Source organism: Taudactylus pleione, unplaced genomic scaffold, assembly GCF_031769625.1.
Source record: "Taudactylus pleione unplaced genomic scaffold, aTauple2 ptg000155l, whole genome shotgun sequence".
Taxonomy (NCBI): Eukaryota; Metazoa; Chordata; class Amphibia; order Anura; family Myobatrachidae; genus Taudactylus; species Taudactylus pleione.
In genome coordinates, this window is record NW_028284557.1 from 12,513,487 (window position 1) to 12,574,434 (window position 60,948).

Below are 60,948 nucleotides of genomic sequence, written 5' to 3' on the forward strand. Positions count from 1 at the left end.
ATTCCCCACATCAGGCTTTTGCAGAAGCAGCTGGAGAAAGTGAAGGAGGAGCTAAGACAGAGCGATTCCTCTCGGCATGTGGGACTTATGGATGAAGCCCTTCATTCGCTTTGCCAGGATTCCAGGGTGGTCAATCTGTTGAAATCAGACCACTACATTTTGGCCTCCGTGCTCGATCCTAGGTTTAAAGCCTATGTGGTGTCTCTCTTTCCGGCTGACACAAGCCTGCAGAGGTGCAAAGACCTGCTGGTGAAAACATTGTCAGCTGAAGCGGAACGTGAAACGTCAACAGCTCCTTCTTCATTTTCTCCCGCAACTGGGGCTGCCAGAAAAAAACTTAGGTATGCTAAGCAACCCGCTGGCGGTGATGCAGGGCAGGCAGGACCAAGTTTGGACATCTGGTCCGGACTGAAGGATCTGGCAAAAATTTCTGACATGTCTACTGTCACTGCATATGATACTGTCACCATTGACAGAATGGTGGAGGATTACATCGGTGACAGCATCCAAGTAGGCATGTCAGACAGTCCGTTCCTATACTGGCAGGAAAAAGAGGCAATTTGGAGGCCCCTGTACAAACTGGCTCTATTTTACCTGAGTTACCCCCCCTCCAGTGTGTACTCCGAAAGAGTGTTTAGTGCAGCCGGGAACCTTGTCAGCGAAAGGCGTAGGAGGTTGCTTCCACAAATGTGGAGAAAATGATGTTCATAAAAATTAATTATCAACTCTTCCAGGGAGACCAGCCTCCAGAACGTACAGAGGGACCTGTGGTGGTGGATTCCAGCGGGGACGAATTAATACTCTGTGAGGATGAGGATGTACACAACACTGAAGAGGGTGAGGAATCGGTGGATGAGGACGACATCTTGCCTCCGTAGAGCCAGTTTGTGCAGGGACAGATTAATTGCCAGCTTGTTTTGTGGGGGCCCAAACGAACCAATCATTTCAGCCACAGTCGTGTGGCAGACCCTGGCGCTGAAATGTTTGGTTTGCTAAAGTGTGCATGTCCTGTTTATACAACATAAGGGTGGGTGGGAGGGCCCAAGGACAATTCCATCTTGCACCTCTTTTTTTTCTTTGAATTATGTACTGTTTGGGGCCTAGTTTTTCAAACTGCCATCCTGTCTGCCACTGCAGTGTCACTCCTAGATGGACCACGTGTTTGTGCCGCCCACTCGTATCTCTTAGCATAGTCATCCAGCTACCTCGGTGCAACCTTTTGGATATAAAAACACTATTGTGAGGTGTGAGGTGTTCAGAATAGACTGGAAATGAGTGGAAATTAAGGTTATTGAAGTTAATAATAGCATAGGAGCAGAAAAAACCACAAATTCTGTGATTTTAGCTGTTTTTATGCTTTTTAAAAAAAAAATACAGATCCAAAACACAAAACCCAGAACCCAAAACACGGAAGGGTGGTTTTGGCAAAACCAATCCAGATCCAAAACACGAAAGAAAGATCCAGATCCAAAACCAAAACACAAAACACGAAAAGTGGCCAGTGCACACCCCTAATATATATATAGTTATACACACATACATACATACACATATATACATACATACACACACACACCTACACCCCCCCCTCCCCCACAAAAAAACCCATATCCAGGGTTTGCATCAGGGTGTGTATATAGAATAGTGTATATTTTCTTTGCATAAAAATGTCAGAAAAAGGAAATACCACCAAAACGAAGGTTGTAGGGGGGAACCAGTGTTGTTTGTGAAAATAACCAGGTGTCAGGAGTTTTGACCAGTGTGGTGGAAGAGCCGGCCTGGGTCAAATCATTTGCATTATCCATAGCTTCAGCTATGAAAGAAGAATTGTTTTATTTTTTTTTTTATAATCAGATTGGGAAATAATATATAATGTTGACAAATGTACAGAGAGAACAGGACTGAGGCCTCAGGGAGAGGATCCCTCTTGGGCCAGATCCATGGAAAGGACAGCTCTGGGGTTAGAAAGAACATTGTTTTCTCTTGAAAAGATGTTGGGATCTGCAAGGCCTAGGTCACACAAGAGACAGGGAATTGAAGTGCAGACGAGTCTGAAATATCCTCTGAAGAGGATGGTATATTGGAAGACTCAAGGCCCCCATACACGGCACGATATAGGTGCTATATCGTGCCGTGTATGGGCACAATATCGTACCGGATATCGTGCTGCGTGCTCCCGTGGGATCGTACATCGCATCCCCAGATCTTCCTGCAGAACCAAGAGATCTGGGATGCGATGTACGATCCCATTGAAATGGAGGAGGGGGGAGCCGGCATATCGTGCAATCTGCAGGGACCGCATGATTGCCGGCGGGGGCCCGCACGATCTGTCTGCCCTACATGGTGCACCTTCAGATATTGAGGAATCTGTTTCTTTTACGGAGGACAGTGTGGGGGTACAAGGTATAGATTACTTCGTTAAGGCAGTCTGTCAGGTTCTGGATTTAACGGATAACGGATGAGGTAAATCAGAACAATATATCTAAGGATTTGTTTAGAACAAATTTCAGAGGCTAAGGGAGGAAGGAGACCCATTTGGTCTTAGAAAAGATTTGGCAATATAAAGCTGAGGTCTTTTAAACCTCCCTTTAAACCAGTGGTCCCAAACTTTTTCAAATCCATGGCAAACCTGGGGCAAAAGATTCTTATTTAGAAACTCAGCAAAAATTAAATGAAGTGAATTGCGCTTTTTTTTTTGTCACCCTCAGGATCAGTTATGTGGTGGTTGACGGCTGCAATTCTTTTTGTCCACATATTTTTTTTATAGGCAAAACCAGGTCTAACTGCTGCCAATCACACTGACTAAATATAATTTTATTTGGTTCTGGACCACCAACCCGTGGCACCCAGTTTGGGAACCACTCCTTTAAACAGTGTAGTCCAGGGTTTCCCAACCTCGGTCCTCAAGGCACACCAACATTCCAGGTTTTAGTGATATCCATGTTTGGGCACAGATGGTTAAATAAAAATAACTAATTAAGACATCTGTGCTCAAGTATGGCTATCCTTGAAACCTGGACTGTAGTGTGCCTTGAGGACCATGGTTAGGAACATCTGGTCTAGTCAGTCCTTTCGAGGTAGAGGACACTTTTCCTCATTCAGAAGAGGGGATTAAGTTAGTAAGGACCATAGTATACAGAGTAGCAAGGTCTAGGACAAATCTGTTTGACTGGGAGGGCATGCCCCCAGAGAAATCTCGGGTAGGTGCCCGTCTCATGTCATTTGCAAAGCAATGAATGATTTCCTCCAGACAGTTGGGCAACAAGAACCATACAAAGCGGTTAGGTTATCAGCATGTTAGGATTAGTCTCAAGGTGTTTTTTTGAGGCAAAATGGCAAAGAGACAGTCAAAAATTTGATCACTCTAATCAGGCTATAAAGGGTCTATTAGCATCAAGAGTAATTATCCAGGTACTGATAGGATAAGAAGTGTTTTATTCAAATTTATTTCTGGTTCAGAAGCCAGATGGAAATTACAGCCCTATCTTAATCCTAAAATAATTGAATTCAAGGTTAAAAGATAACCACATTCAGGATGGAGTCCAAAAGATCAGTGATAAATGGGATGGAGGTGGCACACACAGATATCACGGATGCATATCTTCATATGGGACGTAGTCAGTATCCCAGCGTGCGAAATACCAGTGTCAGGATCCCAGCTCCAAAATTCCAACCGCTGGCATAACAAACGTAAGTAACGGGGTTAAGGGGAGGGTTAGGTTTAGGGTGCTGGAAGGTTAGGTTTAGGGACTAGGGGGTGGGTGGGGAAGTTAGGGGGGGGTATGTGTTTGGCATGCCTGGAGGTCTGGATGCCAACACTCCTATTACCGGCACCGAAATCCCGACGCCAGTCAGAAGCACAGCGCCGACATCCCGGCCGCCGGAATACCAAAGGTAAGTATCGGGATGTTAGGTTTAGGCACTAGAGGGAAGGTTAGGCACCAAAGGGGGGGTTAGGGTAGGGAGAGGGTTAGCGTAACGACCAACAAGTGTCAGTATGTTAACCCTTTTGGGATGCCGGCGTCAGGATTCTAACAGCCAGGAGCCCGAGCGCGGCATCTCATACCCAACCCCTTCATGGAAAATATTCTCTGTAAAGCGCTGTGGAATATGTGTGCGCTATATAAATAACTGGTAATAAATTAGTTGTGAATAGCATTTAGCAGTATTTTTTGAAGAAAATAACTACTCCCAGCAAATTTAGGGTACTTGAAAATGGGTGCAAGCATATTTAAGTTTAGTAAAGTGAAGTTTTAAAACACATAAAAAATCCACCAGCCACAAGCACTTGTAATAAAAAAAAACATCAGCCCCATACTTGGGGACCCACCAGAAGTCTATTTTGCTAGTTAAGTTTGTCCCCCAACTTTGATCTTTTTTGCCCCCAAAATGAAAATACAGTGGTGGCCAAAATTGCGGACACTTTTTGAAATTTGAATGTTTATCAACTTCAAATGCTTATAAAAACTGTTTCACTTCACGCAGTGCAATGATTCATATATCAAATGAAGGGAAATTTAATGCTGAAATCAACACAATAAACGGAGGTCAAATATTTGCATTACAAGGGAAGTTATGCAGTGAAAACAACACTCAGGGTGAAAATCCCTGTGTACTTATGATGTTACTGTCCTATCAGTATTTCGTTGGGTATCCTTTATTTTTCAAGACCGCAGCACAGCGACGTGATCCAGGATTGTGGTGTTAGGTGAAAATGGTCACTTGTTACCCATCAGAAGACTCACACGGGAGAGCGGCCGTTTCGGTGTTCTGACTGTGGAGACCGGTTTGCCGACAAATGGAGGTTGCTAAGACACCAATGAAATCAAACGGGTGTTAATTGTACGTGTCCTGAATATGGGAAAGACTTTAGAGCAAAGTTGTCACTTGCTAATCATCTGAGAAGCCACACCAGAAAAAATACCTATGCCTGCTACGGATGTGGGAAATGTTACAGAAATAAGTCATCACTTGTCAGACACAAGAGGGTTTATAAGGGGGAGAGATAGTAGCTGAGTTCCAAACGTGAGGATGGATTTGGAGACTAGTGTAGAGATAACAGCAACTCGCACTAAAGAGCCTGATTCCGAGTCGATCGCAGTTTGTGATCACCATTGCAACTGATGTTCGTGATCGTTGATCCTTTGGCCAGGCTGCGGGAGGCGGCGAAATCTGCATCCACCGACACAGACCCTGACCTCGTACATCTCGGAAAACGGGGGTGACACGCCCCTGTTTCTGGGAATTGTGACCAGCCACCACCCGCTCTGCCCCCCAAACACAGCAACATGTCAATTGTGCTGCAGCTTAAGAGGGTCTGTGGGCGAGATCACAGGACCCATTCTGCGCATTCGCGTAAACCAGGTGCTGTGCATGCGCAGACCACTCACTATTGGAGATATATGCTAATCATTAGGTTAGCGTACATCTCTGAGACAGGCCCTCAGTCCCTTATTCACTCACATTGGAGGTCATACTCTGACGGAGATTCTGTACCTAGCATGGAGCTGGTGGAAGTCCCAATGGTGCTACCAATGGTTGCAACTGCAGCCGATCACAGTGGACGTCCCAGTCCTTCCACACTCAGACACACGGCTGTACACCAGAGGAAGGACTGATACCAGCATTAGCATAATGTCACACGTGCAGCTGGAGCAGAAGACATTAGCGCAGTTGCAGCAGCCTCCGACTCAGAATGAGGCCCAAAGAGTGCAAATATGACACATGGAGAACTGAATGTGTTTTGCATGCAGGGGAAATAGTGGCTGATTTTGCATGTAGCCCACATACACTGGGCAGCTTTATTTCTACAATGAGATTTAGAGTTCAGCTAGAACACACCCTCAACAATCTCGCCTCCACCCTGCAGAGCAACATGTTTTGGTCAAGGTCCCAAATTAAACCACCCTGCTGGATGTTCTCCTAGCGCTAATTGTGGCCCTTGGTGTGTTTCAAATTAAAAAAAACTTTTCTACAAAAGAAAATCTTTATCATGCTTGTTAAAATGTGTTTGTTTGCCTTTCTGCTGATACATTTTTCTCTGTTTTATGGCAAATGGCAGCAGTGACAAAAGCCGGCAGTGACCAGGTGAGAATATTTGTGGTTTAACCAAAACAGTGTAATACGAGGCCATTAGAGCTACTAAAACATAGCACAAAGCTCACAGTTCTTGTATGATTCAACTTCAAAGAGTTTGTTTCTGAATCTAAACAGCACATTCTAAAATAGTGGCATGGTCATGTGACACACAATGCCGTGGCACCCTCATACTACAAAGCCGCATACACTTACGGAGCATTTGTAGCTGGAGTTGATAAGTAACCGTGACTGCACCGTTTCAGCGTTTACTAGGACACATCAGTCTGTATTGCAACCCCAAATACTGTATAAGAGGGATGTATTTACACACCCAAATTAATATCCAGATAATTCTATATAATATTTCACCATTGAGCCAATTCCTGGGGTATTTCTATAATTAGGTACACTCCTCGGCTGGTTGGTGCTTGAGACTTGGCAGGTACACTCGGTTACTGCACCCACCCAGTATGGTCTGCCAGAGAATGGTTATGCCGGTTATTGCCAAGCCTTTCTTCACAGCCTTTGTTCCTCAGCAGTCCAGCATTAGCTGTAGCCCCCAACCAGTCCTGTTTGCTAGTCTCTCATTACCAATAAGCATTGCTTCTTATGTTCCCTTTTCTTACCACAGTGCTGGACTCTGTGGGCCCGATTCAGATCCGTTCGCTAGATGTGTTGGCACGCAGCCGTCAGCTGCTAAAGAATGCAAATCCCACGATCGCACCGCAAGACATTAGTACGCCCACTATGTCTTTACGTGCGATCGCCAGCCAGTCTTAAGACCCCCCACTTTCCCTTTGTTACACACGTCATCTCCAAGAAGTCTATGCAACAATCAGTAACATCGAGTACCATCAGATGCATACACAGCGCTTGTGGTTGACCCTACCCTACCGCAAGCGCTGCAATGTTTTAAACAGCCATGTGACATATACTATGACGCTGTGTCTTCACATTGCACGCCCTAGGAACTGTGTTTTGACGCTCAGGCACGCCTGCGTTCGCATCACCACACCCCCGTTTCCATCGACCTTCCCCTGTGACCACCCACAAATGGCACATTCTGTCACTCAATCTTGTGGGCAGTATGTGTACGTGCTGTGTTCTCTTCCCGATTGCAATGACTGGTTTGCACACGCACACTGCGACTTTTACGCATGCACAGCACGCGAGAATCATACAGCAGCCTAGCGAGCAGGTCTGAATCGGGCCCTGTGTGCAGAGGGAGAGTGGACGTTAGTGGGTCTTATATATTAGAGATGGCTATTGACCACTACTGTGCCTCATCTCCTGGATGCCTCCTGTACATGGCTCCCTACATTATCTATATAAGAGACTCAAACAATAGGTATCCCCCCCCAACTATTCCACACAGGAGATGTATTCTTGCTGATAGGGATCAATGATGGTTTTCCTCCTGGCCTAGCCCCTTAGTAATTATGATGTGACTAGCGCTTGTAGCCACCTGTGGCAGGTACTTAGTGTAGGAGCGCTCTACATTTGTCATCTTCTTACCCACAGTCCGCAGGGTGGCTCTACCTTATTCATGTCCTTTCTTATTTAAGCTGACATGAAGTCAGTAAGTATGATTATGCGACATCATAGTGCTCCCGAAACACATTATGCCACATTGTAGTGCTACCCGCCTATGAGCCGTATTCAATTTGAGCCGAACCGCGTTAAGTTAACACGGCCCGGACTTAACGCCGACTGTGCCTGTTTTGGAGGCGGAAAAGTATCGCGCACATGCACGCTTTACCCCGTATTCAATTTGAACAGGAGGCATCCAGGAGATGAGGCACAGTAGTGGCCCATAGCCATCTCTAATATATAAGAGCCACTAGTGTCCGCTCTCCCTCTGCACACAGGGCCCGATTCAGACCCGCAGGGTAGGGTCAACCTCAAGTGCTGCGTGCAGCTCCGATGGCTCAAAATGTATCCGATTAATCACACACTTCATGCAGATGATGTGTACTAAGAAAGATAGGAGGGCGTCTTTATACTGGATTGCGTTCGCTCTGCCGTCGTTCTCTAAGGCTTAGAGGGCGTCCTTCCACCAGACAGTGCGATCGCGGCATTTGCATACCTGGTCCCTTTTAGCTGAGTGAGAACGCAGCTTAGCATCAGGGTATGAATGAGCTCCTAAGTACGCTAAGAGTATGCAGGGATGAGGTTACACTGAGACTGGAACAAGGTAAATGAAAATGCCACTTGGAGGCGTACTAGGAGTGTAGACAGGACTTGTACAAAAGCACAGGGATAGAGTACACAAGGATACCACTTGGGATGCACTGGAGGTATAGACGGGACTTGTACAGAAGCACAGGGATAGAGGGCCTGATTCAGACCCAGTCACAAGCGCTGAGTGCTCGCAACCGGGTTGATGGTGGTCCAGAGCGCATGCGCAAGACGGAGCTGGCTCCGTCGTGCGCATGCGTGATACCCGGATAGCGACGGGCAATCCATCGCTCCGGATCTCGCACCAAAGGGGGCGTGCTGTCGATGTTGAGTGACAGCACGCCCCCTTTGGTGGGCGGGTCGGGGGGGTGACTGCCCAGACGGAGGCGTTCCCATGGGAATGCCTACTGTTTGGGGGCGGCCCCACTGACTTCACAAGTGATGTCAGTGGGAGAGCTTTCGGCTCTGTTTAAGCCGAAAGCTCTCTCGGGCTTGCGGCTATGAGACCCTACCACAAGGGTCTCGTTGCAAGCCCGATGGTCACGACGGTCTTGACCATCGCGACCATCATCCTGGCCGCTCGCATTAGCTGTGGGTCTCGCAACAAAGGGGGCGAGCTGTCGATGTTGAGGGACAGCTCGCCCCCTTTGGTGGGCGGGCCGGGGGAGTGGCTGCCCAAACGGAGGCGTTCCCATGTGCATGCGCGAGACCCAGATAGCGACGGGCAATCCGTCGCTCCGGGTCTCGCACCAAAGGGGGCGTGCTGTCGATGTTGAGTGACAGCACGCCCCCTTTGGTGGGCGGGTCGGGGGAGTGGCTGCCCAAACAGAGGCATTCCCATGTGAACACCTCCGTTTGGGGGCGGCCCCACTGACATTACGAGTGATGTCAGTGGGAGAGATTTCGGCTGTTAGAGCCGAAATCTCTCTGGGGCTTGCGGCAACGAGACCTTACCACAAGGGTCTCGTCGCAAGCCCGATGGTCGCTATGGCCTTGACCATCGTGACCATCTTCCTGGCCGCTCACTATAGCTGTGGGTGGTCACCCACAGCTATGCGAGTGGCCAGGAGGCCATTCTAAAAAAAAAAAAACGGCCCTGATTCAGAGCGAGCGCTCTGTCAGAGCGACCGGCTCTGAATCAGGCCCTGAATGCACAGAGGTGCCACTAGAGACACAGGATGAATTTGTAACTTGTACTGAATACGGAAACTGAATGCACAGCGGTGGAACTTTGAGACACGCAGGATGAACTTGAAACTTGTACCGAACACAGGGACTGAATGCACAGCGGTGCAACTTGAGACACACAGGACAAACTCGTAGTGAACACAGGATTGAATACGCGGAGGTCTCAAGGAAAGCACAGGTAACCATGAACACAGAGGAAAGTAATACAACCTCTGGAACATGAGACGGTTGTCACAAGGAATGGCTACGTGAAGTAATATGGTGATGTTGAACAGCAACTTCCTGTTGCAGGGGTCAAACCTAAATACCCCTAGGCAGCTGGTCATTGGATCATAAGATCAGTTTGGAGACTTGCAGGGCTGCCATTGGAGGAGACTGATCAGGTGAGATGAACCAACATGGTTGCGCCCATGCCTGCTAACACAGGAGTCAGGACGCCTGTATGGAAGTCCATTTTAGTGATAGAATCAAAAGCCAATGGGTTGAAGTACTTAAAATAGATCTTAGAATATGCTCTACTGTAGTGCATGTAGGGGGGTTTCTGAGTACTCAGAAATCCCCTTGGTCAGTATTGGCCAGCAGATACTCTATCTATAGCTCCGACCAGAGGATGGCTCTTATTAGCCGGCCGGGCATAGAATAGAGAGCTGCTTTCAGGTAGGTGCCACTAGATACTTTTATCTTCATTTGTGCTGTCCCATCTGCCAGAAGTTGGCCCTGCAGTGCTGGTCACAAACTGAAAGCTGAGCTGACTGAGGAAAGGCATGCAGCTCAGAGGTGGAAGCACAGAGCATGGGGCAGAGACCTGACTCAGGGGGATTCCAGAGATCCCATTCAGGAGGATCAGTGGCTGGTATCCTACAGAGGAAGTGAGTAAGTTTTGGTTTTGTATGTGATCTATCTACAGTCTCTCTCAGGGTTTCTACATCTATCTTTCTATCATCTATCTGTGTACAGTCTCTCTCTGGGGGGTTTCTTCATCTATCTATCTACAGTCTTTCTCTTTCTGGGGGGTTTCTACATCTATCTATCTGCAGTGTCTTACTCTGTTTTTTTTATCTATCTATCTATCTATCTATCTATCTATCTATCTATCTATCTATCTACAGTCTCTCACTCTCTAGGGGGTTTCTACATCTATCTATCTACAGTCTCTCACTCTCATGGGGGTTTCTACATCTATCTACTCACTCTCGGTTGGATTTCTACATCTATCTATCTACATTGTCTCACCGACTCTCACTCTCTGGGGGGTTTCTACATCTGTCTATCTACAGTATAATCAGTGTCTCACTCTCTGGGAGGTTTCTACATCTATCTACAGTGTCTCACTCTCTGGGGGGTTTCTACATCTATCTACAGTCTCTCACTCTCTGGGGGATTTTTAAATCTATCTACAGTCTCTCACTCTCTGGGGGTTTCTACATCTATCTACAGTCTCTCACCCTCTGTGCAGTTTCTACATCTATCTATCTACACTCCCTCCTTATGGGCTTTCTACATCTATCTATCAATTTATCTACATTGTCTACAGTCTCTCACTCTCTGGGGGGTTTCTACATCTGTCTATCTACAGTATATACAGTGTCTCATTCTCTGGGGGGTTTCTACATCTATCTATCTATCTATCTATCTATCTATCTAATAACAGTATCTCACTCTCTGTGAGGTTTCTACATCTATCTACAGTGTCACACTCTGGGGTTTTTCTACATCTATCTATCTACAGTGTCTCTCTCTGGGGGTTTCTACATCTATCTATCTATATACAGTCTCTCTTACTCTCTGGAGGGTTCTACATCTATATATCTATCTATGGAATCAGTATGTATTGCCGGCTATCGGGATGCCTCCTGTCAAAATACCAACAGAGGCATCCCAATGATTAGTATCCCGACAGGGGTCGGGTAAGTATACTTACCTTCCCCCTTCTCCCCCTAACCCTCCATTCTTGTAGCCTAACCCTCCGTACCCCACACCCTAACCCTCCCCATTAGTGCCTAAACCTATGTCTCCCCCCTTTGTACCTAAACCTAACCCTCCCCCATTAGTGCCTAACCCCCCAGTGGTGCCTAACCCTAATCTCCCCTGCAAAACCTAACGCTAACCCTGCCATGCTACCTAAACCTAACCCTCTCCCCCCGCGGCTAGCAGCTAAGGGTGCCCTGGACTTACTTAATTCAGGCTGGCATCCCTCTGGATTCCAGCGTTGGGATTAAGATAGGCATCGCAGCCATCAGTCTCAATACTACATCGTCTATCTACAGTGTCTCACTCTCTGGGGGTTTTCTAAATATATCTATTTATCTACAGTCTCTCACTCACTGAGTTTTTTTTACATCTATCTATATATCTATCTACAGTCTGGGGAGTTTCTACATGTCTGCCATTTGGGCCTCAAGGTTCTTGCAAGGGCAGCAAGGCCCTTTGGACCTTGGATGCTGCCCTATTGTTGCTGGTTGCAGAGAGGCCCCCATAACAGTTCAAGCTTCAGGGCTCCAAAAATGTAGATCCGCCATTGACTACGGCGAGTGCAGGGACATAGGTACTCCCTGTTCTGTCAGCCCCTAGAGCTTGCAAAGCTTGTGCTCCAGGTCTACAAAAAACAATAAAACCCTGAATTGAGGACCTTGGAGGGGTTGGGATTATGTAAAAGGGGTGGGGTTTCAGGAGGATCTGTGCGATGCATTGAGCAGAACTCCCCAGACGATGAATGTGCAGTGCCAGTAACATATAGCACATAGCACAGCCTGACTAGGGCAGCCAAGAAACAAAAGGAAACAAAATAAAAACCACTTATTCCAAAATCCATATTAGAGATTTTTATTCACAGCTGAAAATGTTAATTGTACAGTGACAGTACTGTCATCTTTGCTTCATACCATTGAGCTGCCTGAGGAGCTGTCAATGTGTGTGTGGTGTAATGCTATGTGTAATGATGACAGAGGTGATTCATGTTCCTTTGCCAAGTGCTGGTTCCCATTAATGGAAAAATGTCCCCATACACCTAATGTATATATGCGGGTCACAAACGTCCCTGTCCCCACCAATTATACAATATGTAGTACCCCAGATCAGTTACCTGCTTCTTGCCCGTACTCATGCATAACCTGGCTTAGTGATTCCTCCTCACCTAGTACCTACTAATAAACGGCCAGCTTTACAGGATCAGTAGTTCTTTCTAAAGGTGTTCACTTTTTCCATTATATTCTACCCTCAAACTTACCTACAACCTGTCACATATTAAGCTCTGAGATCCTGTTACCTGACTCGGCGCTGCTGTTCCACCTCCTGGGGGTGCCCTGTGGGTCACTGCAGTGGTCCATGACATTTGTGTTTGATAACGTTCTTGGAGGTTAGCATCTTTCTAGAGCTTTCCAAGGTCCCAGCACTGCATGAGCGCTGCCATGTTGGTTACAGTCAACTGACTCCAGATTCTCCAACCAGAGGCTGCTTTTTCTCCAGCTGACTTGGGCAGCCAATAGGGATACTGGGTACCCACTCTGGTGCAGCAGTACATTACCAGAATCCCGACCCATGGCCAGAATAAGTGCCGGAATCCCAACCCGTGGCCAGGATACTGGCGCTGGAATCCCGACTCGTGGGCAGAATATCGGCGCTGGAATTCTGACATCACTTGAAATGCTGACGCCGGCATCCCGAACGTAAGTATAGCGGGGTGGGTTAGGTTTAGGCCGTGGGGTGTGAGAGATAGTTTTAGGCACCAACGGGGAATTTAGGTTTAGGCACTAAGTAGGGAGGGTTAGGTTTAGGCACTAACGGGGAGGGGTAGGATTAGGCTGCGTGGGGGGGGAGGGTTAGGATGCAGGAAAGGAGAATTAGGACTACGGGGGGGGGGTTAGGATACTTACTGAGCCCCTGTTGGGATTCTGAGAATAGGGATGCCACTGTCGGTCTTCTGACCACTGGCATCCCAACTGCCGGTCTCCCATATGTATTCCACCAGAACAACCTCACTTGTGACATATTACCTGGCTCCAGTCTCAGCAGCTTCCTAAGCTTCCTGTGCTCCCTGTGTGATTCCAGTGCTATTGTGCAGCAATCTGCAAACCACTCTTTTCTGAGAACACCTGTACTCCTATGGTGGTGTAGTTAAAAATCCGGCGGACAGGATCCTGATCACTGGCAAAATGCAGATACCACTATCCAGAATGAGATCAGGATAGCGGCGTCGGCATCCCAACCTCCGGAATCCCGAATTTCCAGATGCCGGGTAAGCATCACTGTTCCCGGGGATAGGGGGTTTAGGTTTAGGCACCCTTGGGGGAAGTTTGGGATTAGGCACCCCTGGGGAAGGGGGTTAGGGTTAGGCACTAGGGGGGGGGAGGTTAGGGTTAGACACCACTAAGGGAGGGTTAGGGGGGGGGGAGTAGGAGGGTTAGTGTACTTACTGCCTCTGTCTGGATCTTCAGTCATGGGGATGCTGCTGTCGGGATTTGAACCGGCGGCTATTGAGCCGCCAGTATTTCATACCAAACCCCTCCTATGCAGCAGTCAGCAAACATTAGCATGGTTCTTCTTTGTAGCTTTAGCAAGAACCAACATCTAACCTGCTGTGCACAGAGAACACCTGTACTTCATTGCACTACTCAGCAAGTGCCAGTATCTCATCTATTGTGCGCTCTCTTCAGAGAACACCAGTGCTTATGTGCAGCATCCAGCAAACACCAGCAGTCCACCTGCTATGCGCGTTCATCTAAATCACCATCTCTAAAGTGTAAATACCAGCTCTTCGCTTACTGTGCGCACTCCTCAGCTGCTCCAGCAGGTGTCAGTATTCCTTCTGCAGAGTATCACTGCTCTACTCGACACCGAACCCTTTTGGCAAGTTCCCTATAGGAACTACTGAATGAGGTGGAGCATTCTCAGACCACCTAACTTAACACACTCCACAACCAGCCAGACCAGCCAGGCGGTTCCTGTCCAGTGTCCACAAAAACTCAGATCCCTGACAGTTTGTTCTGGCCAATTGGATGCGGCAGGTAGAAAAACCCAATGGGCACACTTTATGCAGAGCCTGGCGCAATTGGTTGGAGAAACAAGAAGTGACACAAGGTCAAGTGATGCAATTCCTCCAAGAGCTCTCTTCTCGCATGGACACCCTCTAGCTCACTCTCTATAGATCCAGTTCTGCTCCACAACCTGTTAAAACGATATTCCCATTCTCCCGACTTCCATTTCTAACCTCCATTTGGCTACTCCTGATAAATTTGGTGGTGACCCTGAATATATCACCACTGATATTCGCAACTGCATTGCATGCATATAAGCAGAATAGCGATCCATAGTGAATCAGGACCATAGTGCACACATAGGCCCTGATTCAGAGCCGGACGCTCTGACAGAGCGCTTGCTCTGAATCAGGGCCATCACTAGTGATGTCAGTGGGGCCGGACCCAGACGGTAGGCGTTCACATGGGAACGCCTCCGTCTGGGCAGCCACGCCCCCGGTATGCCCACCAAAGGGGGCGTGCTGTCAATCAACATCGACAGCACGCCCCCTTTGGTGCGAGACCCATAACGACAGCTTGGCCGTCGTTATTTGGGTCTCGCGCATGCGCACGATGGAGCCGCCACCATCGTGCGCATGCGCACTTGGGCACCTTCGACCCGCTTGCGAGCACTCAGTGCTCGCGAGTGGGTCTGAATCAGGCTCATAGGCCCTCATTCAGAGTCGATCGCAAGAAGCGATCGCTCACTCTGAATAAGGGCGGGCACTTCTTGTTTTGAAGTGCTTCCTCCAGGTCGCAAGCTTAGCTGTGGGTTACCACCCACAGCTTAGCTTGCGATCAGGGTGATGGTTGCGATGGTCATCACCATCGCGACCATCAGGGCTTACTACCAGACCCTAAGGTTTGGTCTGGGCACTCGTAAGCCCCAGGGAACTTCCTGCTCTGTTTGAGCAGGAAGATCCACACTGACATCATCAATGATGTCAGTGGGGCCGCCCACAAATGGCAAGCGTTCCTACTGGAATGCCTCCGTTTGGCCGGGCACGTCCCCGGCCCACCCAGCAAACGGGGTGAGCTGTCACTCAACATCGACAGCTCGCCCCGTCTGTTACGAGACCCCTAGCGACTGAGCGCCCGTCGCTAGCTGGGTCTCGCGCATGCGTACGACGGAGCCGGCTCCGTCGTGCGCATGCTCTGTGGGGACCATCGACCCGGTTGCGAGCGCATCGGCGTTGCAACCAGGTCTGAATGAGGTCCATATACCGCATTCTGGGCCTGATTCAGAGCCGCTAGCAAAAAGCGAGCGCTCGCTCTGAAGCAGGGCGGCCGCATGTTTTTTAATATCCGGCCTCCTGGCCGCTCTCATAGCTGTCGGTGACCACCCACAGCTTTTGCGAGTGGCCAGGTGATGGTCGCAATCATCGTGACCATCGGGCTTGCGATGAGACCCTTGTGGTAGGGTCTCGTTCCCGCAGGCCCCAGTGAGCTTCTGGCTCTAATAGAGCCGGAAGCTCACCACTGACATCACTCGTGATGTCAGTGGGACCGCCCCCAAATGGCAGGCGTTCCTTCGGGAACGCCTCCTTTTGGCAAGCCACCCCCCTGACCCGCCTACCAAATGGGGCGAGCTGTCGATCAACATCGACAGCTGCCCCTTTTGGATGCGAGCGCCAGAGCGAGTGATTTCTCACTTGCACCGGGGCGAGCGCACGCACAGTGCACTGCCTAACAATCAACCCGCTTGCGAGCGCATAGCGCTTGCGAGCGGGTCTGAATCAGGCCCTCTGCACATACATACACATTAGGGTTATTTTTTGTTGGGAGCCAACTAACCTACCAGTATATTTTTTGGAATGTATGAGGAAAACGGAGGACCTGGTGGAAACCCACACAAGCACAGGGAGAATATACAAACTCCACACAGTAAGGGCATAGTGGGAATTAAGGGCCTGATTCAGAGCCGGACGCTATTTGCGAACGGTCGTTCAGAAAAAGGGGCCGGCTATTTAAATTGAGCGCTCGCTCTTTGCGGTCTGTTGACGCCTCTATGTCTGAGCGAGTGAACGAAATATGCGCTCGCTATTTTGTAAAGACGCCCCCTGGCCGCTCGCATCCTACGTCATCTCCGATATTTATTTGATTAATCGGGTACATTGAAAGGCATCTGAACTGCTCGCAGTGCTTGTGGTTGGATTTTCCTACCGCAATCATGCGAACAGTTCAGGCTAAGAAACAACCAAGTGACGTGGTCGATGACGCTGCTTTGTTAATTATGCACACCCTTAAAACCCCCGTTTTGACCTATTGGCATGCCTGCGTTCGGATATCCACTCCCCGTTTTCAAGCACCTTCCCCTGTTACCATCCACAAACGCCTCATTCTGTCACTCAAATTAGCAGGCATTCGCTATTTTGCGAGCACACAATTTCCGACCGCAATGACTGGTTCACGCATGCGTATTACAACCCATACGCATGCGCAGTTGTGCGAACATCACTCGGAGCGAACGAGCGGCCGCTTACGAGTGGCTCTGAATCAGGCCCTAAATGTGAATTACACCATCTGTGCTGCCCTATACAGTAAAGGCTGCCAAAAGAAATCTGGTCCCAGTACAACAACTTCCCGAGGCCCCCTCTGGAGGGGGTGTGGTCACAGCAACTAAGGGGGATTATTGTGATGGGCCGGCAATACCAAGGGGTGCATGTCACACACAACCTCTCTGGGACAAAACTGCACCCTGTGTGTGTGTGCGGGATGCTACAGCCAGCAGGGCACACTGATAGAACTACTGCTTAGCTGTTAGTGACATGGCAACTGCCAATATTGCTGCATGTGACATTCATGTTCCATGTACTGTTTACAGGGACGTAGCTAGGGTCAGGGGGTGCTGTTTGGGCCTGTAAAATTTCAGTTTTTTATCATTCTCACTTATAGCTTCCTCTTATTTCATCCCCAGCATCTCCTGGCCTCCCCTATCTCTTCCCTGGCCCTTCCCCATGAGGCAATTCCCCTGTTTTGGGTGCATCATGTCCCTTTGAAAAATGAGGAAGGCGCCAATGCTCTTTCTGGCACAGGGCACCAAAAAGTCTAGTTACGGCTCTAACTGTTTATACACTGCTGTTAGTGTGTTTTCGCTGTCTTGGAGTTATCCTGGACTCCTTCCTCTCCTTCAAACCACATATCCAGAATCTATCGCAGTCCTGTCATTTTCATCTTAAAAATATTTTCAAGATTAGACCCTATCTCACCCAGGACGCCACTAAAACCCTCATACACTCATTGGTCATATCCAGATTGGACTACTATAACCTCCTCCTATCTGGCCTCCCCAACTCCCTTCTCTCCCCTCTCCATTCTGTCCTCAATGCTGCTGCTCGGCTCTCCAAACACTCTGCATCCACCTACCCTCTCCTACAAGCCCTCCACTGGCTCCCCTTCCCTTTCAGAACCCAATTCAAGGTTCTCACACTCACTTACAAAGCCCTAACCCATTCCTCTCCCATTTACATCTCGGACCTCATCTCCCTTCACTCTCCTGTCCACCCTCTTCGTTCAACAAATGAACGCCGCCTCTCATGCCAATTGTTTACTTCCTCTCCCGCCTCCAAGATTCTGCCTGCGCTGCTCCCCACCTCTGGAACTCTCTTCCCATCAGACTTTCCACCTATCTACAATCCTTCAAACGGGCTCTCAAGACCAACTACTTCATCAAAGCCTTCCAGCTCTCATCTTAACTTGCTGCTACATACTCCTTCCTCCCCATCTACCCCATCTGTGTCACACCTGTTTGTCTGCCCCTCCCCTTTAGATTGTAAGCTCTCACGAACAGGGCCCTCTACCCTCTTGTGCTTCTCCTTCTCTACTCTCATCTACTTCTTATTCCCCATTAGGGCACCTAACACTTGGTTGCTTTTCTCTGTTGCTTATCTGGGTGTTATGGTCGCTAATGTAGCAATGTATATTATCCATGTCCTTGTCCTGTATTGTATTGTATTGTACTGTAAGTCACTGGTCAACTTATTTGTTTTTGTATTTTGTAAGGCGCTGCAGAACACTTGTGGCGCCATATAAATAAATGATAATAATAATAATAATAATAATAATAATAATAATAATACAGCACTCTCCCTAGCCTGCGCCCCTCCATAGGCAGAGGCAGGTGGCGGTTCTGTTTGCCCGAAAACCATCTCCACTGTCCTATACTATAGGCCACCAATACTGTTAATTATTAATACTATATTACAAAGACTATTGAGGATCTTTTGCCGCTCCCCAAGACTCCCAGACTTGGGAGCTCATTCAGAGCCGCTCGCTAGATGCGATCGCTCGCACCCAGCATATGCAAATTTGGCTAAGTGATGGCATGGCAGGCAATCACTTGGAAAAGCAAAAGCACGCCCACTTTGTGTTGGCGAGTGATCACTTTGTGTCTATAGACGTCCAGTAGCGCACATCATCTCCTAGAAGTGTATTAAAACATTGATACATCGTGGACAATCGGAAGGGCTCGCAGCGCTTCTGGTTGCATTAACTTACCGCAAGCACTGCGAGGACTTCAGTGTAAAAAACAGGCAGGTGACGTGTACTATGACACTGGCTGATAATTATGCACGCCTCTTAAACGGTGTTGCTACACTCAGGCATACCTGCGTTCACACCTCCACACCCCTGTTATTAGTGCCCTTCCCCTTTTACCACCCACAAACGGCCTCTCCTGTCACTCATTACACTGGGCTGTCTTTGCTGGGCGAGCGAGCGGATTCCAAACGCTCCAAGTAGTTTGTGCACGCGCAGAACGAAGTGTACGCATGCACGGTCTGACAACATTGGCCATGTACGAGTGAGCGGCCACCAGCGAGCGGCTCTGAATCAGGTCCTTGCTCCAGTGATCCACAGAGCAGACTTGAATTATGAAATGGTGCCCACATCTGGGAAGAAAGGCTGACCCTACTGCCGAATCTAATGGCTTACTGTGGTGCTGGTCCTGTATATGAATAAAGCATAACATACACTGCATTTTATATGAGGCAGACTATAGCTTATGTGCTAATTATGCCCTATTCATTGGCTGGCCACACTCACTCTTAAATCAAGCATTTGGAAACCCAGTCTAGAAATCCTGCGTTTGCAACCTCCACACCTACCCCACAGCAGCACTGAGCTGGTGTCTGCCTATGCCCTGGGATATTTACCTGGCTGCAGGCTTCAAAGGCCAATCTCTGCAGCCAGCCACTTCTCTCCCTTTGGTACTCACTCTTTGTTTCCTCTCTTTCTCGGGTCCAAAGTTTTTGGCTACTGCTCTGCTGTGGCTGTTCCTCCCTATTAGCTGGGTCTACCTCCAAACAACAGGAGGGGCGGCAGCCATACCAAGTGGATGACATGTACTATTGGTTGCAGTGCGACTCAGCTGCCATTGGCTGCAGGGTGCTTCCCCCGGTACCCCATCATTTCGTGAGAGTGGGTCCCCAATGTAATTTTGGGATAAAGAACGTGCTATTGAACGTAAGTGTGATCACTGTATATGTGTATGTGTATATATATATATATATATATATATATTCCATAGACAAAAAACTTTACGGTTTCATATCTCCCATTAAGGTTTCTTAGACATGATTTGAAATTTCACAAAACTTATAGAATTTCTTAAAAAAACAATGAAATTCCAATCATTAAGACTAACGCCTTAATGGACTTACAGTTATGTAGCTCCAACATCCCACTCAGTGCATGTAGACTTTCTTCCCCTATACGCCTCCATGCTGCTATATCTTCCCCAATCCCTACTGCTGTGTGGTCTCCCAACTGTGCTAGTCTGTGTTCCTTCATCCGTACCAATCTGTCTTTCCCCATCCGCACCGCCCTGCATCCGTGCCACCCTGGTTCCTTCTGCACCACTGCCTTCACCCCAGCCATCCCGCTCTGTCTTCTTTTCATCTGTGGCACTCTTTCGTCCTCCATCTGCACCACTCTGTTCCCCCAACCGTGCAACTCTGTCTCCCCCTCCCACCCGCACCACTCTGTCTTCTTCCTCTTCCGCACCAGTCTGTCTTCCCCAATCCCTACTGTTGTGTGTTCGCCCATTTGTGCTAGTCTGTATTCCCACATCCACACAATCTGTCTTTACCCATCTGCACTGCTCTATCTTCCCATGTTCATGCCACTCTCCACCCCCGATCCACGTCGCTCTGTCCCCCCATACTGTACCACTCTGTTTCCCCCCATCCACACCACTGTTTTCCACCCATCTATATCACTTTGGCTAACCCCCCCTCTGTACTGCTTAATCTTTCTGCATGTACACGCCTTTCTGTCTTACCCATCCATGCCGCTCTGTCTCCTCCCCCCATCCACACCACTCTTATCTCATCTGCGCAGCTCTATCTTCTGCTCAGACCTCAGTTGCATAGACTGCATGTGTGTATTCCAATGAGCACACAATTCTGTGAATTAGCAGCTCCACCATTTTGTGAGTGACAGCAATCTCACTCTGTGAGAGTGCTGAATCTGCAGTTAACCACAGGGTGTGATGGCATACCATATCTGTATTGTGCAAGGAACACGTCCATTAAGTTTGATTGGCAGAATTTGTATAGGTTTTGTGAAATTTCAGATCATGTCTAATAAGCCTTAATGGGACATGTGAAACCGTAAGGTTTTTTGTCTATGGAATTTCATTGCTTTTTTATAATTTATTAACCATCAGGGATGGGAGCAGCAAACCGGGCCACCTGCAGGGGTGAAGGGCAACAAAATGGTACACTAGCACTGGTGGTGGAGGGGACAGCACACAGGAGGTGTTTTGGGGGTGCAGAGCGAGAGACAGCTGAGGGGGCAGGCTGCAGGCGTGAAGGGCAGTGGCAGCAGTGGGGCAGTGCACAGGGGCAGCAGCAGGGGACAGAAAGGCTCACTGGCGCTGATAGTCCCAGTCCTGAACTGCTTCTTAAGACCCCTAAACATGGAACGATGTGCTCACCACTGGCGGATCCGGGGGGGGGGGGCGATAAGGGCGATCGCCCCCGTAACACACAGTCCCAGCCCCGCCCCGCCCCTCCCCTGTAGTGTAGCAACGGCAGCCCCAGGAGCAGAGGCCAGGGTGAGCGGGAGTCACCCGCGATCGCCGCTCCTAGCCCATCGGCACTATTGGCTGATCCGCTTATTGCCTGTGCCTATGCCTGCCTCTCGGTCTGACAGCCGGCCGCTGCGGCTGTTCAGAGGCGAAGAGGACCCAGGAGGCAGGCACAGGCTTCAGCCGCGGCCCGCGCATACACAGTGACAGCCTGACTCACTGTCACAAGCCTCAGCATGGCACTTTCTGGAGAAAGGCAGAGGCAGCACTGTGGCAGTGAGTGCACTACATTCAAGGAACCATGCTGGGATTCCTGGTACCGAATGCTCAGAGGAGAGGACTGTTCACTGCTTCCCTCTGAGTCTGCATTAGCCACCAACGCCAAGTAGCCATATGGAGGTTACCACAGCAGCCCACCACAAGCTCACATCATCAGGCTGACAGTAAATGTTATGGACATTGATATTGATTAACATTTTTTTATATGATTTTTGTATTTTCAAAAATGGAAAGTGTGAACAGCGCTCAACAAGATATTTATTGTTTTAGGGAGCAGCTTAGTACTGGGGATGTCCTGTCTCCAACAGAATTATATAGATAAAAATAGATATTGTACCATGCGCTCACCTTGTCATAATACAGGGGATATAACAGATGTAAAAATGATGGAGATAACAACAGATCTAATGAATGTTATAAACAATATTTTATTTTATATACACACAATATGCCACTGTGTCTAGTGATATGAATAGCTGTTATAGGAACTTATATACCTCCTTTCTAATAATAGGAGTGTTATAAAAAACAATCTGATAAAATATATATGGTAGATAAGTCCTGTATAGAAGGATCAAAGTTTGTCTGGGTGGCAGGTGTGCCCTTTGAGGGGGTTACCTTTCGTAAATATATATGGTACCCTTATACTTTGGTATCAGCTCAATTTTTGTCCATACCGACTTGCAGCAAAAAAGTCAGCCAGTAGGAGTGTTCCCAATTGGGTCAATAGTGTCCAGGTGGTAGGTGTACCCTTTGAGGGGGTTACCTTCCCGTAAGTATATACGGTACCCTATGTCTGAAAAGACAGGTATGTGTATGTCCCTTTGGCTACTTGTGGTGTGCTAGGGAGGTGAGGGTTACCTTATATAGAAAGGTAGCTCTCCATATGAGAATATACACATACGTGTCCCTGCACCGTCTGATGCAATGTCCCGGTGGCAGTGAGAGCCGTGCAAAGTGTGACTGCAGCATCCCGCTTGCGGGGCTTACCAGTCGGCATCTTCACTGAATAACACATGTTGCGCTGTCCATGCGATGTGTGGAGGAGCGAAGCGGTGCGGTATGATGTAAGTTGCCGCAGTCTGTCCAGATGGACTGCTTGCTCGACCCTGTGGCTCTAGTGCACACTGCTCTGTGGTATGACGGAGACGTGTGCTGTTTCCTGTTTGGAGGATAAGGAGTAGCAGCGTGAGGCTGTGCACAAGGCTCTCTGCTTCCTTAGTCACGTGTGTGGTAAAGTGTGTGTCGAAGGGTTTCGGCCAATCAGGCCTTCTTCAAGGATACTTCTATTCTGATGTTGGCTGGTTAATATGTTGTCAGGCAGCCAATCATCTATGAGGTAGGTGTGTCCCTCAATAAATGAGTTTGCTGACTCAATCGTCTGCATGAAAGCATATCTAGCTGTTGTTCTACCTTTATAAAAATTATGATTTTTATATGTTTTTTTTTCTCATGTGGTAGCCAATATGTATGTTTTTTTCTCATGTGGTAGCCTATATGTATGTTTTTTTCTCATGTGGTCGCCTATATATGTATGTTTTTTTCTCATGTGGTATCCTATATGTATGTTTTTTTCTCATGTGGTAGCCTATATGTATGTTTTTTTCTCAAGTGGTAGCCTATACGTATGTTTTTTTTCTCATGTGGTAGCTTATATGTATGTTTTTTTTCTCATGTGGTAGCTTATATGTATGTTGTGTCTGTGTCTTTTTCATGCAAAGCCAATGTGTGTGTTTTTTTCTTATGTGGTGGCCTATGTGTGTGGTTTTTTTTCATGCAGGGCCCTATGTGTGTTTTTTCTAATGTGAGGGTCTATGTGTGTGTGTGTTTTTTCATGCAAAGTGTATGTTTTTTTTTTCATGTGGGGGCCTTCTTGCAGCAGCCATGCACACAGTTGGGCACAGTTGGGGGTGGGGGGGAGCAGCAGACATGAACATAGGGCCTGATTCAGACCCGCTCACAAGCGCTTAGCGGTCGCAAGTGGGTTGATGGCTGGGCAGTGCGCAAGCGCGAGCCCCGGAGCGAGCAAGAAATCACTCACTCCTGCGCTCGCATCCAAAAGGGGCGGCTGTCGATGTTGATCAACAGCTCGCCCCGTTTGGTAGACGGGTTGGGGGTGGGGTGGCTGGCCAAACGGAGGCGTTCCCGAAAGAACGCCTGACGTTTGGGGGCGGCCTCACTGACATCACCAATGGCTTCCGGCTCTATCAGAGCCGGAAGCTCACTGGGGCTTGTGGCATATAAGACCCTACCACAAGGGTCTCGTTGCAAGCCCGATGGTCGCGATGATCGTGACCATCACCTGGCCGCTCGCAAATGCTGTGGGTGGTCACCCACAGCTTAGCGAGCGGCCTGGAGGCCGGCTCCAAAGAAAAAAAAAAAGCCGCCCTGATATACGGTACCCTATGTCTGAAAAGACAGGTATGTGTATGTCCCTTTGGCTACTTGTGGTGTGCTAGGGAGGTGAGGGTTACCTTATATAGAAAGGTAGCTCTCCATATGAGAATATACACATACGTGTCCCTGCACCGTCTGATGCAATGTCCCGGTGGCAGTGAGAGCCGTGCAAAGTGTGACTGCAGCATCCCGCTTGCGGGGCTTACCAGTTGGCATCTTCACTGAATAGCACATGGTGCGCTGTCCATGCGATGTGTGGAGGAGCGAAGCGGTGCGGTATGATGTAAGTTGCCGCAGTCTGTCCAGATGGACCGCTTGCTCGACCCTGTGGCTCTAGTGCACACTGCTCTGTGGTATGACGGAGACGTGTGCTGTTTCCTGTTTGGAGGATAAGGAGTAGCAGCGTGGTCACCCACAGCTTAGCGAGCGGCCTGGAGACCGGCTCCAAAGAAAAAAAAAAAGCCGCCCTGATTCAGAGAGAGCACTCTGAAAGAGCGTCCGGCTTTGAATCAGGGCCATAGTCAGTGAATGGGTGGGTAGGGGCCCCAGTGCATTGCGCTGCCCAGGACCTTCACTGCTATTAAGATAGCCCTGGGCACATACAGTATATAGGGTTTATGTGCTTAGGTCATGGCTTAATGACAAAGGAGAAGAGTGAAATTTAAAATGAAAGGGGGAAAAAAGGAATAGAAAAGCAAAAAGATAAATAGATATAGACAGGAATGGATACACAAAGCTATGACGTAAGTTTATTGCCAGAAAATCGGAGGAGCCAGGTTTGGAAGTGGGAGGAGGAATGAGGGGAGGAGTCATGATTTCTTCTTCAACCGCCCCCCGTAAAAGAAAAGTCTAGATCTGCCCCTGGTGCTCACGATGCGATATCGTGAACGATTTCCCTTGAACACTCCCCTTGGCACTCCAGAACACAATATGATGCTTAAACAGCACATTTTGACTTGGGAACTATCGTGCAAGATCTAAAGATAGTTGACTGCATACACGGATCAGTGAGATCTGTGATGCAGGCATCTGTGTAAAATAGAAAAAGAAGGAGGATTTAACCCCCTATTGTACCTCAGCACACTGAATAATACCTGCAACAATATATGAAGACTATATGGTCCATTTTCGTGTGATGCCCTGGGGGGGTTCTGGGCTGGACGTTTTTTGGGGTGCACTGCGCCCCGACGTGAACCCCTTAGTTTTAGGGACTGCAGGTAACAGAGAAGCCGTGACGTGGCCCAGCAGCCTCCCATGTATTTGCAAATGCATGCAACTAATATCTCTGAATTTCTATGACCATATAGTCTTCATATATTGTTGCAGGTATTACTCAGTGTGCTGAGGTACAATAGGGGGTTAAATCCTCCTTCTTTTTCTACTTAGTGTGACCCCTCCCTTTCATGCGCCTGATTAGTACTGCTAGATTGATTGAGCAGCTGCCATTTTTGTTTGTTTGTTATGAGTTGCATGAAGGAGCCAGCATTAGTAGGGCATGCTGGTTCTAGTAGTGCTAGTTGGAGTTCCCAGGGGTGACTCCCAGGTAAGCTGGCTCTCAATTTGGATGCATTTATGTATGTGCCTTTATCATGAGGCCTTACATTTGCCAAAATTATATATGTGCCTTTATCATGAGGCCTTATAATTGGTATATTTTACATTTGGGGTGAGTGTTTGGGCGTAGGGCCCCCGGGACTGGTCTGGCTGGGCCTCCTCAGGGCATCACCACTTAATACACATAGTTGCTTTTCACATCACCTTTTATGTTTGTTTATTATTCATGTATTTTTTCACATATATTTTAACCTCTCATTCCACACTTAATGATTACTCACACACAGCTATACTTTACACTGCACTGTCACTCTTTTTCCATTTTCGTGTGATGCCCTGGGGGGGTTCTGGGCTGGACGTTTTTTGGGGTGCACTGCGCCCCGACGTGAACCCCTTAGTTTTAGGGACTGCTGGTAACAGAGAAGCCGTGACGTGGCCCAGCAGCCTCCCATGTATTTGCAAATGCATGCAACTAATATCTCTGAATTTCTATGACCATATAGTTTTCATATATTGTTGCAGGTATTATTCAGTGTGCTGAGGTACAATAGGGGGTTAAATCCTCCTTCTTTTTCTACTTAGTGTGACCCCTCCCTTTCATGCACCTGATTAGTACTGCTAGATTGATTGAGCAGCTGCCATTTTTGTTTATCTGTGTAAAATAAATGATTCAGAGATGCACGCACAGATCAGTGTAATCTATGTAGCTTGCATCTGAAATAAAAGCAATAAGACACAGATGCATGGATGGATCAGTGAGATCCATTCACACATCTGTGTTAAAATAAAATGAATAAAAGTATATTTTAAAAAAACTGCGTGCCCCCCCTCACCTCAGGATCAACCAGCCCCGGGCTCTGGAGACCAAGTACTGGTTGTGCTATATACAGGGGACAAAATATGTAGGGGTCCACCGTATGAGGCACAACCAGCACCGGGCTTTTCAGAACCAGTCCTGGTTGCCAAAATATGGGGGACCCCTACATATTTTGTCCCCTGTATATAGCACAACCAGTACTTGGGTTGATTTGTGTTGTGTATGAATATATAAATATTGTCTTTTGCAGTAGTACTACAGGTCCCAGCAGGCATCCCCCGCATACTGGCACTTCGAGAACCACAAGTACCAGCAGGCGGGGCACTAAGGGCCTGCTGGTACCTATAGTAACCCTGCAAAAGAAATATTAAAATAAAACAGGCAAACACCGTTTTTTAACATATTTTATTTAGTCGCACCTTCACCTGGGGGGCAGCAGCCTTAAGCTCTATTACATTGGCTGCCGCTCCCCCAGGACTTTTATGGCATGTTCACCTGGAGGGTGACGGCCTTTAAGCTCTTTTTCTTGGCCGTCGCCCATCCAGGGCTTCCGCGGCGTCTTCTATCTTCTGTCTCCGGCAGCTCTTCTCTGCTGCCTCGCTGCCGCCAACTGAGTGCATGGTAACTCGCGCTGGCAGTATTTAAGCCAGCTGAGGAGGCGGGGCGATGACGTCACAAGCCGTGATTGGCTTGCGGTGACCATCTTTGAATTTCAAAAATGGCGGTGAGAACAGCTCATTGGTTGAGAGGCGGAAGGATCGCCTCTTTCAGCCAATGAGCGCTCCGCACCAGGATTTCTGTACTGAAATCCCGGCGGCGGAGCTGTCATTCGGGTAATAGTGTTCTTAGAGAACACTACTAATGTGCGAGGGTCCGGGTATCTAGTTTTTTTTTTTTTGCCAAGACCCTGGATTGTGTGAAGAGGACCTGATCTACACATAGGAGGAGGTGAGTATGGAATTTTTATTACAGGTACTCCCTATTGGATTATCTACTGGAGAAGAGGACAGAATGGCTTCAGGGATACTAGGTGAGTATGTGAGATAGTGTGTATGCATGTGTGTGCATGTATGTTTTAATAAAATTATACTTTTCTATGGTGTGTGTTGTGTTTTTTTAATATTGCTTTTGCTGTGGAACTATGGCCCTCATTCAGAGCCGGACGCTCTGAGCAGAGCGCACGCTCTGAATGAGGGCCGCCCTCCATAAAAATGGAGCGTCCTCCTGGACGCTCGTATAGCTGTGGGTCACCACCCACAGCCTATACGAGCGTGCAGTTTGATGGCCGCGATGGTCGTGACCATCGCGACCATCGAAACTGCGAGCCGGAGCCTGCGGTTGAGGTTTTCAACCGCAAGCCCCGGAGTGATTTTGGCTCCATCAGAGCCAAAATCACTCCCACTGACATCACTAGTGATGTCAGTGGGCCGGCTTCTGACGGGAGGCGTTCCCGTGGGAACGCCCCCGTCAGGGAGGCACGCCCCCGGCACGCCCACCAAAGGGGGCGTGCTGTCAATCAACATCGACGCCCCCTTTGATCAGACACAACGAGCGAAGGACTTTCCTTCGCTCGTCTCGTCTGGCGCATGCGCACGACGGAGCTCCCGCCGTCGTGCGCATGCGCAGAGCACAACATCGACCCACTTGCGAGCGGACAGCCGCTTGCGAGTGGGTCTGAATCAGGGCCTAAAAGTACCAACAAGCCCATAATGCCCCGCATGCTGATACTTATGGTTCTCCAAGTACCAGCATGCAGGGGAGGCTTGTTGGGAATTGTAGTTCCACAGCAAAAGCCAATATTTATATTTTCAAATGCACCACACTTTACATAATCAACCCAGCACCCACCGCCCAGGGGTGCTGGGGATAGCCCCGGGCTATCAGCCTGGGCCTGGGGTGCCCAGAGGAGGGGGACCCCCAAATCCACAGGGATCCTCAGCCTGGGCTGACTGGCGGTCAGGGGTGATGCTGCGGCTGGGGGACCCGGTGAAAGGGCTACCCTGGCTGTGGCATCACCCCCTGCTAGAAGGAGTCCGGTGCTGGTTCTGGGAAATACAGGGGGGCCTTATGCATTTTTTTACCTTGTATTTCCAGAACCAGGACCGGCTCAGAGCCCTACGTCATTTGTCCCCCGTGTTTTGGCAACCAGGACAGGTTCTGAGAAGCCTGGTACTGGTTGTGCTTAATACCGTGGACCCCATACGTTCCCTTTATTTAGCACAACCAGTACTGGGTCTCCAAAGCCCGATACTGGTTGTTTTTTGGGGGGGTGGGGCCACGACATTTTTTTACAGTTTTTTTTTTTAAACACAGTCCTGGTTGTGCTTAAATGCAGGGGACAAATGACATAGGGTTCCCCCGTATTTAAGCACAACCAGCACCGGGCTAGTCAGAACCAGCCCTGGTTGCCAAAATACGGGGGACAAAGGACGTAGGGGTCCCCCGTAAGTTGTGCAACCATTACTGGGCTCTGATCCGGGCCTGGTTCTGGAAATACAGGGGAAAAAAATGAGTAGGGTCCCCTTGTATTCTCCAGGACCAGCACTGGACTATTTCTAATGGGGGCTGATGCCACAGCCAGGGGAGCCCTTTCACTGACCCCCCAGCAGCAGCATCAACCCTGACCGGTAGTCAGTCCAGGCCGGGGTTCCCTGAGGAGGTGGGGACCCCCCCAATAAAGGGGTCCCCATCTTCAGGGCACCCCAGGCCTAGGCTGATAGCAAGGAGCTATCCCCAGCACCCCTGGGTGGTGGGTGCAGGTTGATTGTGTGATGTATTGCATTTGAAAGAATATTTTCTTTTGCAGGTGAACTATAGGTCCCAGCACGCCACCCTGCATGCTGGTACTTGGAAAACCACAAGTACCAGCATGCTGGGCATTAGGGCCCACCTGTAAAAAAAATATTAAAATAACACAACACACTTTAATATTGTAATATTTTATTTTACAGGTCTTCACCTGGGGGACGGCAGTCTTTAAGCTCTTTTACGTGGCCGCCACCACCCCTGGGTTTAGGCCTCTTCGCCTGGTGGGCGCCAACCCACCAGGGCTTCGATGACTTCGCCTGGTGGGCTGCAGCCTGTGTCAGCTCTTTTTCATGGCTGCCTCCCACTAGGATTTCCGGCGTCGCCTGGGGGGCACCAACCCACCAGGGCTTCGGTGTCTTTGCCTAGTGGGCGGCAGCCTGTGTTAGCTCTTTTTCGTGGCTGCCTCTCACTAGGACTTCTGGTGTCTTCGCCTGGTGGGCGACAAACCCGCCAGGGCTTCGGCGTCTTCACCTGGCGTGCGCCAACCCGCCAGGGCTTCGACGTCTTCACCTAGTGGGCAACAGTCTGTGTCAGCTCTTTTTCATGGCTGCCACCCACTAGGACTTATGGCGTCTTCCCCTGGCAGACGCCAACCCACCAGGGCTTCGGTGTCTTTGTCTGGCGAGCACCAACCTGCTAGGGCTTCGGCGTCTTCGCCTGGCGGGCGCCAACCCGCTAGTGCTTCGTCGTCTTCACCTAGTGGGCAGTAGCCTGTGTCAGCTCTTTTTCGGGGCTGCCTTCCACTAGGACTTCTGGTGTTTTTGTCTGGTGGATGCCAACCCACCAGGGCTTCGGCGTATTCGCCTAGTGGGCGGCAGCCTGTGTCAGCTAATTTACTTGGCTGCCACCCACTAGGACTTCGTAACGATTGACAAGGAGGTGGCCGTTCAGGATGCAAGTGGCCATCCTGATTCAGTGCGACCGCTTGCATCTAACGACCGCCTCTGAATGAGGTCCCCAGTCCCTGCCAGCCATTCTACAGAGTACGGCAGCGCCACCCATTTCAAAAACGGCACCTCAGTGCCATTTTTGAAATTCAAAGATGGCCACCGCGAGTCGTGATTGGCTCGCGGCAGCCATCTTTGAAATTTAAAAACTGCGCTGAGGTGCCGTTTTTTAAATGGGTGCCGCTGCCGTACTCGGCAGAATGGCTGGCAGGGACTGGATCCTCTCGGATCCAGGCCCACCGCCGATGCCCGCACCAGACCCTCCACCGCCACTGAGTCCCACCGACACCCGGCCCGTTGCTGACACCCACGACCGACACCGCTGACACCCGTGCCACCGCCATTGCTGATGTCCCCACTGCCACATCTGTGTCCCCGCCGCTGCTACCATTGTTTTTCTCCAGCGCTGCTATCACCCGCAAACAATGGCCATCTTGCTGCACCCAAGTGAAGCTACTATGACTACACCTGCTGCCTACCCTCCAACATGACCTGTTCCATTAGGTACAAAATGCTCTGCTCCTGGACTTCCCACCTAATTAATGATTGCAGTCACCTGTGTTGAACTAGGTAATTGAAGAGGCAGGTGTTTCACCACAGGTGACTGCAATCATAAATTATGAGGGAAGTCCAGGAGCAGAGCATTTTGTACCTAATGGAACGGAGCATGTTGGAGGGTCTGCTGCTGGAGGCTCCTACTGAGGCTGCGCAACAAGTTGAAAAGTCCTATCTCTACAAAGGCGCATTCTTGAGGTAATAGTCTAAAAACTATAACTTTCTAATTTACTTGAACCACAAAAGCACGTACCCTGGCACAATAGCTACCTAATAAAACAAACCCCAAGTCTAAATGCCACCCCTACCCTGAGTTATGCCTTCCCAAATATCCCCCATAGACTATAGCAGAAAAGGGTTCCGAATTGAGAATGTCAGAAAAAAGTGACAGTTGGAGCTTTAGATTACTCTCATGTCCTAGTTTTTTATGTTTTTGCCCTGAAATTTGGCATGCAGCACTGTGCAACAGTTCTACCCTCCCCTACCAAATTTCAACTCGGTACCTCCTGTAGCTTTTGAGGTGTAGCCCCTTAAACACCCTGCCCCCCCCTTCGGAATTCTCTATGGAGAAATCAGTTTTTTTAGATGCAGCCTTAATATAAGAGCACGACTGTGCCCTTATAAGTTATACACAAATGTATATATGTAAATACAGACTAATGGTCATGAATGTATATTTATATTGAATTTAGCACCACCACAGTGTTACTCACAGCCAGGCAGTGTGTTCTTCCCTTGCACCGATCCGACAGACAAACCCTGCCCTTGAGTCTTCTGATCGACACTGCGACCACAAGATTTAAGAACATAACCCATGCCCACCCAGCTGCCCTGCCTGTCCCTCCCAGTGCCCAGAGCCTGGAGTAGAGACTCACGAGATTACGTCATCATCTCGCGAGACACAAAACAGTAGCTGTGCAGCCCCGTGGCGGCTGCACATTCACTGCAGAGAAGGAGGGAAGCATTCAGTATATCCATGCTGGCCAGTGACTCACCCAGACCCCCCCCCGTCCGGCCCACCGCCCGCTGCCCACCCTCAGAGGTATAATAAAAGTGAATTGCAAAATTAAAAATCAAAACAAAAAAACCCACAGTGACTGGAACTGGTGTGCTCCGGCCCCCTGCCATGGGTAAGTAGTACCCTCCCCCCCCTCTAGACACCCCTGTATACAGTATCTGCAATATATCTGTGAAAGACATCAAATATTGTTTGTACATACTGCCAGTTGGACTGAACTATATATTGTTTGTCGGCTGTACGAACGATATATTGTCAAGTGTGTACCCAGCAAAAACATTGTTGTTGCATTTTCTGAAGTTTGATTCTACCACACACAAGTTGCATTAATATGATAAGTGGGAAATGGTTTCTTTAAACATTTCACCTTATCTGGAAACTAAAATAAAACGTAAAGTGGATTTTATAGACTGAGCAAACTTTGTGTTTTTATGGATGTAGTGCCGGATTTAGATGTTTTAGAGTAGTGCGCAAATCCGATGGTTTGCGTACAGTACAACTCCGTTGTTTGAAGATCTGAGCATGTGCAGGATCTGCAGTGTGCATGTGCATATCTCCTTCTGCGAGCTCGCTTACAGTGCCCCGATGTTGCAGCCTGATTGACAGTCTGTAGCCGTTTGTGGGCAAAGCAGAGGCGAATCAGGCAGCGTCTCAGAAAAAGGGGGCATGTCTGGGAATGCTAAAGGGTACTCAGATGACTGTTGTTCACACAGTGATCCAATGCTGCATCTTTGGATGCAGACATCAGATCGTAGAAGCCAGTAGTGGGTGTCTTTTAACACAAGATGCCTCCTGCAACATTAGCATATTATTGCACAGCTGCTGCATACAAAGAGCCTGATTTAGATTTAGAAATAGAGTAAAGGCCCCCATACATCAGCAATCTGAAAACCACAATTGAACAATTTGAAGATTTATAACCCGATGTTAGGATTTCCCAATCTAGCAATCTGCGCCCCATACATTACAGATTTTTTTCAGTGATTTACAGATCAGTTGCAGCAAACACAGATCTGCCAATCTTGAAAGGCCCATCATTTTACTAGTAACGGGCTGCAAATCTACTGATCATGTCCATACACTAGCAATCTACAGCCCCAATCCATCTGTGAAATCCAACATGTTGGACAATCTGATTTAACAATTCCAATCACTTTTTGGTTGCAATCTGCGATCTGTGAAGCCCATACATTGCAGATTTTTATACACAATCGATTGCAAATTGCAGAATTGCCACAATCGATTGCTGATGTATGGGGGCCTTAAGATAAAGCAAGTAATTGTGCACCTGGACAAACCATGTTGCAATGCAAGGGGTGCAAATACTTACCTTTTTTTTGCATGTGGGGTAAATACTGGCTGTTTTTACATGTAACCCACAAATGCTGGAAAGCTTTATTTTTTCACTGCAATTTAGATGTTAGTTTGGACACACCCCTCCCAAATCTAAAGCCACCCATACACGGTGCTATATGCACCTTGCGACGCGACCTGCGATCTGACGGGCGAAATATCGGGTGGCCGACCGCCCGCTGTGCTGGCACCCACCTCCCCCACCCGCATAGCGCTGCATGGGATCGTACATCTGATCCCCAGATCAAGTGAACCTGCAGTAAGATCTGGAGGTGTGATGTACGACCCCACGGGAGCGCGCACTGGCCGATATTATGCCCACACCTGGTACAATATAGCAGCGATATCGTATCAATCCGTCAGATCGGCTGCTATATCGCACCAAGTATGGGCACTTTTAATCTCCCTGCACATTTTACATCTGCCCCACCTGCAGTGCAACTTGGTTTTACCAATATGCACAGTTATACCCCTTTTACACCGGAGCTAAAACCTGGGTTATTGCAGGGTTAACCCGGGCAGCTCCCTGGTGTAAAAGGGGAGAGGGTTGGATCGCCGAGTCGAGTGACCCGGCAATCCAACCCAGGTAAATAGCAGGGTTTAACATGGGCGTAGCCCGTGAAACCCTGCTGTGAGAACAGCGCACTCCGGGTCACGATGACCTGGAGTGCGCTGCAAGCCGGCTGATTGGTCCGGCTTCAGTGGCGCTTGGAGATGACGTCATCTCCAAGCGTCCACTTTCACGCCGGGAAAGCCGGGTCTATGCAGACCCGATTCCGGTGTGAGCGGCACTGACTCGGGAATATCCCGAGTCGGTGCCGGCTAAATTCCGGGTCTGATCCGGATAGGAACTCTGGGCCTGATTCAGACCCGGTCGCAAGCGATGAGCGCTCGCAACCGGGTCAATGGTGGCCCAGAGCGCATGTGCACGACGGAGCCGGCTCCGTCGTGTGCATGCGCGAGACCCAGATAGCGACGGGCAATCCGTCGCTCCGGGTCTCGCACCAAAGGGGGTGTGCTGTCGATGTTGAGTGACAGCACGCCCCCTTTGGTGGGCGGGCCGGGGGGGTGGCTGCCCAGACGGAGGCGTTCCCATGAGAATGCCTACTGTTTGGGGGCAGCCCCACTGACATCACAAGTGATGTCAGTGGGAGAGCTTTCAGCTCTGTTTGAGCCGAAAGCTCTCTGGGGCTTGCGGCCACGAGACCCTACCACAAGGGTCTCGTCGCAAGCCCGATGGTCTTGACCATCGCGACCATCATCCTGGCCGCTCGCATTAGCTGTGGGTTGCCACCCACAGCTATGCGAGTGGCCAGGAGGCCGCTCCATAAAAAAAAAAAAAGACGCCATGATTCAGAGCGAGCGCTCTGTCAGAGCGTCCGGCTCTGAATCAGGGCCTCTGTTCCAACTCCGGGTCAGACCCGGAATTGTGGTGGAAAAGGGCTATTACTTGCTTTATCTTACTCTATTCCCAAATCTGAATCAGGCCCAAAGTCACTGCGGCTGTGCCATAGCATGCAATTCTGAATCAGGCCCATAATGTCAGTACTGAATGCTAATCAATGGAGATTTTATATTAGGGAAATCTATATATAAACTCTGCTGGATACCTATCACACAGTCTTCCCAAGTGTATTGCACATCCTGCTGCTAGCAGCTGTTGGCTCTGTAAAGTTTTATCAAGCAAACACTGTTCTTTCTGTTTAAATTAACTAGATTCACTGACCACCCACACCATTTACTTGTCCTCAGGGTTCCAAATAGCATATATGTGTGATTGCACTCAACACCCTTGGTTTAATTAAAATAACTGTAAGAGCACTAATTAGCCTTTTACAGAAATCTCCTGTTTTAGGCTGTTAGTACTTAGCAACAACTGATAAAATGATGCAGAAACTGCAGATCTACATAATTTTATGGAAAAAAAATGCTTAATAAATAGGCACCTAGATCTTTTTTAGCCACTATGCAAGGAAATGTGGAAACTGCCATCAAGTAATGAATACTGTTTTGACTGTCTTTTTTTTATTATTTTATAGGGCTGCACTAGGACCCAGTAACTTCAGCTCATCCGGCTTTTGGATAAGTCCAACCTTTTCCTCCTCGCAATCTCTTTAGTTACCTAAATATAGTCCTTTTTTTTTTTTTTTGTAGTAGATCCATTTACAAAAAATAGAAAGGGAAAAAGTTTGTTCTGAATTTAAAGTTTAAGGGCCAGACTTTAGAGAAGAATCCGATTTCTTTTCATTCCCTCTTTGTGGAAAAGTCACAGTCTCCTCCCCTTCTGAGATATCCTCAGCCAGCTAAAAAGTCAGCCTGAAGCCCCCCTTTCCACGTTAACAAAAATTCCTTTATAACCAGAGACTTGTCAGTCAATGAAAGAGCACAGGAGAGGAAGTAGAAATCTCAGTGAAGCTGCAGTGAAACAGTTGTACTCCTGCAAATATGATTTTTAATAGTCTTGTAGTTTGGTTACAATTTTTAATTCTCTGTGTATCCTCTGATTCCGGACCCTTGGAAGATGTAATCATAGACAGATATGATATCCCAAAAACCTGCCCCAGAGAAGTACAAATGGGAGATTTTGTAAGATATCATTACAATGGGACACTAAAGGATGGACAAAAGTTTGATGCCAGGTATTATGCTCTTTTTTTATTCTTTCTAGACTTCTATTTACTACAGTTTTACAAAAATATTCTTTGTACATGTGCGATATAAACTTTTAAATGCATTAAGGGATAATAGTATAAATTCACTTTTACATTTAAATGTATCAGGCACATTGCACTACTACAATAATTGCTAGTACTTGGGCCGAGGAGAGGTGGGAAAGCACTTTAAAGGTGGTGGATATATGGATCAGTCACCCAATTGAGAGGGTACCAGCATTCTACTAATCTATGATTAAAATGTAAAATACCTACATATAACTGATGTGTTTAGAGGAAGGGTGGAATTTGGGTGGGGTAAGGTTTGTGTGCCCCATTTAATTATATTTAATGACCTTAACAAGACAAGGCAGGCAGTATTTTTTTTCTGTGTGCATCAAATAGAATTTCCTTTTATAGACTAGTTCTTGTATTGTCTTACTATATCATGTTTTATTATTTTTTTCTACAAATTTGTAATAAAATATCCTTTGTGTGTTTACTGGAAATAATGTTATTTATAAGTGTAAGGGAAACTGAACGTTGAGTGATAGAGAAATTAGGAGGCTTTTTGTATACTCTATTTTTACTTTTTATTTAGATTATACTGTGTTTTTTAATGCAGGGATGTTTCCTCCTGTTTCTGTGTATGTCTATTATTTGTATTACTCTCATTTCTGTACAGCTCTAAAAAATATGCTGTTGCATTATAAAACATGAATAAAAATAGTACAGGAAACTACATGTTATGTATAATCTTGTTCAGTGACATTCTAATCAATTGACATTGAAGTTGGTATACTTTTTATAAAGCATGCTAGAATGCCTTTGTTCCTGATTTTGTAGCACACCCCTCAGCCTACCTCCACAGCCTGCTATAATGGCTTGATTCAGTAGCTGTGCGCATAATAAATGGCTGTAACACTGTAAGACTGTGCAGCTGGCTATAAGGAAGGCGTGCATGTGTATTGGGTGGGAGTCAGGACCTCTATTTGTAGACGTGGCTGGGCCAAGCTTTGCCTGCAGCACAGGATGACTAAAGATGTCCTGTTTCAAGAGTTTTTCTGCCCTACGAAATAAACTTCTCCAAACTACGGAGTTGTTTTGTGCTTGTTTAAACTAAATAATTGTAATAAAATCCTATTGTTTTTCTTGCTCTAAAATGATGAAGTGTTGTACATTTTCTTCTAGACTCTGTGCCAATGTAGGTACATGCAAAATATTTATCAGTAGTTAATTATATAGTGCACACATTATTGTATTTGTGGCTACAGCATGTATATATGACCTAACCAAATCAACCTAGACGTGTCTTATTTATGAACATTTGGGTGCATGTAGTGTTAAGAATGTAACAAACTGAAAGATTCTTCTAGGAATGTTTTACGTTCTTGATTAGACAGAAGTAAAGTTGTGGTGACCTTTCTCATGAATCATAACTTATAGTTTTTTAGTTGCCTGCATTTAAAATATATATATATATATTTTAAATGCAGGCATTTTATATTTTTCCATATTTTGTGTACTAAGTGTGTGGCCTACAGACGGTATTGCCAAATATAGAGGCTACCAGCTCTCTGCAGTGCCAATAAGTATTCTTGTGGGATATATATATATATATATATAAGAGCTGGTAGCCTCTATATTTGGCAATACCGTCTGTAGGCCACACACTTAGTACACAAAATATGGAAAAATTAAGCTGTAAATAGTATTCCCATTAATTTTTATTTTTTTAAGTGAATGCAGACATTACCCTGCTCCCTGCAAAAGTATTACGTGCAGTTGGGGGTTATTTGAATTATTATTCAATCTACCATAGGTTTTTATACCTAAATGACGAAAGTGCACCTGGAAGATGAGAGGGATAAGTAACTGTTATTGCTCTGGATATTTTTCTGACAAAGCAATGTTGAACTGATGCTGATAATTGTTATGTTAATAAACATAATATTTTAGACATTATTATCCTATATATAATATAGCACCATTAGGGACCTGCAGTGCCTTACAACGTCCAGAAACCGTATGAACAAAACCAAGGAAAAAGTGACTTAAAGTGCAGAACTTTGCATGGTTTATAACGGTTGCTGCATCAGCAGCCCTAATACTCAGATAAGCAGTAGGGCAGGAGATCCCAAGGCTTTGGTGATGTTTTAGATAGTGGGGAGGAAATTATGTTAAAGCGAGGGAAGGCGAAGCACATGTGGGAGGAGGGCCCTGCTCGTGAGAGCTTGCAGTCTAAAGGGGATGGGCAGACACAGGGGTGACACAGATCCATAATATTTTAATACATATGGACCAGTTGTCTTTATTGTACAAAAAATAAAAATAAAAAATTTAGTCTGTCTAGGGAAACCATGACATAAATGCGTCCTTTTCAAAAAAAAGAATGAGGACTACAGCGCAGTAACAGGGCGTCAATGCACCCTGTGCTGGTCCAACCCCCTAAACATGTGACATCACGCCTAGGGAGGCGCTGCCACTATGAAGTAGAGCACTGCCCAGAGCATCATTAGGACCTTCTGGGCAGCTTCACAGGCTGCAGGGTGTCTGCCTGGATTATCCCATGGACGCTTCGGGTGGCTGTGCAGTAGCGCTACTGGCCTGCAAGCAATATGCAGGTGTCGGGGAGGGGAGACAGCAATGTTGCCAACCCCAGGGCCCTGTGTCATGTGTGACAGCATGCCCCTAGTTATGGCCCTGTGAGGATATCCCTTGTGGATTCCCCCCCCCTTTTTCTTTTCTTTTTTTCAAGTCCCTAACCATCCACATGGTGGACTCCGTTGGAATGTCCATGCATTTGCTAGAGCCCTGGGTTGACACCAAGTACTCACATTTTATTCTCTTTTTTTTTTTTTTTGTCTCTATAGGAAAATAGCAAACCACTTTAAAAAAATTATACAAAAAAACCTCCAAGATTCATATGCAATAGGTTACGATTTGTTGGTCCTGGCATTTTGGTGAGAGGGCCACTAGATTTAAAGCTGCAATTTTGTTCAAAGCAAAACCTGGTTGTCTTTGCCTTAAAAACGAATTGCCGCCTTAAATCTAGCAGATCTCTCCCTGAAATGACACCAGAACCAGCAAATTACAATCTATTCAATATGGGCCCAAGTCTAAATCCATCTTTATTTTTTTGTAGTGTAATTAAGGGGTACAAGGCATTGGCACTGATATATATATATATATATATATTTATTTATTTGTCTAATTTTTATTTCTTTTAACTAGAGATGAGCAGTTTAGTTTTGGATCGGAACTTCCTGCCAAGTACGGATCTCAGAACAAGTTAAAACGCCATCTTTTGCGGACTTCTCAGCACAGATGTCCAAGAAAGATGATGTTTCACCTTGTTCTGAGAACTGAACTTGGCGGGAAGATCTGAGCCAAAACCGAATTGCTCATCTCTAGTTACAACTAGTTACAGAATCGGGAAGACATCGGTTAAATCATTTCACAAATGAATAATCTAAATATCTGCACACTTATCCAGAGTGTTAAAGCTCCAAGATTTGCCCGCACTGCTCCCCACCTCTGGAACTCTCACCCACTCCTCATCAGACTCTCCACCTCTTTGCAATCCTTCAAATGGGCTCTCAAGACCCACTACTTCATCAAAGCTTTCCAGCTATCATTCTAACTCCCTGATACATGCTCCTTCCTCCCCATCTACCCCATCTGTGTCACCCCTGTTTGTCTTCTCCTCCCTTTTTAGAATGTAAGCTCTTACGAGCAAAGCCCTCTACCCTCTTGTGCTTCTCCCTACTTTAGTTTCATCTACTTACTCACCACTAACACTTGGTTGCTTATGCTCTGTTGCTTATCTGGGTGTTATGGTCGCTAATGTAGCAAGATATATTAACCATGTCCTGGTCCTGTAGTGTATTGTTCTGTAAGCCGCTTGTCTACAACTTGTTTATGTACTTTGTAAGGCGGTGGGGAACATTTGTGGCGCCATATAAATGATGATAGTATTATTAATAATACTATAAATCTTGTATCAGCATGTAACTTTGGGGCCTATTCATCATAACTAAAAATTCTCTGGAGGTAATTAGGTTTAGAACTCGAATGGAGCTCTACCTAATTGCCAGATAAATTCATCATTCCTCCTCGCCATAAGTTTCTATTCCGAAAAGCTGTCATTTTTGCGATAGATACTTTTCCCTATTCCCCGAAAAGCTGTCATCTACTCTAACTTACTGAAGCTGTAATCAGTGTTGCGCATGTCCTGTTACATCCGTAAAAGCAGCGCATGCGCCGCACTGCCTACAGCTGTGGTAATTCTGTCCCCCCTCCCCACTCCGCTCACCTACCCCCTATCCCCCACTTACCTGGCAGATGCAGCCACCTCAGGCTCCGTCTGCTGTGCTGACACTATGTTCTCCCGGCAGAATATTTTTTTTTCTTCTAAACTTTGTGTTCTGCCAGGAGAGCACAGTGTCAGCACAGCAGACGGAGGCTGTGAAGCGACCAGAGTGATGGAGGGAGCCAGCGGAGGACTTGCCCAGTTGACAGCAGGTAAGGGTAACCTACTATACGCCACCTGAGAGTGGCGTATAGTAACACCATCAAATTCCGAAAAGACAATTTTCGGAATTTGATGAATAACCTAATTTCCATGTCTCCTGTTTAAGTCCGCCTGCGTTAATTTCCACACTCCCCATACATTAGTATGGGGAGTGTGGAAATTAACGCAGGTGGACTTAACCAGGAGATATCAGTGATTCTAAAATAACGGTAATTAAGGAAATTGTTCTTTAAAAACATTATTTTAGTGCTGATGAATAGGCCCCTTTTGTGAGTTCCAGCACCTTTTTTCTAAAAAAAAACAAAAAAAAACGCACGGTCTAAATTTATGTACAAAGTATTTGATAGAGCTATGTTGCAATGACCAGTATACTATGGGCGGTATGCATGACACATCACAGTTTGCATATGATGCCTGCCTGCATTAATTACGTCGGTATGCATGTACAAGTAAGAGCTGTCCTTTGCGAGTGAGGAACTTTCGGGTCTATGACAAAGCCGTGCACGCTGCATGGGGGTGCTGGGAGGGATCCATCCAGGGGAGGAGCCGCAAATAGAAGCCCATAGGCTTGTAGTCAAATCCACAGAAAATTGAATTTTTGGGGGTTTGACCGCATTTCTGACATTGGTGCATCCCACCCAGTGTGTTTCAGATAGTCCAATTAGGCAATTTTAGATCAAACTGACTCCAAATAGCAGAATGAATGGACCCAAAACGTTCACAATCTATATCTGCTGGGGAGCAATCAGATGACAATAGAGATGGGGTTGGATGATGATTGTGGTCACCATCTGACTGTATTAATTGTCCCCTCTTGGCTTGCATGCATCTGTATAACGTTGAACACCAAGTTTTGTCACTGTGTATAAACTTTTAACATCTACATTTGTGAATCTGTTTAGCGTTCCTTTTAGCCAATGGTGGCAGTGGGATCGGTGACACAGTGCAGCAAGCAGCCCCTCTGTGGCCAAATAGGGCTGAGAGGTGCATGGCCTCTGCAACACCCCCCTCCCCTGGTTTCATCACTCTGGGGCGTGCCTAGCACTCCCAAAGATGCTGAGCTGCCCCCCCCAGAGACTATCCGTGCACTGTCGGCTCTACTTCAGTGGCCAGGTGCTACACTGTGATGTTAGTATGCAGCGCCTCGCTCCCTGCTACTTAGGAGAAGCCGGCATTTTGGTGTCATCCCCTTGGAGGGTGACACCTGGTGCGGTCCGCATCCCCCTAGTGATGCCACTGCTTTTAACGTACAGACTATTAGTGATTGTTGCTAAAAGCTTCAAATTTGTGTGTGTGTGTGTGTGTGTGAGAAGAGGAGCTATAACCAAATCATTTTTTAATGGAATGTGGTTTAAAAAGGTATTTTGACAAATTTTCATAAGAATACTAATTTACCTCAAGCATATATGAAGAACATATTCCTATAGAACCTCAATTTGTGATCTTAGATCTCTACAGACAAATGTGATACTATATAAGCTGCTCCTGTATTCCTCTGTTATTTTGAACACTTGATCAGTGGCATAGCTGGCCTCCGGAGTGCCCTGTGTCAGCCCCACTCTCTAAGTGCATGATGTTGCGCAAAGGGGTCGTGGGACAATGACAGTGCCAGCCACAGAGCCTTGCACGGAGGCACCAGTCGTACACCCCTATGACCCTTCACTTGATAGTAATTCTTAAATGCTGATTCTAAAGGAGATGTCACAATCTTTATTATTGGGTTTTCCACTCACTACGAGTAGGTGAATTTCGTTGGTAGTCTAGGATGCCTGTATTTGGGACAGTCTAAAAGATCTCTTATGAGCCCCTTAATATGCTGAAACTCTTGTTTCCGCATGTTTTTTGTAACTGGCCCATTCATTTTTGGGAGCCTAATATTCATCAAAATTTCGAAATAAGTTTTTAGAATACGCCTGTTCGAACCAATGCTATGGGACAGAGCGCTGGCTTGCTCCCTCGGTCGCCCTTCCCCCACACAGCTGTCCCTGTGGCTGTATCGACATAGAAAGTAACACTGCTACTTCAGTAGCAGTGTTAGGGATTGAAGGAACTGCTGTTATTCGAAACAGCTGTCCCTGCACTGATACAACACTGAGTGGCTTCGGTAGTTGGGTATCCACCCTCACATTCGCCAATAAGTCCCTGATAGTGAATAGGCCCCTAAATGAGTGACAACATTCCCTGGTGCCTCCCATATGAATCACTGGACAACGGGCTCCTCCATAACAGTGATATGGGGCCATATATGAGTGAAAAAATTCTCCGACGCCGACCGGCATCCAAAAACAAACCATCGATGACTGGCAATCCATCAGGGAATCAGAAAAATTCAACTTGTTAAAAATTCATGACTCGCCGATTCAGACTGATTTCAGGTTGGAATCAGAGAATTGAGATTAGCCAACATGTTAGATTTCTCCGACCCCAGTAGAACAGGGAATTGGGGAAATCCATCGCAGGTGTATGGGCCCCATTCAGAGCTGAGGATGCAGCCTTCATCTCTCCCTTGCTAAGGTAAGAAGCAACAGAGATGGGGGCACTACTTACCATATTGGGCACCCCCATAGCTTGCACTGGATCTGTCTAGAAGTAAATTGAACTATAATGTGCAATCTTCAAAGTGTGTGGGACAGATTTAAAATTAGGAGAGAGGCATAATCTAAATAATTTTTCCTGCATGCAAAAAAAACCCAAAAAACGACATTTGCTTTGTTCAGGTGCAAATTTGTAACCTTTTGATGAATTTGTTTCTAATTTTAAATGCGGCCTGAAATCATACTTGTCTACTCTCCTATTCCAGGAGTGTAGACCAGCCTGCTGCATCAATAATGCAATCCGCTAGTAATCGCGTCATTGTGATCATACCTACCACCGCAAAATGCAGAGACATTAGATACTGATAATAGGACTAATTCGGAGGTGAACGCAAATCTTGTTGCAACAGCAATTCCGTACACAGCGGACTTACGGAGATATGTTAATGACTCAGCCATTGTCTTGTGCACAGAGATGCCCACCTCCACTATCTCACATTCGCAGCTTATGTACAAAATAGGAAACACTGATTGCACATGGAACCTCTGTCCAAAAAAAACCCACATGCTTGCGTACCCAGTGCCTAGTACTATTATGGTATTTATTACTGAATTTGTTGATCGGTAAATCCACAATGATATATCACTTGAGGACATATTTTCAATATTCATCTTTCTTTAACTTGACCATTTTACAGTCTTGGATCAGGAGCGTCCCACCTAAATTTGGACAGTTGGGTAAAGGCTCCCATACGTCAGTGATTGGGCCAATTCCCTGATTCCCAGGCGCCTAGGTCGGGGCATTGGTGAATCCATGTTGGTTTTCCCTGATTTGCAGATCACAATCAAAATCTAATCGTGACCAGCAAATTTAGGATTTTTAACATGAAGAATTTCAGAGATCCCCGTGGATATTTATCCCCCAACCACCGCTTTATTATGGGCCTATCAGATTCAGGTGACTATCTGAAATGTAGATGCTCTGTAGCGTCTTTTTTTGCATTATATGTGGGATTGTCCCTTTTTATTAAATGCTTTTGGCGCTTTATTTACAACTATATGTACACTCATCTGGTGGAATATGTTACCCTCACCCCTGAATGAGTGGTCTTGGGTATACTCTACCCCATTTTACGAATCACTCCTGGATGTCAGAAACTTTTATTGATAGTCTTTACTTCATCTTCTGAATGGATTGGATTGAGGCTTCTCTTCATAAGGAATATATAGTGTGGACAAATTTTTCACTACCTGGGAGAGTCTTTCTTCCCTACCTCCAATAATCAGGCGCCAACTTTATTTCTGCTTCAAAAATACTACATGGTACGAAACTAGGCTATGTATGGATGACCCTCTAATCATCCTAGTTACTAACCTAACAGCTAGCCTATAGGTTACTTCTTTGGGGCCTCCTTTATCAAGGAGTTTTATAATACGCAACCAGTATAAAAACTTTTTTTTTTTTTTAATGCGTATGATAAAGGTGCTCCAGCCAATCAGCTCCAAACTGTCATCGGTTTGAAAAATAACAGTTGGTAAATGAGGCTTTGTTTTATTTTTTTTTGCACTATCCAGTTCTATTGCCTTATTTGTTTATTCTATTGTGTGTAATGTCCTACCAACTTTTCATTACGTGCACCCAGAGCTAGATTACAGATAAGGCAGTACAGACGGGCACCTAAGGCCTGGTGATGCGAGGGGGCTGGCGCCCACCTGCATCCATAGAGAGATTGGCATTAGCACTGCTGTTTGCACTCAAGGCACTGCATTGAGTAATCTATATTACATGTTGGGTGACACTGCCACGGAAACCGGCCTGTTGCACAACTTATCTGACCTGTAAGACTCTGTACCTGGAAGTAGCAGAGTCAGAATACACTGCCGTCCCTGGCTGCCAGTGGCTGCCCCTCTTTCCCTCTTGACGTCAGGCAGGGTGATATGTCTGCTGGTAGAGAGAAGCAGAAAGCGAATCAATGTAATGGCCAGACCATTTTGCACTGGGCTGCTGGCAGCCTCCGCCTCCATTTTGAGGCCTGCACAAGCCTACCTGCTGGGCTTGCTCCAGTTGTCTTCTGTGAGCTGTCAAAGGAGGAGACCCTTGAGTGTAAGGTGACTGTTGGGCCCTCCATACACACGTTCCACAAATGCCAGGCTATGCTGGAACTTCTAGTTCCACAACAAAGTAGAAGTCACAGGCTCCTACTCTATTGTAGAAAAAAGTCCCAGCACGCATGACAACTGTAGAAAACTATCTAGCCTGGCATTGCTGTACGTGGGATTGTATAGGGATGGTGTCGGCAGCTGCATAAGCATTTAGCTGCTATTTCCACATAGCTTATGGATCTGTCTCTAGTGTATCCTCATAGGATGGTGGCACCTAGTGTGTGTAGATATTAATTCAATAAATGTAGAGTGGTTGACTGTGCTATTTACTGTTCTCTTTTGTTTAGCATCCTTGGGGGTTTAAATTTTCCTCTTTTGGTGACTGGAAGCAGCAGTTGACTGGTATTAACAAATTGTCACTTTGCTCATTGAAGAGGTTTAGCGCTTGATTTATTTATTTTTTTTCTCAATATAATATGTTGAACAAACGCCACTTTCACCCACCCATCCCCCTGCTCCTGAAATTGCTCCTTTGTATGAGTGTTGCCTGAATACAGCCACTTGCTGTTTACTTAATACAAACACACTGTGTTGATAAATGCACAGTGGAGTGAGTGGGAAGGTGCAATTGGGGTGATCTCTTCCCCCACCCCATTCTACCCTGTTGACTCATGGTATGGGCCCATGTGTACACTACATCCTGTTGGAAGGGGAGTACTCCACGCTGTCTCCCTACTGTTTATATGCCATGTACTGCCGGAGACGCGTCAATTACGCAACCTCTGACCCGGATCCCAAGCGACGCTGCATGTCTTCCCTGTTCTCCTTAGGAAGAAGACATGCTACTGAGCGTCTTGCTGTACCGGAGACTGTGCCACATATATCGGAGACTGTGCCACACAGTGCAGGCAGCACAAACCCCACTGTTCACCAGTGATTACTGTTAATAGGCCACTGCCACCATGTACAGGTGTGTGCTACTCAATCTATGCACACCACCTGCATTAGCCCTAAAGCTCTTGGCTGGATCTGTCTCTTACTGCTGTATCTGCATTAACCCTGTGTTACCCTGCATCCTGTTATCTGCTGGTTAATAAACCAATAAGCCTGGGTAAGTTATCTGCTATGTGGACTGACCTCCATTGCACACCGCTGACACCTAGCAACACAAATTCTGTCAATAAGTCCTACCAGTGATTCTGTGTGTTCTGCTCTGGAAAGCTTATTAATTATACTACAGTACAAATAAGAGTCACTGTAGAAGCTTGTGGAGTCGTAGATTTTTTTCTTATTATATTTCAAACCCTATTCTTATTAAAAACTTGAAATTCTGGACACCGTTACCCCTCTCTTCCAAAGTGATTATATCATGTATTGATATGAGATATATAAATAGCCTGGGATCCTTACATTGTGAAGAATAGAAAGGGAACATGGAGATAATGACGAAAGAATGCAAGACCTAGGAGTGGTGAGCATGTAAGAACCTGGCTATAATGTACAGCTCTACATCACCAGAGCATGTTCAGGCCTGTAATACCCTACATGTAATATATCTAGAGGGGATTACAATATGATAACCTCCTGTGTGACCTCTAACTTAACCTATCCTCTAGGGATAACCACACAAGCCACAGAATTTTCAGGCAATGGAAATTTGTGAAAATGCTAATGAACATGTACAGACTGGTCTGTCATCAGCTGATGGAAGCAACTGATACTACACCGTGAAGACCATAGTCTGAGGGGTGGTGCCATCTGAGGCCCCCTTGATTGGGTAGCGAAAATCTCATTTCTTGTCAGGATGGTGGTATAAGTTAATAAGTGTGAGGTGATGTGTGAAGTTAAGAAAATGTGAATTTATATTATGTGACAATATATAATGTGTGTGTGTATGTATGTGTGTGTGTGTGTATATATATATATATATAATATATATATATATATATATATTTTACTCTGTGTATATTATATACATTTTTAGATATAATTTATATTTCATGATGTTGCAATCTGTTTTAATAAAACAAAACCATAGTCTGAGGGATAATTACCTGATTTATTTCACTGCAGTCTCTAAATCTGTGTTATATGCTTCTATATATTACGGAGCTGATCCAGAGATATTTGACACTAGGGGGTAAATTTACTAAAGTGAGAGTTTTAAGGAGTGGAGATGTTGCCCATAGTAACCACTCATATTCTAGCTATTATCTTATAGAAGGTGATGGTTAAATGTTAAGTAGAATTGGATTGGTTGCTATTGGCAACATATCCACTTCTAAAAACTCTCACTTTAGTAAATATGCTGCCAGCTTCAACACCTAGAGGTATATCTGAATGTAACACAGGACAACTCATTTACTAACCATGCTTGCTTGCTTTTTTGGGATGTCTGTGAGAATATCAAATTTTGGGGAGTCCTCCAGTGAGAGTAAGCCACCCTCCCTTATCCTGCTGCTTTTTCTTGTAAAGTGGGCACGGTCTTGATAACACCATTCATGCCATCAGGCCCTTTGCTGAGGCCGGACGTAATTTGCATAATCTGGCAGCATGAGCAAACCGCGTTATTGCACAGAAGGGGGCGGATTCATGATGAACCGATTTGTGTCATCAAGACCTTAATTGCTTCACAAGAACATGTCACTTGCACTTCTTTTCTGCAAACTCCCATAGGGAAGGTGCAACACATAGGCAAATCTGTATTCTATCAATGCAGTTACACTAACCATACTAGCCAATCAGACATTTTCTTTCATTGTCTAACTTGCACTAGGTAAGTAAAAGCTATTTGTTGCTTGGTACTGTATCTGTAGTTCAATGCAAATCTTACACCTAAATGTACTTGTGTCTCTTATAATGTGTGGCTCACAGATAAATTATTATTTTTCTTGTTGTACACAAGCATCCATTCATTATTACTTACAGTATGTTCTCTTGCAAATAAATATTAACTAATTCTAGTGTTCCTGTTCTTGCAGTTATGACCGAGGGATTGCTGTTGCAGGATATGTTGGTGTGGGCCGTCTTATCACTGGTTTGGACAGAGGAATTCTGGGCATGTGTGTGAACGAGAGAAGAAAACTAATTGTTCCCCCACACCTGGGTTATGGAAGCATAGGAGTGCGTAAGTACCATCTATGGTAATCTGCAATGCAATTTTTCTCATTGCACCTATTTCCTATAGCTCACAGGTATTTAGCTTTTGTAACGATCGTATATATTGTATATGATTTTATTACAAATATATTTTATTCAACTTTTTATAGCACATTGTATATTCACGTGAACCTTTCCAAACAAGATTTTCATAGATCCCCTGACCTTCATTGTCTCCTTTCCAGCTGGGATGATCCCTGCAGATGCTACTCTGTACTTTGACATCATATTGGTAGACGTTTGGAACAAGAAAGATGAAGTGCAAATCACAACACTAGAAAAACCCAACCAATGTAACAGGACTGTTGCGGACTCTGACTTTGTCAGATATCATTATAATGGCACTCTCTTGGATGGAACATACTTTGACTCAAGGTAAAAGCCAATTTGATAGCCTCCACCTTTTATAATTACATTCACCACTTTTTATCCGTGACGTTATATATAAAGACTACATAAGCTGTTATAAATTTATGGGTCATCAGTACTCAAATGATGATATAGAACTCTCTTCGCTTGTAAGTAGAAGTTTGATGGCCTTTTGAATATCCATTAGTTTATTATATTATCTTGTGTAGGGGTCTGCATTCATTATTTCCATAATCAGTACAGCATAGTTTGTTTGTTTTTTTTCATCCTGATGTATACAGAAATTGATCTATGGCAATACATCTAAAAAAATGTTAAATCTCCTCTCTCCATAACTGAGTAAAGCCGTTAAATGTATTCTATTACCTTTCTCTACAGCTATAGTCGTTCTAGCACATATGATACGTACGTGGGTTCCGGATGGCTCATTAAAGGCATGGATCAAGGTCTAGTGGGCATGTGTGCTGGAGAGTTGAGGAAAATCATTGTTCCACCATTTTTGGGCTACGGAGAAAAGGGATATGGTAAGTCTTCTAAATGTTCATATTTATAATTTATTCATTAAAGAGTTGGATAAGAGAGAAATATTAAGTGTCTTATTATTCAATTTTGGCAATTACTTTCTATTATCCTTTATTTAGTGCCAACATGTTGTGCATTACTATACAATCAGAAAATTCTCTTGAGGCCAATCAGTTCCTACATCAGTGGAGTTTGTAATCTAGTTCCTGTATAAATGGCATACAGTATGTCGATACTAGGGCCAACTTCGCCATTTAACCCACCGGTCTGTTTAGACTGTAGAAGGAAACTGGAGCGTCTGTTAAAATAGAAAGAAAAAACATAAAAACACACATTGGAGAAGATTTAAACTCCAGAAAGATAGCACATTGTTTGAAATGCTTCTAAAACAGTGGAGCAGCAATGTGTTACTGTGCTGTTATTTTGCCCCAAAGGATACATAGTACTAGTTTATCTGCCACAATGCATAATATGAGACAGATACAATTAAAATACAAAACTAATGCAAAATAGAGGATAAACTCATCCTGAAGCAAAGACTCCTCTAATGCATCATGTAGCCAAACTGTCCAATGAATGGTTCAAATTCCACTGCTTGTATGTAAAATTATCAGCTTTCTATTCTGTAATGCCGAGAAAAGGTCAGGTGACCTGAAGCATTATAAATACTAGTAGCTAATCTTTATTAACTGATTAAAAACAAATTGTGTATATTTGTATCAGTGTGAACCTATCTGATTCCTTGATAACTGATGAAGTTGAGAAAATATGGGGCTATTCCAAAGCTGTCACACTAGTGAGTTCACCTACCGACTATACATTGCATTACTATTGCTTGCCAAACTACAGTACAAATAGTTGTCACAATGGGAGTGATTCTATAGAAAGTCACTTGGGGCAAATCCATGAAAATAGAGCTTAAAAGTTAACAGGTACAAAATGTTATCATTCTGAATCGGTTGAAATTCTCTATTTTGCTAGTAGGGGAAGCTATCAGTGTTCACTGAATGAAAATAATGTTATAGACAGGCTTTCATTCATTTGCATATAAAGCAATTTCAGGGTTAATATAATGGAAATATTGCAATTTAACAGCCATAAATAATTATCTCTCTCCTTGATATGGTTAATTTAAAATGTACAACAGTAAAGGTGGTTCTGTTACCGGTGGAATTGCCCTTGGACCAAATATGCAGTTAGAAAGCTTTACCTTGGCATATTTTAAAAATGCACACCATTTATAAGTCATTTTTCTTCTATAAATAAAAAAATGTATGCTAATGAAGCAAAATGAGTGGTTTTAGAAATATTTTTTTAACAAAATGACAGCATACATTCTTGGTAAAAAATAAACTATGCTAGAATTGATCTTGTATACTGATACTCCCACTAAGTAGTCTTTGAAGTATGTTAAATGCACCCCCCCCCTCCCTCCCTTTTTATAAAACCTTTTTAGAAAATAACCCTAAAGATTTGGCCATGAGAGAAGAATGCGGTAAAAGTTAATTGGTTGACCTGGTTAGATAATATAGATCTGGAATGATGCTAGAAATTTGGAAGATTAATGTTGAAATAGTTTTTCAACTAGCACATGAGAAATTGTTGCCTATTTTGGTCCCCTTTCTAGGAACGATCATACCACCACATTCCTCCTTGGTGTTCAGTGTTCTTCTGATGGATTTCCACAACCCCAAAGATGGGATTACTGTACAGAATCAAGTTATCCCCCAGCTATGTAAACGCAAGGCTGTTACAGGAGACTATGTTCGTTACCACTACAATGGCACCTTACTGAATGGAGTGTTATTTGATTCAAGGTAAAAATGTAATCTGCTATCACAATAATTCTTGTAAACTTGACTTTCCTACACACTTTCTTGCCACACACAACCTTTTGGACCTCCTTCAGTTAGGCTTTTTATTCCCAACCCTCCGCAGAGACTGCCCAGACTAAGGACAGTGATTTGATCACTGCTAAACCAAAAAAGGCCATTACTTGTTTCTAAATATTCTGGACCTCTCTGCTGCATGTGACCCTGTTAAGAACTTGCTTCTCATAGAAATTCTGCATTCACTAAGTCACAGGTTCTCAAACTCTGTCCTCAGGACCCTAAACGGTGCATGTTTTCCAGGTCTCCTCACAGAATCACAAGTGAAATAATTAGCACCACCTGTGGATCTTTTAAAATGTCTGTGAGTAATGAATACACCTGTGCACCTGCTGGGTGACCTGGAAAACGTGAACTGTGTGGGGTCCTAAGGACGAGTTTGAGAACCTCTGCACTAGGTCTTTACAAAACTGTCTTATGCAGGTTCTCCTCCTGTTATTCAATCCGCATCTTCAGGCATGCAACCTCCTCTCTGCTGCCTCTATCAGTTATAAGTACCAGTTGTAGGCCATCTTCTGTATTTATAATCTTTTCTACAATTCTCAAGGAAAAAAGGAAAACTAATCAGCTCCTTTTTTTTTTTTTGTATACCCTCTATGCGGATGATGCCCATATAGATCTTTCCTCCCCGCATGTCTAACCATATGTGCTGGTCCTTTATTTGACATTTCATCTTGGATGTCTGTTTGCCACCCCACATTTAATTGTCTCAAAACTGAGCTAATAATCTTCCCTCCATTCAATAGAAGCTACCTGCCTGACATCACTTTTTTTGCTGATGGCATAAAATCCATTAACATAGCTGTACTAAAATATATATCATCACCAAAAATATTTCCCACCTCTGATCTGTAAATTGCTTGACCACACCCATTCTGTGGAAATCTCTCCCTCATACAACAAGAGTTTGCTTTAGCCTACAAGGGAAGCAGTCGGGAAGCCGATGGACGGAATCCCGACCGCCGGCTTCCCGACTGTCTAATCCCGGAAAGGCACTAATGACAGGCATCGAAATCCTGACGCCTGTCATTTTACCTACGCTGGGAGCCCGACACCCGGCTTACTGTTCGAAGGTAAGGCGGGGGGGGAGGGGAGAGAGGTTAGGTTAGGGGTTAGGTGGACTTAGGGTTAGGCACCCCCTCCCTTGAAGGTTAGGGTTAGGCTAGGGGAAGGGGGGGTTAGGCACCCCCCACCCCCCGGGAGTCTTGGGTTTAGGCAGTGGGGAAGGGGGGGTTATCTTTAGGCACTGGGGGGGGGTTAGGGTTAGGCACTCCCTAAGGGAGGGTTGGGGTTAAGGGGTTGGGGGGTTAAGTTAGTTCAATGATTCCCAACCTCGGTCCTCAAGGCACACCAACAGTCCTGGTTTTAGTGATACCCATGCTTGAACACGGATGGTTAAATCAAAGTAACTGAGGTACTAATTAAGTCACCTGTACTCAAGTATGGCTATCCTCAAAACCTGGACTGTTAGTGTGCCTTGAGGACCGTGGTTGGGAACCCCTGGGTTAGTTTATACTTACCTTTAGTGCAGTCAGGATTTTCACCCATGTCGGGCTGCCGCTGTCAGGATTTGAACCACCGGCCAATCATACCGATCCTGCCTACAAACCCTCCACCGTTTCTTGCAGAGTCCCTTCCTAGGCAAGTTGTATGAAGTTCCTATCTTCTCAGTTTCCCTAGGCTACCAGTCTACCACTCTAACCTACTGACTCCCAAACCAACATTGCTGTGTGACTGGAAAATATGACCTCAGTATACACTAAGGGCCTGATTCAGAGCCGCTCGCTATTTGCGGTCGTTCGTTTAAAAAAAAAGGGGTGACTATTCAAATGAACTGTTCGCACTTTGCGGTCTGTTCACGCCTCTAAGTCTGAACGAGCGAGCAAAACTTGCGGTCGAAATTTTTAAAAATACGCCCCCTGGCCGCTCGCATCATACATCATGTCCGCTATTTATTAGATTAATCGAGTACATCGAACAGCGTATGAACTGCTCGCTATTCTTGTGGTTGTTTTTTTCAACTGCTATTTTGCGAATAGTTCTGACTAAAAAAAAAAGTGACGTGGTCGCTGACGCTGCTGTATTAATTATGCACACCCATAAAACGCCCGTTTTGACCTTTAAGCACGCCTGCGTTCTGAATTCCACTCCCCGTTTTCAAGCACCTTCCCCTGTTACCACCCACATACGCCTCCTCCTGTCACTCAAGTTATCAGACATTCGCTATTTTGCGAACAAACGAGTTTCGGCCGCACTGACTGGTTCGCGCATGCGTATTACAATCCGTACGCATGCGCATTTGTGCGAACATCGCTCAGTGCGAACGAGCGGCCACTTACAAGCGGCTCTGAATCAGGCACTAATTCCCATTTCAATCTAATGGAACCAACATGCAATCTGTGGATTAAACCCAATACATGTCTTCAATACTCCTAAAGATTGCCTCTTTGTCTTCTGTACAGTATGCCTGTAAATACCCAGTTTTATTGTATTAATGCATTTGTTCCCAATTGTAAACTGCTGCGGAATACTGTATGCTGGTGCTATTTAAAAAATATATATTTAAAAATAATAATGGAAAAAGGAGAGCCTGTCCATTGGCTATTGTAGAAACTTTTACTATTGCCCTAGTGATGCTAAACTGCATGTGCAGGAAATGATCTTGTTAGTTCTAACATGTTCTGTGACCTTCTCTTCAGCTATTCAAGAAATACTACATACAACACATATATTGGAATGGGGTATATTATTCCAGGTATGGATGCTGGCTTACAAGGTGTTTGCATAGGGGAGTGGAGGCAAATCGTCATCCCACCACACCTTGGATATGGGGAGAATGGTGTAGGTAAGTAACTATTTGTATAAATCCAGATCTCATTCTTTGCATATGGTCAAACTCATTGGACTATCATATTTACAGATTCCCAAGTTAAACTAGGTTCTCATTTAGACGACTGATCGGTCAGTAAACAGAGCAGCAGATTGGTAAGCTACCGTAGACACATTTACCAATCAGGCTCTCAATGTGTCTGAGCTGGCATTACAACTGGGCAGACATTTAAATATGCCTGCTCAGTTGATACGTCAGTGTCGGCGGTCTCTGCAGCAAGTGTACGGGCGGTTGGTAGGTCACCTGAACTTCGTAGTACATTGTTGTTAATCTTTCATGCTCTACACTACTACAGCCACCTTTTAAGGACCAGTTTGCCATACTTTGTTAATATTAATTGATAGAATTCAAACTTGTAAAGTCCAAAAAAAAACGAAGCAATTTATGTAGGTGACACATCCGTTATACAGAGAAAGTTTAATGCTTCTGTATAGTCTGTTACAATGACAAAACTTCAGCAGAAGGTATTTAAAAGCTGTGATCTTCCTCAGGAACGGCTACCAAATATGGCTAACTGTACTGGTAAATACAGAAAGTTGTTTTTGGACATTTATTAATATATGTACTGTACCAATCTTTAAAAGTTTGGAAAGACTTTGCAAGGGAGTTGCAGACTAGAAGTGTTTACACTATTTTACTACTAATGTAAATAATAATTAAGCTTACAATACACATCCCTTACATCTCAGTTATGCATATATATTCGGGGCAAGCTACGTCCACCAATCATATAAACGCACTCATCACTGATTTGAGAACCAACCTACTTCACTTGCTAGATCCAGTAGTTCACAAACTATACCTGAGTTTCATCTGATGAGTAGCCGTATACTTCATTGTTCTCATTTCTTTATTTTCTACCTTGATCACTATCCTAATTGGATTTTATTTTTTTTGTACCATCAAATTTCATTTATAATGCAACTTAATTTCATTATTATCTGCTGGCAAAATACTGTTAAATCTTATACAAAAGTCACGTCTAATAATTGTGTCTAATACTAATAAAAAAAACCATTATTATTATTATTTTATTATGTACTTTTTTGCACTGTTCTCAAAAGGGCTGCATGCTCTGACTTCTGACGGCTATCACTACCTGAACGCTGGTTCCACTTATTTTACTTCGACAAATAGTCTGTATATTTTAGCCCTTGGAAATGGGATGTCTTATGACTTATTTGCACATAGAATCTGCTCTAAGAACCCAGTGGACACATATTGGCACACACGTGTTAGAAAATCTGTGTGTACATTGTCTCTATGTACAGGCAAACAGACCATGCAAGCGCCAGGTATACAAGACTCCTGTGTCACTAGCCTTCATTTAGTAGTTGTGGAGTAAAAGTGAACAAGTATCTGTTCTCTTCCATCCTTTGTATCATGCAACAGATAAGATGCTAGTGGAAACTTCTATTGCTATATAGTTGAGGTTGGCGCCCTGTGGCCACCCATCTGCCTAAACCTGCTACAGTGATTCCTCTCTGAAGTGGGAAAACAAAGCTTTGTCTTTACCTACTTCATTGCCTTTACACACCTGGCAAAATAATGGGAGACTTAGCAAGTGGAGTAAGGAGGTAAAGCCCCCCCAAGAGAGATTAAATCATTATACAGATAACGGCAGGCACTAAAGGCTTACTATAGCACTGACCAGGCAGCTTAGCAGCATATTGTCACAGTATATACAGTAACACCTATCTGGATGTTGCAGGCCCATTTTATACAGTACATGACGTTAAGTCTTCAGGAGAACAAATGGTTATAACCATTATTATCCTGCAGGAGGACACAGCTCCTGAATGATTTATTCTATGTACCTCTACATTCCTTCAAGCAACAGTCTATTATTATAAACATATATTATTGGTGATGTGGTACCATGGGCAACTTCTGCTTGCATCCCAGGCCAAAGTTGTGAGTCTTCTTTTTTAGTTTTTCTCTTTTCTGGTGACCATTCTCTAAGGGGACTGATTTATTCATCAGAAAACCGGTTGGCGCACAGTTCTGACAAAATCTTACCCATTTCTTTTTATGTACTTCTCTCACTAGGTAATAATATTCCTGGATCTGCTGTTTTGGTTTTTGATGTCCATGTGATTGACTTCCACAATCCAAAAGACACTGTAGATATAGAGGTAACCTACAAGCCAGAAGAGTGCAACGTTACCACCAAAAAGGGGGATTTCATCAGGTATCACTACAACTGCTCCCTGCTGGATGGAACCCTCCTCTTCTCATCGTGAGTACATCTAACTATCTGGCTAGAACTAACCAGGGACCATTTACTCTGCAAATCATATTTTGTCATTTTGAACTCCAATTATAATTTTAATCCATGCTTCAATATTTTATACAGTAGTTACTGATCCATAGATGTTAATAAGATCGGTTTCATCTAGGAGGTATTAGTCTGCTAACCTTTATTTACTGACTGAATTAACCTAAGGTTAATTAAAATGGTGTTGCACCATTTGGGGAATGTTCATCATTGGTGGTCTCTCCCCAAGGTAGCACCACAGTTTGGTCAATACAATAGGGTACCACTAATTAAAGTACCCTCTGCTAGACAAGGTCTCTAACAATGGGCCTGATTCAGATGTGTACAGTATGCGGCTGTGCAATACTGTCTAATATGCTAGTGCAGCAGGAGCTGTCTGTAGGAAATAGACACCACCTTGCTGCATCTGTGATCCGAGTACAGTATCCATAGATGCTGCTACGGATCACTGGTTGCGATGGTTGCTGCTTTGGCCAGGCTGTATAAGCTGAAGCTTACTCAGCCTGGCCAGCTCCTGGCTGCTTGCGAGGCCAGGAAATCTGTGTTCTATGACGCACTCCCAAGAAACAGGGGGTGACTAACGCAGACCAGTGCCACCCCCCCCCCCCTCCTAAATGGCCGCAGCCTGTCAATCCTGCTGTGGTGCAGGGGGCACTGCGACCGTGATCGCATGACTCGTTCTGCACATGAGCAGACTCCCCACCATCGGATATGTACATAAACCATCGGGTTTACATACATATCTGCATCAGGCCCAATTTATGCAAGTCATGGGATGATTCTAATGCACAGGCTTTAAGTGATGGACTTTCTAATTGGATTGATGCCACAGCCATCCAATCAGGTTGGCCTTTCTAATTGTGTGCTAGATCCTTATTCCTACTATTATAAACAAGCTGTCTAGTAGAGATGTGAACACTATTTGTTGCACTCAGCAGAGGGATCTCCACTTATTTACTTGAACAATGTGAGGGTAATGATTGCAAAGGTGAAAAATCCTGTTTAAATGAATACTAGGTTAATGCAGTAATAGCCCTAGGGGCCAAGTGGACCCTAATGCAGAACACCATTACATTTTATTCTGATGGAAGTAGAAGTGGATCAACTGTTTAAATGATGATAATGATTCTTTGTGTTCCAGACACGACTTTGAAACTCCACAGCAGGTCTCCGTGGGAATGAGTAAAGTTATAGATGGTCTCGATATGGGTCTTCTGGGAATGTGTGTTGGAGAGAGAAGGACGGTCATTGTGCCTCCACATCTGGGTCATGGTGAGAGTGGAGGTGAGTGTTCTAATTTTGTTGCCCTTGATAGATGATGATACTGTTAAAAAAACATAATACTTACGTGTACCATGTAGTAGATATTTGTTAATTTATTAAAATGTATTTGATTATTTTAATACTAAAGTAAGGAAAGCATAAGAGAATTAACGCTGATTCACTATTCACCTGGTCACTGAGAGCTTAAAGTTCAGTGTTTTATAGGCGTTAAGACCTGTATTACTGAAATGTACTATACAGTATGGTAATATAATGGCAATTGTGTCATAATTAATGGTGCTGTCAATTGTTGTAAACTGACAGTTGGCTTAAGTGCCACAGCACTAGATCAATTACCACTTTGCATTGGATTTTCACTGGGTATTGTAATTACAAACCACTGCAGTGCACAGTATGTGCAAAGAGCAAAGTTAGAGTGGCAAGTAAGTGACCTCACATCACATGAAGCACCCAGAAAGAGAGCAGTCACACTAGGTAAGTATCAAGTTAGCAAGATCTGCTCTTTCTTAGGTACCCCTGAAAGTGTATCCTAATTATATTAGGCATATCAATGATAGTGAGAAAGGAAGGTCCCTTTAAAACTGTGTGTATTACAATTTTGCAATAAGAGTAGTTAAAACGTATTAAATTGATTGGTAAGTATTAAAATCTGCTAAATAAAATAATAAGAAAAATAGGAAATTCGATAGTAGTTTGGTGTTCGAAGTCCAATTTTATCATCTTTTTTTTTTTTTTTTTTAATAATGACCTCTCCTCTGTATGTACCTGGGTTATGTTTTTTTAAGTCAAGTACTTATAACTATTCTTTATTTTACAGTATGTAGAGTTCAGAATACAAATTCAAAATTCATTGCTTGAATATTTTCTGCTTGCAGCCCGTGGTGTACCCCCAAGTGCTGTAATGAAGTTTGATCTAGAATTGCACCATAGGGAAGAAGGGATCCCAGAGGGATATCTGTATATCTGGCTTGGTGACACTCCTGAAAATCTCTTTGAAGTAATGGACCTGAACAAGGATGGAGAGGTTCCTTTGGAAGAGGTGTGTATAACTTTTTGACCCAGGTAAATGTGGGACTGCAGTACAATAAATTTCCCACCTGGCACAGAATACTGTTGGATGTTCAGAAGCATTCACCCTCTCTAATTAATTTGTTCAACTTGAGAAAGTGTGTAATTAAAATAAGTGGTAAATGTTATTTTGAGTTATGTTAGGTCAAATGCCACTGTTTGGTCTAATACATACACTATGTAGACAAAAAAGTGATTGGACACCCCTGTGCAAGCGAAATGCATACCATACCATTACACACGAGTTCCAAATGGCCACTAATGTGGCGGTTTCAACAAGAACACTTTGTAGGGAGGCCCACGCACTTGCAGTTCTACGGAAAGAACAAATGTTTTTATCAGGGCGACAATGCCACCTGTCATGTTTCCAGGACGACGCTGGACTGGTTATACAGAACATTCAGTAACCCAGATGGATTGGCCTGCTCAGAGTCTATATCTTAACCACACTGAGAACCTCTGGGACGAATTGGAGCAACGGGTGCATTCTAGGCTGACTCGACCTTCTTCAGTGTCACAGTTGGTCATTGTACTTAAGGTGGAATGGCAAAACATACAGCCTGCTGGTGTCCAGGAACTTGTGGACAGTTTGCCAAGAAGGGTGTCTGCAGTAATCACTGCACGTGGTGGACCTACAAAGTACTGACATCAATAACATCAAGTTGATCTATTTGTATATATTTTTTTTTTTTTTTTTTTATTATTCAAATTACTGTCTACCATCACATTTGATGCTTGTGACTCTCTAAAACCCCTCTTCAATTGACTCTTCTGCAAACATTGAAGAAGAATTCCACCCATATCTGATATGGTTTAGGGCATTCCACTCATGTGAAAACCAGCTCCCTACAATCAGGTGGTCAGTCTCTCTGGTGGAACCTCCGTTTTAGTTTCACTGATTTGCCTGTATATGTGTGTTCCCTGTAGAGCAGGCCTGGCCAACCTGTGGCTTTCCAGCTGTTGTGAAACTACATGTCCCAACATACCCTGCCATCAAGTTTGCTATTAGGGAATGCAAAAACTGTTCAGGGCATGCTGGGACTTGTAGTTTCACAACAGCTGGAGAGCCACAGGTTGGCCAGGCCTGTTGTAGAACATGCACCAAGATGGACAAAAGGTATCCCATATAAAGAATGTCTATGATCTATTACCCGTACTTAAGTTGGGTAAAAACCTGGTGTCTTGCACAGTTCAAAGGTCTCCATTAGGATTTGAATATAAGTAAATGGTCACCGACTGCATTCCTTGAAACTAATAGGTTTAGTTCAGCAAGTGACTAGAAATAAACAGTAAATTTTACACCATCAAAGTACTGTGAAATGTATATAAATTCCATGTTGTATTACACACAATTAAAAAAAGTTATCAATTTTGTTTTTCCAGTTTTCCACTTTCCTGAAGGCTCAAGTAGATGAAGGAAAGGGCCGGTTTCTACCAGGAGTAGATCGGGAGAAGTCTATTGCAGATATGTTTATTAACCAGGACCGCAACAAAGATGATAAGATCACAGCGGATGAGCTGAAACTGAAGACTGAAGAGGAAGCAGAGCGAGTTCATGAAGAGCTATAGGAAGCTCAGCACTGACAGTAGGGAGGCAGCCAGGAGACTTTAAGAAGCCAGTCCTACTTGGGATACACTAAACCCAAATAGGGTGCTTTATGCACTTTGATGCGGGCTGTGACTTCTGCAGCTGCTTAAACCCTCTTGGAGAAAGAGGAGGCTGTAACATGTTGCATAGCAAAGTGCTATAGGCACTTCTGACTGTGAGGTGATCATTTAGCAGATGTGCAGAATAAAATCAACAATTGTGGAGTATGCACATTTTGCAAAACCCATTCTGTATTCTAAACAGCTCTGATAGACTGAACATTGCTGACAATGGGAAAAAATTACTAATTTTAACTTCGAGAGTCAAACCGTATTTCCAGTTTTTGTTTGCTTTGCCGAAAGATGTTAGTGTGTACCGCACCTTCATGTTCTATTTGTTACAGGTTTACAAAGTATTCTATTAGTTCCTGTCCCCAGAAGTGTTTGCACTCAATTTTATCCCTCAGTGGCATTGCACATAATAGACACCCAAAGGTATCCCCATGACTGTCTCCAGAAAATTCCAGCTGCAGATATTGTTAAGCAAGAAGATGTAAATGTCATTATTTTTGCAATGAAAATATTGTATTAAAAACAAGTGGTTGAATTTGAATTTTTTTTAATTTTTTTGCATGTCCAACTTCTGGCTATCAACGCAAAGGTCACATAGAATTGTTGCTTTCTAAACACTACAATAGCAATTTCAAACAGTTTATTAAGAGATGTAAATGGAATTCTACTGTTCTTGTATTTACATGAATGGCAGAGTAGGGCAGATGCTTTAGAACAGGCCTGGCCAACCTGTGGCAATCTCCATTACAGCAGAGAGATCAAACACCCCTTTTAGCATCAGATGTTCTAAAGCA

The 60,948-nt window shown here is 45.3% G+C and overlaps 1 protein-coding gene across 2 annotated transcripts; it reads left to right on the top strand.

The window, feature by feature from the left end:
* Positions 1-25,655: 25,655 nt before the first annotated feature.
* On the top strand, positions 25,656-60,695 carry FKBP10 (FKBP prolyl isomerase 10). Of its 2 annotated transcripts, none has more exons than XM_088474758.1 (11): positions 25,656-25,705; positions 35,254-35,853; positions 48,018-48,163; positions 48,381-48,570; positions 48,943-49,088; positions 50,714-50,903; positions 53,675-53,820; positions 55,915-56,104; positions 57,285-57,427; positions 58,303-58,466; positions 59,879-60,695. In XM_088474758.1, exons 2-11 carry the CDS (start codon positions 35,660-35,662, stop codon positions 60,062-60,064), a joined length of 1,695 nt encoding a protein of 564 aa, XP_088330884.1. In that variant the 5' UTR covers positions 25,656-25,705; positions 35,254-35,659; the 3' UTR covers positions 60,065-60,695. The 2 variants fall into 2 exon arrangements, with proteins under 2 accessions (XP_088330884.1, XP_088330883.1); XM_088474757.1 differs by lacking the exon at positions 25,656-25,705 and adding an exon at positions 30,949-31,041.
* Positions 60,696-60,948: the final 253 nt, after the last annotated feature.

What these genes read in the sequence shown, in the direction of transcription:
- FKBP10 (XM_088474758.1), top strand. Translation starts at nt 35,660, where the DNA reads ATGATTTTTAATAGTCTTGTAGTTTGGTTACAATTTTTAATTCTCTGT. An exon ending in ATATGGGGAGAATGGTGTAG is followed by an intron (nt 53,821 to 55,914) that starts GTAAGTAACTAT and finishes TTCTCTCACTAG; the next exon opens with GTAATAATATTCCTGGATCT. An exon ending in GGGTCATGGTGAGAGTGGAG is followed by an intron (nt 57,428 to 58,302) that starts GTGAGTGTTCTA and finishes TTCTGCTTGCAG; the next exon opens with CCCGTGGTGTACCCCCAAGT.